The 71,397-nt window shown below is 51.8% G+C and overlaps 1 protein-coding gene across 2 annotated transcripts; it reads right to left on the bottom strand.

The window, feature by feature from the left end:
• Nucleotides 1–42,431: 42,431 nt before the first annotated feature.
• Nucleotides 42,432–67,766, bottom strand: TTC31 (tetratricopeptide repeat domain 31). Of its 2 annotated transcripts, none has more exons than XM_077280472.1 (15): nucleotides 67,639–67,766; nucleotides 57,835–58,010; nucleotides 55,934–56,017; nucleotides 54,383–54,451; nucleotides 54,056–54,130; nucleotides 53,783–53,980; nucleotides 50,335–50,383; nucleotides 50,162–50,252; nucleotides 47,582–47,723; nucleotides 47,401–47,502; nucleotides 47,256–47,325; nucleotides 47,038–47,173; nucleotides 46,888–46,962; nucleotides 46,717–46,819; nucleotides 42,432–42,589 (listed from the first exon to the last, which is right to left on the bottom strand). In XM_077280472.1, the coding sequence occupies exons 1-15, from the start codon at nucleotides 67,646–67,648 to the stop codon at nucleotides 42,500–42,502; spliced, it is 1,470 nt and encodes a 489-aa protein (XP_077136587.1). In that variant the 5' UTR covers nucleotides 67,649–67,766; the 3' UTR covers nucleotides 42,432–42,499. The 2 variants fall into 2 exon arrangements, with proteins under 2 accessions (XP_077136587.1, XP_077136588.1); XM_077280473.1 differs by having other exon boundaries at nucleotides 67,536–67,643.
• Nucleotides 67,767–71,397: the final 3,631 nt, after the last annotated feature.

The raw sequence follows: 71,397 nt of genomic DNA, 5'->3' as shown, positions 1-71,397 counted from the left end.
TGATATTCTGATTTTTTCGGATGACTGGGACTCTCATGTCCAGCAGGTCAGGAGGGTTTTTCAGGTTTTGCGGTCTAATTCCTTGTGTGTGAAGGGTTCTAAGTGTGTTTTTGGGGTTCAAAAGATTTCCTTCTTGGGATACATTTTTTCCCCCTCTTCCATCGAGATGGATCCTGTCAAGGTTCAGGCTATTGGTGATTGGACGCAACCCTCTTCTCTTAAGAGTCTTCAGAAATTTTTGGGCTTTGCTAACTTTTATCGTCGATTTATTGCTGGTTTTTCTGATGTTGTAAAACCATTGACTGATTTGACTAAGAAGGGTGCTGATGTTGCTGATTGGTCCCCTGATGCTGTGGAGGCCTTTCGGGAGCTCAAGCGCCGCTTTTCTTCCGCCCCAGTGTTGCGTCAGCCTGATGTTGCTCTTCCTTTTCAGGTTGAGGTCGACGCTTCTGAAATCGGAGCTGGGGCGGTGTTGTCGCAGAGAAGTTCCGACTGCTCCGTGATGAGACCTTGTGCCTTTTTTTCCCGTAAATTTTCGCCCGCCGAGCGGAATTATGATATTGGGAATCGGGAGCTTTTGGCCATGAAGTGGGCTTTTGAGGAGTGGCGTCACTGGCTTGAGGGGGCCAGACATCAGGTGGTGGTATTGACTGACCACAAAAATTTAATTTACCTTGAGTCTGCCAGGCGCCTGAATCCTAGACAGGCGCGCTGGTCGTTGTTTTTCTCTCGGTTTAATTTTGTGGTGTCTTACCTACCGGGTTCTAAGAATGTTAAGGCGGATGCCCTTTCTAGGAGTTTTGAGCCTGACTCCCCTGGTAATTCTGAGCCCACAGGTATCCTTAAAGATGGAGTGATATTGTCTGCCGTTTCTCCAGACCTGCGGCGGGCCTTGCAGGAGTTTCAGGCGGATAGACCTGATCGTTGCCCACCTGGTAGACTGTTTGTTTCTGATGATTGGACCAGTAGAGTCATCTCTGAGGTTCATTCTTCTGCGTTGGCAGGTCATCCTGGAATCTTTGGTACCAGGGATTTGGTGGCAAGGTCCTTCTGGTGGCCTTCCCTGTCACGAGATGTGCGAGGCTTTGTGCAGTCTTGTGACGTTTGTGCTCGGGCCAAGCCTTGTTGTTCTCGGGCTAGTGGATTGTTGTTACCCTTGCCTATCCCGAAGAGGCCTTGGACGCACATCTCGATGGATTTTATTTCGGATCTGCCTGTTTCTCAGAAGATGTCTGTCATCTGGGTGGTGTGTGACCGTTTCTCTAAGATGGTCCATCTGGTTCCCTTGCCTAAGTTGCCTTCTTCTTCCGAGTTGGTTCCTCTGTTTTTTCAAAATGTTGTTCGTTTGCATGGTATTCCGGAGAATATCGTTTCTGACAGAGGGACCCAATTCGTGTCTAGATTTTGGCGGGCATTCTGTGCTAGGATGGGCATAGATTTGTCTTTTTCGTCTGCTTTCCATCCTCAGACTAATGGCCAGACCGAGCGGACTAATCAGACCTTGGAGACATATTTGAGGTGTTTTGTGTCTGCGGATCAGGATGATTGGGTTGCTTTTTTGCCTTTGGCGGAGTTCGCCCTCAATAATCGGGCCAGCTCTGCCACCTTGGTGTCCCCGTTTTTCTGTAATTCGGGGTTTCATCCTCGATTTTCCTCCGGTCAAGTGGAATCTTCGGATTGTCCTGGAGTGGATGCTGTGGTGGAGAGGTTGCATCAGATTTGGGGGCAGGTGGTGGACAATTTGAAGTTGTCCCAGGAGAAGACTCAGCTTTTTGCCAACCGCCGTCGTCGTGTTGGTCCTCGGCTTTGTGTTGGGGACTTGGTGTGGTTGTCTTCTCGTTTTGTCCCTATGAGGGTTTCTTCTCCTAAGTTTAAGCCTCGGTTCATCGGCCCGTACAAGATATTGGAGATTCTTAACCCTGTGTCCTTCCGTTTGGACCTCCCTGCATCCTTTTCGATTCATAATGTTTTTCATCGGTCATTGTTGCGCAGGTATGAGGTACCGGCTGTGCCTTCCGTTGAGCCTCCTGCTCCGGTGTTGGTTGAGGGTGAGTTGGAGTACGTTGTGGAAAAGATCTTAGACTCTCGTGTTTCCAGACGGAAACTCCAGTATCTGGTCAAATGGAAGGGATACGGTCAGGAGGATAATTCTTGGGTCACTGCCTCTGATGTTCATGCCTCCGATCTTGTCCGTGCCTTTCATAGGGCTCATCCTGATCGCCCTGGTGGTTCTGGTGAGGGTTCGGTGCCCCCTCCTTGAGGGGGGGGTACTGTTGTGAAATTGGATTCTGGGCTCCCCCGGTGGCCACTTGTGGAATTGTACTTGTGTGCATCATCCCCTCTGTTCACCTGCTCCTATCAGGATGTGGGAGTCGCTATATAACCTTGCTCCTCTGTCAGTTTCATGCCGGTCAACAATGTAATCAGAAGCCTTCTGTGCATGTTCCTGCTACTAGACAACTCCTAGCTAAGTTGGACTTTTGTCCTTGTGTGTTTTTGCATTTTGTTCCTGTTCACAGCTGCTGTTTCGTTACTGTGTCTGGAAAGCTCTTGTGAGCGGAAATTGCCACTCTGGTGTTATGAGTTAATGCTAGAGTCTTAAAGTAATTTCTGGATGGTGTTTTGATAGGGTTTTCTGCTGACCATGAAAGTGCCCTTTCTGTCTTCATGCTATCTAGTAAGCGGACCTCGATTTTGCTAAACCTATTTTCATACTACGTTTGTCATTTCATCTAAAATCACCGCCAATATATGTGGGGGCCTCTGTCTGCCTTTTGGGAAAATTTCTCTAGAGGTGAGCCAGGACTGTCTTTTCCTCTGCTAGGATTAGGTAGTTCTCCGGCTGGCGCTGGGCATCTAGGGATAAAAAACGTAGGCATGCTACCCGGCCACTTCTAGTTGTGCGGCAGGTTTAGTTCATGGTCAGTATAGTTTCCATCTTCCAAGAGCTAGTTCTCATATATGCTGGGCTATGTTCTCTCGCCATTGAGAATCATGACACTTCCCCCACTATCCCATAGAATGTAAGTCCGCAAGGACAGGGTCCTCTACCCTCTGTACCAGTCTGTCACTGTAAACGTGTTCACTGTAAACGATATTTATAACCCTATATGTAACCCCTTTCTCATGTACAGCACCATGGGATTAATGGTGCTATATAAATAATAATAATAATAATAATAATAATAATAATAAATAATTCATCCTTTTGCTGCTATAGTTCATTGAAGCCGACCAGGGTTATTTCTAAAAGGGGTCCTCAGTTCCAGGAGGATCCTATGTTTTTGCACATGTTTGCACAAGTTGCTTTAAAGAACATTGGAATCATGGACGGTGAATGATTCACAAACTGTCTTGTATATAGTTTGCACCTTCATAAAGATGCTTCCTACTGGTTTTTACAAAGGAAGCTTTTACAGAGACTGCTTCTAAAAGAAACTGTTTCTAATCTTGTTGTGAGAACTGCTTTGGTTTACAGAGACCTGAAGAAAAACCTGTTTGGCGCGGCAGGATTCCGGGTCTGGATACACACCTTGTAGCCCGCCCAAGCCCAACGTTGGGGGTTAATGAAGGGTCCCTCGCATCGTTCCTGCTGTTACAACATTATTAATTGACTTGAGTATTAAATTGCACTACCTCAAAAGAAAAAGGACTTGAATATAGCTTGTGCCCTTAAAGGGGAAGTCTATTAGTTGCACTTTCTTAAAGTGATAATGTTTAAAAGTTAGATAGCGCTGCATTTTATATGGCAGTTTGTGCATATACTAGTGAGCTGGAATAGTGAATCAGAGTAAAATGAACCTTTGAATGTAGAAATGCACTTTTGAATAAAATAAAGATTCTACAGTGAGATCGTGGGGGTTGATAGACAGTTCTGCACTTGAATGAGGAAAATGCTTGTTTAAATAGTGTTGTGTGCAGATAGCGAGTATAATGATTGTTTGCACTCTAAAGTTCGAAGATAGTATTTCATAGTTAGTAACTGTTTTCTACTCTTATTAAAAAGTGGATCCACAATGTAAATAAGTTTTTGTTATGTAACGTTCAAGTGTTCTCACCTCCCATAAAGGGAAGCATCAGTTTATATTAATTTGTTTTATAGCATTCCAAAAATTTGTATGTCTTTTGCTAACCTGTAACTGTTGTTTTCTTCTCCCAGTCCGGGAGTACTGAATTTAACGGGGGGGGGGGGGGGAGTGTGGCGCCCCAGGGTCCTGGTCATCGCAGTGGTATTGCTTTCCTCTTGGGGAGAGTGATGCTACATTTGGAGCCAAAGAAGGATAACTGCATCCAGGTATCACAAACATGCAACACATTTCACTCTCCAGGCCACCAGGGGGAGCTCCTGACCCTATTTATTAGGTCACTCGCCACATATATATATAACTGGTAGTCTGTAGGGAAAGTTAGTTAGTTCCAGATTAGAGTCTGAGGAGGATGGAGGGTTAAAGGAGCTGTGCATGCCCTCAGAGCTGCAGCTCCCAGAAAGAGACATTCAGAAGGCAGAATTGTATTGCAGCAAGCATGAAGGAAGTCATAGCAAAGGAAAGGACACCAGAAGGGGACCAGCCCTACACAGGCTGCCTCCTTCTGAGGTGCAGAAGCCCGGTAGCCGGAACACCGAGGGAGTAAGGACGTTTATGCTTTGCTCCAGAGACCGGCAGGACAGCTAATCGCAAGTTACCTGTCCGCCCTACACCCAGGAGGCACGGTGGCAACCTTTGGAGGCCGGGGCGTGCTAGAGTCCCTATAAACAGCCTCAAGCCACCAGTCATATGGGTTTGTCCTATCCCATATGGGGACAGAGAGAAAGACATTACATCTGTGAGGACCTTATGTGAAGCCTTAGGCAGTAAGGAATTACAACACTGCAGCGCAAGGGAAAGCTACTGATTTCCACCTGGACTAGGGGACTCTGGACTTGCCTCCAAACTGGTCGGACTCTGCCTGCCCTGTGATCTAGTGTCCTGGACTGTGGATGCTGAAGTCTACAGTAAAGGTAAAGAGACTGCAACCTTGTGTCTTCGTTCTTCTCTGCGCCTCTCAGCAGCCACCATCTACACACCGGGAAGCTCTGGGGACATACTTCACCTGTGGGAAGGTATACCATCTAGCTGCCATAACATCACCCAGTGGACCCCTTAAAGCAGCGTCAGTCTCCCTGACCGAATACCACAGGTGGCGTCACAAACATTCCCCTTAAAGACCTTTCCCTTTTACATGGACGTCCCAGGGCCATGGACCGGGTCAGCCACCATGACATCCCCCTGTGAACCGCATGACCCGGTACCGAGTACCCCATGGCCCCATGGGGGCGCTCCAAAATTATATAATGTTAAAAATAAAAAAAATAAATCATGCTATTCTCACCTTCAGTCACCTCCGCAGCTTTCCCGCTCCTCGCGATGCTCTCGGCAGCTTCCGTTCCTAGAGATGCATTGCGAAATTACCCAGATGACCCGCTACATCATCACGGGTTATGGCACGGGATTTAAACACCACTTCACTGATTGGACGCGCCCGGCCGGCCGCGACAATCAGCGACCATCCCGGACCAACTTTTTACTATTGATGCTGCCTATGTAGCATCAATAGTAAAAAGATATAATGTTAAAAATAATTTAAAAAATAAAAAATTGTGCTATTCTCACATTCCGCCGTCCACCGATGCGCGCGATGCTGCCGCCAGCTTCTCTTCCCAGTGATGCATTGCGAAATTACCCAGATGACTTAGCGGTTGACCGTTAAGTCATCTTGGTAATTTCGCAATGCATCACTGGGAACGGAAGCTGGTGGCAGCATCGCACGCATCGGGACAGCTTCGGTGGACGCCAAAGGGTGAGTATATAACTATTTTTTATTTTAATTTTTTTAAAAGGCATATGGTGCCCACACTGCTGTATACTACGTGGGCTGTGTTATATACTGTGTGGGCTGTGTTATATACTGCGTGGGCAGTGCTATATACTGCATGGGCTGTGTTATATACTACGTGGGCTGTTCTATATATTATGTGAGCTGTGTTATATACTGCCTGGCTGCTATATACTATGTGGGAAGTGTTATATACTGCGTGGGCAGTGTTATATACTATGTGGGCTGTGCTATATATTACATGGGCTGTGCTATATACTGCCTGGCTGATATATACTGCGCGGCCTGTGTTATATACTACGTGGGCTGTGTTATATACTACGTGGGCTGTGTTATATACTACATGGGCTGTGCTATATATTACGTGGGCTGTGTTATATACTGCCTGGCTGCTATATTGTCATGGTTCTCAATGGCAAGAGACCGTAGTAAAGCATACAAAAGGACTAGCTCTTGGAAGATGGGAACTCGAGCTGACTGTGAGCTAAACCTACCGCACAACTAACAGTGGCCGGGTAGCGTGCCTACGTTTTATCCCTAGACGCCCAGCGCCAGCCGGAGAACTGACTGACCCTAGCAGAGGAAAATACAGACCTGGCTTACCTCTAGAGAAATTTTCCCCAAAAGGCAGACAGTAGCCCCCACATATAATGTCGGTGATTTTAGAGGAAATTGACATACGAAGTATGAAGATAGGTTTAGCAAATTGAGGTCCGCTTACTAGATAGTAGGAAGACAGAAAAGGGAACTACACAGTCAGCTGAAAACCCTTACAAAACACCATCCTGAAATTACTTTAAGACTCTAATATCAACTCATGACACCAGAGTGGCAATTTCAGCTCACAAGAGCTTCCAGCCTCAGAAATATTCAAACACAGAGAACTGGAACAAAAATGCAAAACAAACTTAGGACTACAAGTCCAACTTAGCTGATAGTAGTCTAGGAGCAGGAACATGCAACAGAAAGGCTTCTGGTAACATTGTTGGCCGGCATAGAAATGACTGAGGAGCAAGGCTAAATAGACAACTCCCACATCCTGATGGAAACAGGTGAACAGAGGCGATGAAGCACACAAGTTCAGTACCACAAGTGACCACCGGGGGAGCCCAGAAACCCAATTCACAAAAGTACCCCCCCCTCAAGGAGGGGGCACCGAACCCTCACCAGAACCACCAGGGCGATCAGGATGAGCCCTATGAAAGGCACGGACCAAATCGGAGGCATGAACATCAGAGGCTGTCACCCAAGAATTATCCTCCTGACCGTAGCCCTTCCACTTGACCAGATACTGAAGTCTCCGTCTGGAAACACGGGAGTCCAAGATCTTCTCGACAACGTACTCCAACTCACCCTCAACCAACACCGGAGCAGGAGGCTCAACGGAAGGCACAACCGGTACCTCATACCTGCGCAACAATGACCGATGGAAGACATTATGAATAGAAAAAGATGCAGGGAGGTCCAAACGAAAGGACACAGGGTTAAGAATCTCCAATATCTTGTATGGGCCGATGAACCGAGGCTTAAACTTAGGAGAAGAAACCTTCATAGGGACAAAACGAGAAGACAACCACATCAAGTCCCCAACACAAAGACGAGGACCAACACGACGACGGCGGTTGGCAAAATGCTGAGTCTTCTCCTGGGACAACTTCAAATTGTCCACCACATGCCCCCAAATCTGATGCAACCTCTCCACCACAGCATCCACTCCAGGACAATCCGAAGACTCCACCTGACCGGAAGAGAAACGAGGATGAAACCCCGAATTACAGAAGAAAGAAGAAACCAAGGTGGCAGAACTAGCCCGATTATTGAGGGCAAACTCCGCCAAGGGCAAAAAGGCAACCCAATCATCCTGATCCGCAGACACAAAACACTTCAAATAAGTCTCCAAGGTCTGATTAGTTCGCTCGGTCTGGCCATTAGTCTGAGGATGGAAAGCAGACGAAAAAGACAAATCAATGCCCATCCTAGCACAGAACGCTCGCCAAAATCTAGACACGAATTGGGTTCCCCTGTCAGACACGATATTCTCCGGAATACCATGCAAGCGAACCACATTTTGAAAAAACAGAGGAACCAGCTCGGATGAGGAAGGCAATTTAGGCAAGGGGACCAAATGGACCATCTTAGAGAAACGGTCACACACCACCCAGATGACAGACATCTTCTGAGAAACAGGGAGATCAGAAATAAAATCCATGGAGATGTGAGTCCAAGGCCTCTTCGGGATAGGCAAGGGTAACAACAATCCACTAGCCCGAGAACAACAAGGCTTGGCCCGAGCACAAACATCACAAGACTGCACAAAACCTCGCACATCTCGCGACAGGGAAGGCCACCAGAAGGACCTAGCCACCAAATCCCTGGTACCAAAGATTCCAGGATGACCAGCTAACGCAGAAGAATGGACCTCCGAGATGACTCTACTGGTCCAATCATCAGGAACAAACATTCTACCAGGCGGGCAACGATCAGGTCTATCCGCCTGAAACTCCTGCAAGACCCGTCGCAAGTCTGGGGAAACAGCAGATAATATCACTCCATCCTTAAGGATACCTGTAGGTTCAGAATTACCAGGGGAATCAGGCTCAAAACTCCTAGAAAGGGCATCCGCCTTCACATTTTTAGAACCCGGTAGGTAAGAAACCACAAAATTAAACCGAGAGAAAAATAACGACCAGCGCGCCTGTCTAGGATTCAGGCGCCTGGCAGACTCAAGATAAATCAAATTCTTGTGGTCGGTCAATACCACCACCTGATGTCTAGCCCCCTCAAGCCAATGACGCCACTCCTCAAAAGCCCACTTCATAGCCAAGAGCTCCCGATTACCAATATCATAATTTCGCTCAGCGGGCGAAAATTTACGAGAAAAGAACGCGCAAGGTCTCATCACGGAGCAGTCGGAACTTTTCTGCGACAAAACCGCCCCAGCTCCGATTTCTGAAGCGTCGACCTCAACCTGAAAAGGAAGAGTAACATCAGGCTGACACAATACAGGGGCGGAAGAAAAGCGGCGCTTAAGCTCCCGAAAGGCCTCCACAGCAGCAGGGGACCAATCAGCAACATCAGCACCCTTCTTAGTCAAATCAGTCAACGGTTTAGCAACATCAGAAAAACCAGTTATAAATCGACGATAAAAATTAGCAAAGCCCAAAAACTTCTGAAGGCTCTTAAGAGAAGAGGGTTGCGTCCAATCACAAATAGCCTGAACCTTGACAGGGTCCATCTCAATGGAAGAGGGGGAAAAAATGTACCCCAAAAACGAAATCTTTTGAACCCCAAAAACGCACTTAGAACCCTTTACACACAAGGAATTAGAGCGCAAAACCTGAAAAACCCTCCTGACCTGTTGGACATGAGAGTCCCAGTCGTCCGAAAAAATCAAAATATCATCCAGATACACAATCATAAATTTATCCAAATATTCACGGAAAATGTCATGCATAAAAGACTGAAAGACTGAAGGGGCATTTGAAAGACCAAAAGGCATTACTAAATACTCAAAATGGCCCTCAGGCGTATTAAATGCGGTTTTCCACCCATCCCCCTGCTTAATTCGCACTAAATTATACGCCCCACGAAGATCAATCTTAGAGAACCACTTGGCCCCCTTTATTCGAGCAAACAAATCAGTAAGCAGTGGCAAAGGATACTGATATTTAACCGTGATTTTATTCAAAAGCCGATAATCAATACACGGCCTCAAAGAGCCATCTTTTTTAGATACAAAGAAAAAACCGGCTCCTAAGGGAGATGACGAAGGACGAATATGTCCCTTTTCCAAGGACTCCTTAATATATTCCCGCATAGCAGCATGTTCAGGCACAGATAGATTAAATAAACGACCCTTTGGAAACTTACTGCCCGGAATCAGATCTATAGTACAATCGCATTCTCTGTGAGGAGGGAGTGAACCAAGTTTAGGCTCCTCAAAAACGTCACGATAATCAGATAAAAATTCCGGAATCTCAGAGGGAATAGATGACGAAATGGAAACCAAAGGTACGTCCCCATGAGTCCCCTGACATCCCCAGCTTAACACAGACATTGCTTTCCAGTCGAGGACTGGGTTATGAGATTGCAGCCATGGCAATCCAAGCACCAACACATCATGTAGATTATACAACACAAGGAAGCGAATAATCTCCTGGTGATCCGGATTAATACGCATAGTTACTTGTGTCCAGTATTGTGGTTTATTACTAGCCAATGGCGTGGAGTCAATACCCTTCAGAGGTATAGGAACTTCCAGAGGCTCTAAATTAAACCCACAGCGTTTGGCAAAGGACCAATCCATAAGACTCAAAGCGGCGCCAGAGTCGACATAGGCGTCCGCGGTAATAGACGATAAAGAGCAAATCAGGGTCACAGATAGAATAAACTTGGACTGTAAAGTACCAATTGAAACAGACTTATCAACCTTCTTAGTACGTTTAGAGCATGCTGATATAACATGAGTTGAATCGCCACAATAGAAGCATAACCCATTTTTTCGCCTAAAATTCTGTCGTTCGCTTCTGGACAGAATTCTATCACATTGCATAATCTCTGGCGCCTTCTCAGTAGACACCGCCAAATGGTGCACAGGTTTGCGCTCCCGCAAACGCCGATCAATCTGAATAGCCATTGTCATGGACTCATTCAGACCTGCAGGCACAGGGAACCCCACCATAACATCTTTAATGGCATCAGAGAGACCCTCTCTGAAATTCGCCGCCAGGGCGCACTCATTCCACTGAGTAAGCACAGACCACTTACGAAATTTTTGGCAGTATATTTCAGCCTCATCTTGCCCTTGAGACAGGGCCATCAAGGTTTTTTCAGCCTGAATCTCTAAATGAGGTTCCTCATAAAGCAACCCCAAAGCCAGGAAAAACGCATCCACATTGAGCAACGCAGGATCCCCTGGTGCCAAAGCAAATGCCCAATCCTGAGGGTCGCCCCGGAGCAAGGAAATTACAATCCTGACCTGCTGTGCAGGATCTCCAGCGGAGCGAGATCTCAGAGACAAAAATAATTTACAATTATGTTTGAAATTCTGGAAGCGAGATCTATCCCCGGAGAAAAATTCAGGCAAAGGTACTCTAGGTTCAGATATAGGAGCATGAATTACAAAATCCTGTAAACTTTGAACCTTCATAGCGAGATTATTCAAACCTGTAGCTAAACTCTGAGGATCCATTTTCATCAGGTGAAATCAGAACCATTCAAGGATTAGAAGGAGAGAGAGACGAAGGCTGCAGTAAGCAGAGATGCTAGTGAATCAACTAATGAGCAAACTCAGGGAAAAAAAAAAAATAAAAAATTCTCTGCAGACTTCTTTTCTCTCCTTTCTTCTGCCAATTATTTTAACCCTTGGCCGGCCAAACTGTCATGGTTCTCAATGGCAAGAGACCGTAGTAAAGCATACAAAAAGACTAGCTCTTGGAAGATGGGAACTCGAGCTGACTGTGAGCTAAACCTACCGCACAACTAACAGTGGCCGGGTAGCGTGCCTACGTTTTATCCCTAGACGCTCAGCGCCAGCCGGAGAACTGACTGACCCTAGCAGAGGAAAATACAGACCTGGCTTACCTCTAGAGAAATTTTCCCCAAAAGGCAGACAGTAGCCCCCACATATAATGTCGGTGATTTTAGAGGAAATTGACATACGAAGTATGAAGATAGGTTTAGCAAATTGAGGTCCGCTTACTAGATAGTAGGAAGACAGAAAAGGGAACTACACAGTCAGCTGAAAACCCTTACAAAACACCATCCTGAAATTACTTTAAGACTCTAATATCAACTCATGACACCAGAGTGGCAATTTCAGCTCACAAGAGCTTCCAGCCTCAGAAATATTCAAACACAGAGAACTGGAACAAAAATGCAAAACAAACTTAGGACTACAAGTCCAACTTAGCTGATAGTAGTCTAGGAGCAGGAACATGCAACAGAAAGGCTTCTGGTAACATTGTTGGCCGGCATAGAAATGACTGAGGAGCAAGGCTAAATAGACAACTCCCACATCCTGATGGAAACAGGTGAACAGAGGCGATGAAGCACACAAGTTCAGTACCACAAGTGACCACCGGGGGAGCCCAGAAACCCAATTCACAACACTATATACTACGTGGGCAGTGTTATACACTGCATTTGAGAAAGCCTGCAGACAGTATCGGCTGACTGGGAAACAATGGGCCCAATACCTGACCCCAGGGCTAAAAGGCAAAGCTCTGGAGGCATTTGCTTCTCTCCCGCCAGACCAAGATGACTATGAGGCCATCAAGCAGGCCCTGATAACCAAGTACCAGCTTACACCTGATGTTTACCATAGAAAGTTCTGGAACCTCCAACGTGGTCCACACGACAGCTACGGCGATGTGGCGCATGGACCCAGGACCCACTTTAACCAATGGATCCAAGGACTGTCAGTGACCACCTTTGAGCAGCTGGGAGAATTGATGTTCAAAGACGAGTTCTTACATCTTTGCTCAGCTGATGTGAGACTGTTCATGATGGACAGAGAGGCCAAAGACGTGACTAAAGCAGCTCAGATTGCCGATGCCTATGAGACCAACCGAAAGTCGGAAGTGTGGAGGCCAGTCGCTGCCAGCTGGAGAGGGGGTAAGCCTGCAACCAACACCAGTACCCCTGCCAGTTAACTCACCAGAGGCCCTGTCCATGTTGCCAACAGAACCAGACCTACCACCGACCTTTGCCAGTGTTTTTCCTGCAAATGGACTGGTCATATTAGCGCCAACTGTCCGGAGAAGCAGAGGAACCTCCTAGCCAAGGCCCCAGGGCCTAATGCAGCAGTATTTTGGTGGGTGGGGCGGTTGGGAGGGTGTATGACAACGTGCAGCACGTCACAGTGGGGGGACATGTTACTCAAGGCCTCAAGGACACCGGGGCTGAACAAACCCTCATCCGACCCAAACTGGTGGCCCCTGAAGAGATTATTCCGGGGAAAACTCCAACTGTCACTGGGATTGGGGGCATCCGCTGTACCCTGCCAAAGGCCCGGGTGTATAGAGATTGGGGAGCCGGGAGCAGGGTGAAGGAAGTGGGGCTGTCTGATAACTTGCCCATTGATCTTTTATTGGGGACAGATTTGGGGCGGATGGTTGCATATTATGTCCCTGACTCCCCTCCCCAACTGAATGCTGCTGCTGCTGCTGCTGCTGCTGCTGATGATGATGATGATGGGAAATTGCATGTGTTACCTGACAATGCTTTACCGTTTAATGATTTACCTGATAACCAATTTTCTGAAAATTCCGAGGGTAATACTGATTATGAAAATATGCATGCGTTACCTGCTAACCATTTATATCCTGAGAATGATGTGTTCACAGGTGCAGGAGTGCTCAGCCACGTCACTCTGCGGGGTGGGAAGGCTGGGGAACCCCTAACAGGAGCAAGCGATGGTGCTATGGGAAACAGGGAGATGCATGGGAACCATGAGGAAGGTGATGCCGTGCAACTGATCAGTGTCACAGAGGAAGGTAACTGCCCCATAAGTAGCACTGCTCCGGAAATGTTGGGGGTGGATGGGGAGGTAATTGTTGTGAATTCCGTTCTTGGGCTCCCTCCGGTGGTTATAAGTGGTAATGTTGTGAGTTCTGATCTTGGGCTCCCTCCGGTGGTTATAAGTGGTACTGCTGCTCCTTTGGATTTCAGCAATTATCAGGTGCGTCCACTTATTACCAGTTCTGATTGGGCTATTTAATCTGGCTAGACCCTTTCCTTAGTGCCAGTTGTCAATTGTTCTTTGGTGGATTCACATCACTGCTTGGATTCTCCTGCTATTTTGACCAAATCATCAAAGATAAGTCCTGGCTTGGTTTTTTGCAGTCCACATGCTGTGGACTTAATAGTTCAGTGCATTTTATGTTTTCTCCTGTCCAGCTTTGTCAGTATGGATTTATTCAGTTAAGCTGGAAGCTCTGGAGAAGCAGATTTACCCTCCACACCTTTAGTCAGGTGTGGAGATTTTTGTAATCTCTGTGGTGGATTTTTCTAGTATTTTAATACTGACCGCACAGTATTCTGTCCTGTACTTTCTATCTAGCTAGAGTGGCCTCCTTTGCTAAATCCTGGTTTCATTCTGCATTTGTTATTTTCCTCTCCTCTCACAGTCAATATTTGTGGAGGGCTGTCTATCCTTTGGGGATTTTCTCTGAGGCAAGATAGCTTTCCTGTTTCTATCTTTAGGGGTATTTAGTCCTCAGGCTGTGACGAGGTGTCTAGGCAGTGTTAGGAACATCCCACGGCTACTTCTAGTTGTTGTGTTAAGTTCAGGGTCTGCGGTCAGTACAGGTGCCACCTCCTCCAGAGCACGTCCCATGTTGCTCCTAAACCACCAGATCATAACAGTATAACTGGCCACAATGAGTTAAATGCATCTCAAAAGAAGGAAAGAAAAGTTCTGAGCCATTTTTTTTTCTGCAGTCTGTTATGTCTTTCCTTTCCTCTTAATCTCTGGGTGGTTCAGGACTTTGGCGCTGGCATGGATGTTCAGGGTTTGTCTTCTCGTGTGGATCAACTTGCTGCAAGAGTACAGGGTATTCTAGATTATGTTGTTCAGACTCCGGCTTTAGAGCCTAGAATTCCTACTCCTGATTTGTTTTTTGGGGGCAGGTCCAAGTTTTTGAACTTTAAAAATAACTGCAAACTGTTTTTTGCTCTGAAACCCCGTTCCTCTGGTGATCCCATTCAGCAAGTTAAAATTGTCATCTCTCTGCTGCGTGGTGATCCTCAGGACTGGGCATTCTCCCTTAAATCAGGGAATCCGGCATTGCTTAATGTAGATGCATTTTTTCAAGCGCTAGGATTATTGTATGACGAACCTAATTCAGTGGATCATGCAGAAAAGACCTTGTTAACCCTGTGTCAGGGTCAGGAAGCGGCAGAATTATACTGCCAGAAATTTAGAAAATGGTCTGTGCTCACTAAATGGAATGAGAATGCTTTGGCAGCAATTTTCAGAAAGGGTCTTTCTGAAGCCGTTAAAGATGTTATGGTGGGGTTCCCCACGCCTGCTGGTCTGAGTGATTTTATGTCTCTGGCCATTCAGATTGATCGGCGCTTGCGCGAGCGCAGAGTTGTGCACACTATGGCGTTGTCCTCTGAGCAGAGTCCAGAGCCTATGCAGTGTGATAGGATTTTGACTAGAGCTGAGCTGTTGTGAATTCCGCTCTTGGGCTCCCTCCGGTGGTTGTAAGTGGCACTTTTGTGAGTTCTGCTCTTGGGCTCCCTCCGGTGGTTTTAAGTGGTACTGCTGCTCCTTGGAATTAGCAGTCAGCAGCTGCTTCCACTGATTGTCTTTCTGGCTCGGCTATTTAACCTGGTTCTATCTTTCAGCCTGTGCCAGTTGTCAATGGTTCCTGGTTGGATTCACATCTCTGCTTGGATTTCCCTGATATTCTGACCAGTTCAGCAAAGATAAGTCCTAGCCTTGTTCTTTTGCAGTCCACTTTTTGTGGACTTAATCGTTCTGCACTTTCTATGTTTTTTCTAGTCCAGCTTGTCAGTATGGATTATTTCAGTTAAGCTGGAAGCTCTGGGAAGCAGATTTACCCTCCACACCTTTAGTCAGGTGTGGAGATTTTTGTAAACTCTGTGGTGGATTTTTCTAGTTTTTAATACTGACCGCACAGTATTCTGTCCTGTTCTATCTATCTATCGAGAGTGGCCTCCTTTGCTACATCCTGGTTTCATTCTGTGTATGTCAATTCCCTCTCCGCTCACAGTCAATATTTGTGGGGGGCTGTCTAACCTTTGGGGATTTTCTCTGAGGTAAGATAGCTTTCCTGTTTCTATCTTTAGGGGTAGTTAGTCCTCCAGCTGTGATGAGGTGTCTAGGGAGTGACAGGAACATCCCACGGCTACTTCTAGTGTGTGTTAAGCTCAGGAATTGCGGTCAGTACAGATACCACCTCCTCCAGAGCACGTCCCATGTTGCTCCTAAACCACCAGGTCATAACAGTACAACTGGCCAAAAATGAATTAAATGCATCTCAAAAGAAGGAAAAAAAAATTCTGAGCTATTTTTTTTTCTGCAGTCTGTTTGGTCTTTTTTTTCCTCTTAATCTCTGGGTGGTTCAGGATTTTGGCGCTGGCATGGATGTTCAGGGTTTGTTTTCTCGTGTGGATCAACTTGCTGCAAGAGTACAGAGTATCCTAGATTATGTTGTCCAGACTTCGGCTTTAGAGCCTAAAATTCCCACTCCTGATGTGTTTTTTGGGGATAGATCCAAGTTTTTGAACTTTAAAAATAATTGCAAATTGTTTTTTGCTTTGAAACCCCGTTCCTCTGGTGATCCCATTCAGCAGGTTAAAATTGTCATCTCTCTGCTGCGTGTTGACCCTCAGGACTGGGCATTCTCCCTTGAATCAGGGGATCCGGCATTGCTTAATGTAGACGCATTTTTTCTAGCGCTCGGATTATTGTATGACGAACCTAATTCTGTGGATCATCCAGAAGATATCTTGTTGGCCCTATGTCAGGGTCAGGAAGCGGCAGAATTATACTGCCAGAAATTTAGAAAATGGTCTGTGCTCACTAAATGGAATGAGGATGCTCTGGCAACAATTTTCAGAAAGGGTCTTTCTGAAGCCCTTAAAGATGTTATGGTGGGGTTCCCCACGCCTGCTGTTTTGAGCGAATCTATGTCTCTAGCCATTCAGATTGATCGGCGCCTGCGCGAGCGCAAAGTTGTGCACCATATGGCAGTGTCCTCTGAGTGGAGTCCTGCTGAGCCTATGCAATGTGATAGGATTTTGACTAGAGCAGAACGGCAGGAATTCAGACGTCAGAATAGGCTGTGTTTTTACTGTGGTGATTCTGCTCATGTTATTTCTGATTGCCCTAAGCGTACTAAGAGGGTCGCTAGGTCTGTTACCATCAGTACTGTACAGCCTAAATTTCTCTTATCTGTGACCCTGATTTGCTCATTATTGTCCTTTTCTGTCATGGCATTTGTGGATTCAGGCGCTGCCCTGAACTTGATGGACTTGGAATTCGCCAGGCACTGTGGTTTTTCCTTGCAGCCTTTGCAGAGTCCTATTCCTTTGAGGGACATTGATGCTACACCGTTGGCCAAGAATAAACCTCAGTATTGGACTCAGCTGACCATGTGCATGGCTCCAGCACATCAGGAAGATTGCCGTTTTCTGGTGTTGCATAATTTGCATGATGTTGTTGTACTGGGTTTTCCATGGTTACAGGAACATAATCCGGTGCTGGATTGGAAATCTATGTCTGTGACTAGTTGGGGTTGTCAAGGGGTACATAGTGAAGTTCCTTTGTTGTCAATTTCCTCTTCCCCCTCTTCTGAAGTCCCTGAGTTTTTGTCGGATTTCCAGGATGTATTTGATGAGCCCAAGTCCAGTTCCCTTCCTCCACATAGGGACTGTGATTGTGCTATTAACTTGATTCCTGGCTGTAAGTTCCCTAAGGGCCGACTTTTCAATCTGTCTGTGCCAGAGCATGCCGCCATGCGGAGTTATGTCAAGGAGTCTTTGGAGAAGGGGCATATTCGGCTGTCTTCGTCACCATTGGGAGCGGGATTCTTTTTTGTTGCCAAGAAGGATGGCTCCTTGAGACCCTGTATTGATTATTGCCTCTTGAATAAGATCACGGTCAAATTCCAATACCCTTTACCTTTGCTTTCTGATTTGTTTGCTCGGATTAAGGGGGCTAGTTGGTTTACTAAGATTGACCTTCGAGGGGCATATAATCTTGTTCGTATTAAACAGGGTGACGAATGGAAAACTGCATTTAATACGCCCGAAGGCCATTTTGAATACCTTGTGATGCCTTTCGGGCTTTCTAATGCTCCTTCTGTATTTCAGTCCTTCATGTATGATATTTTCCGCAATTATCTTGATAAATTCATGATTGTGTATTTGGATGATATTTTGATTTTTTCCGATGATTGGGAGTCTCATGTGAAGCAGGTCAGGATGGTATTCCAGATCCTTCGTGATAATGCTTTATTTGTGAAGGGGTCTAAGTGCCTATTTGGAGTTCAGAAGGTCTCTTTTTTGGGTTTTTATTTTTTCTCCCTCGTCTATAGAAATGGATCCTGTTAAGGTCCAAGCCATTCATGACTGGATGCAACCCACATCGGTGAAGAGCCTTCAGAAATTTTTGGGCTTTGCTAATTTCTATCGCCGTTTCATTGCCAACATTTCCAGTGTGGTTAAACCCCTGACCGATTTGACGAAGAAAGGCGCTGATGTGACGAATTGGTCCTCTGCGGCTGTAGAGGCCTTTCAGGAGCTTAAACGCCGATTTACTTCTGCCCCTGTGTTGCATCAGCCGGATGTTTCTCTTCCTTTTCAGGTTGAGGTTGACGCTTCTGAGATTGGGGCAGGAGCCGTTTTGTCTCAGAGGAATTCTGATGGTTCTTTGATGAAACCGTGTGCTTTTTTTTCCAGAAAGTTTTCGCCTGCGGAGCGCAATTATGACGTTGGCAATCGGGAGTTGTTGGCTATGAAGTGGGCATTTGAGGAGTGGCTACATTGGCTTGAGGGATCCAAGCACCACGTTGTGGTCTTGACCGATCATAAGAATCTGATTTACCTCGAGTCTGCCAAGCGGCTGAATCCTAGACAGGCTCGATGGTCCCTGTTTTTCTCCCGTTTTGATTTTGTGGTCTCGTATCTTCCGGGATCTAAGAATGTTAAGGCTGATGCCCTCTCTAGGAGTGTTTTGCCTGATTCTCCTGGAGTTCTTGAGCCGGTTGGCATTCTTAAAGAACGGGTGATTCTTTCTGCCATCTCCCCTGATTTACGGCGGGTACTTCAGGAATTTCAGGCTGATAAACGTGACCGCTGTCCAGTGGGGAAGCTGTTTGTTCCTGATAGATGGACTAGTAAGGTAATTTCTGAGGTTCATTATTCAGTGTTGGCTGGTCATCCTGGGATTTTTGGTACCAGAGATTTGGTTGCTAGGTCCTTTTGGTGGCCTTCCTTGTCGCGGGATATGCGTTCTTTTGTGCAGTCCTGTGGGACTTGTGCCCGGGCCAAACCTTGCTGTTCCCGCGCTAGTGGGTTGCTTTTGCCTTTGCCGGTCCCTGAGAGGCCCTGGACGCACATTTCCATGGATTTTATTTCGGATCTTCCTGTTTCCCAGAAGATGTCTGTTATCTGGGTGGTTTGTGACCGGTTCTCTAAAATGGTCCATTTGGTACCTTTGCCTAAATTGCCTTCCTCCTCTGATTTGGTTCCATTGTTTTTTCAGCATGTGGTTCGTTTGCATGGCATTCCGGAGAATATTGTGTCTGACAGAGGTTCCCAGTTTGTTTCTAGGTTTTGGCGGGCCTTTTGTGCTAGGTGGGCATTGATTTGTCTTTTTCTTCAGCATTTCATCCTCAGACAAATGGCCAAACTGAACGAACTAATCAGACCTTGGAAACCTATTTGAGATGCTTTGTGTCTGCTGATCAGGATGATTGGGTGGCTTTCTTGCCGTTGGACGAGTTTGCCCTTAATAATCGGGCTAGTTCGGCTACTTTGGTTTCGCCCTTCTTTTGTAATTTTGGTTTTCATCCTCGTTTTTCTTCAGGGCAGGTTGAGCCTTCTGATTGTCCTGGTGTGGATTCTGTGGTGGACAGCTTACAGCAGATTTGGACTCATGTGGTAGACAATTTGACGTTGTCTCAGGAAAAGGCTCAACGTTTTTCTAACCGCCGTCGGTGTGTTGGTCCACGGTTTCGGGTGGGGGATTTAGTCTGGTTGTCTTCTCGTCATGTTCCTATGAAGGTTTCTTCCCCTAAGTTCAAGCCTCGGTTTATTGGTCCTTATAAGATTTCTGAGATTATCAATCCGGTGTCTTTTTGTTTGGCCCTTCCAGCCTCTTTTGCCATCCATAATGTTTTCCATAGATCTTTGTTGCGGAGATATGTGATGCCTGTTGTTCCCTCTGCTGATCCTCCTGCCCCGGTGTTGGTTGAGGGGAAGTTGGAATATGTGGTTGAGAAAATTTTGGATTCTCGTTTTTCGAGGCGGAGGCTTCAGTATCTTGTCAAATGGAAGGGTTACGGCTAGGAGGATAATTCTTGGGTTGTTGCCTCCGATGTTCATGCTGCCGATTTGGTTCGTGCTTTTCACTTGGCTCGTCCTGATCGGCCTGGGGGCTCTGGTGAGGGTTCGGTGACCCCTCCTCAAGGGGGGGTACTGTGTTGAATTCCGCTCTTGGGCTCCCTCGGGTGGTTATAAGTGGTAATGTCGTGAGTTCTGATCTTGGGCTCCCTCCGGTGGTTATAAGTGGTACTGCTGCTCCTTTGGATTTCAGCAATTATCAGGTGCGTCCACTTATTACCAGTTCTGATTGGGCTATTTAATCTGGCTAGACCCTTTCCTTAGTGCCAGTTGTCAATTGTTCTTTGGTGGATTCACATCTCTGCTTGGATTCTCCTGCTATTCTGACCAAATCATCAAAGATAAGTCCTGGCTTGGTTTTTTGCAGTCCACATGCTGTGGACTTAATAGTTCAGTGCATTTTATGTTTTCTCTTGTCCAGCTTTGTCAGTATGGATTTATTCAGTTAAGCTGGAAGCTCTGGAGAAGCAGATTTACCCTCCACACCTTTAGTCAGGTGTGGAGATTTTTGTAATCTCTGTGGTGGATTTTTCTAGTATTTTAATACTGACCGCACAGTATTCTGTCCTGTACTTTCTATCTAGCTAGTGGCCTCCTTTGCTAAATCCTGGTTTCATTCTGCGTTTGTTATTTTCCTCTCCTCTCACAGTCAATATTTGTGGGGGTCTGTCTATCCTTTGGGGATTTTCTCTGAGGCAAGATAGCTTTCCTGTTTCTATCTTTAGGGGTATTTAGTCCTCAGGCTGTGATGAGGTGTCTAGGCAGTGTTAGGAACATAACATCCCACGGCTACTTCTAGTTGTTGTGTTAAGTTCAGGGTCTGCGGTCAGTACAGGTACCACCTCCTCCAGAGCACGTCCCATGTTGCTCCTAAACCACCAGATCATAACAGGTAATACCTATAGCAGTGCCGGCTGATGGGTCTGTGGAAATCCCCAGGGAGACAGCCTACGCAGATGCTGTCACCCGCAGTCAGAGTGCCCAGAACGCAGATAACGTTCTGCCTTCTGGACCCTTCTCAGTCACAGGCGTGACTGAACCAGAGATGGACCCAGAGCAGGTCAAAAAGGGTTCCCTTGGGAAAGGGACCCCGACGTCGCTTCTGTCTGACCCTAGACAGGAGTTCCGGGCCGCTCTGCACTCAGATGCGAGCTTGGAGAATTTGAGACACCTCACCGAGACACCCACATCCGTGACGAATAAGGAGAGGGTGTTCTGGGAACAAGGGAGGTTGTACCAGGAGACAGTACCCAGAAAATTCCAAAAGCAGTGGTTGAAGGAGAGACAGCTGGTCGTCCCGCACCAATTCAGGGGTGAGTTGTTGCGAATTACCCATGAGATCCCACTCGCTGGACACTTGGGGATCAGCACAACTAAGGCCCGGCTGTCTCAACACTTCTATTGGCCCAAGATGGGGACAGATGTGTCAAACTACTGCCGCACCTGTATCACCTGTCAGAATGGGGAAGGCCAGTGAAAGAGAAGCCTTTCCAGAGGATCACGGTGGACATTGTGGGCCCACTGGCCATCCTCAGCAGCTCTGAAAATAAATACTTATTCACTGTGGTAGACTACGCTACCCGGTACCCAGAGGCAGTGACTCTGTCCTCAACTAGGGCAGATAAGGTGGCGGATGCACTGTTGGCCATCTTTTCATGGGTAAGATTTCCCAGTGAGATGCTTACCGATCAAGGGACCCAATTCATGTCTCGCCTAATGGAGGCTCTCTGTAAGAGAATGCAGGTGAAGAGTCTGGTATCGACTGCATATCACCCACAGACCAATGGCTTGTGTGAGCGCTTAAACTGTATCCTCAAACAGATGCTACGCATGCTGGTTGAGACCCAAGGATGTGACTGGGAGTGGTACCTCCCACATCTGCTATTCACTTACCGAGAGGTACCGCAGGCCTCCACGGGGTTCTCCCCCTTAGAGCTCCTGTACGGCAGGCGAGTCCGGGGACCCCTTGGGTTGGTAAGGGAATCCTGGGAAGAGGAGCTGAACCATTCTGAAGTGTCCATAGTGGAGTATGTCATGCGCTTCCTTGGCAAAATGCAGACCTTGACGCAGTTGGTGGAAGACAACATGACGCAGGCTCAGGCTGATCAGAAGCACTGGTACGAACAGAATGCCCGGGAGAAGACCTACCAGGTGGGTCAAAAGGTGTGGGTGCTGGTCCCCATACCAAAGCATAAGCTTCAGGCAGCCTGGGAAGGCACGTACATCATTCACCAACAGCTCAACCCAGTCACCTACGTGGTCACGCTTGATCACACTCAGGGTATGCGAAAAGCCTTTCACGTCAATATGATGAAGGCTCATCACGAACGTGAAGCCTACATCCTACCGGCCTGCAGCCTGCCCGAAGATGGGGAGGAAGACCCCCTCCTGGACATGCTGGCCCAAGCCAAGGCCAGTGGGTCCATCGTTGATGTGGAGGTAAGCGCCTTGTTAACCGAACCCCAGTGGTCGCAATTGCGGACCATGCTGGAACTCTTCCAGTCAGTGTTCTCCAACCGACCCGGAAGGACTGAGTTAGCGGTCCATGAGGTGGACACTGGGAATCATGCCCCACTATGGCAAACACCCTATCGGATCTCCGACGAGGTGCAGCAGGTTATGCACCAGGAGATCGATGAGATGTTACAGCTGGGGGTGATTCAATGGTCAAAGAGTGCGTGGGCCTCACCTGTAGTCCTCGTGCCAAAGAAGGATTGGAGCACCCAGTTCTGCATGGACTACAGGGGGCTCAATGCCATCAAAGCCTCTGTGGCGCACCCAATGCCACGCATCGAGGAGCTGCTTGAGCGGTTAGCTGGTGCAAAATATCTGACCATAATGGAACTGAGTCGGGGATACTGGCAGATTCCCCTGAGCTCCGAGGCACTGGAGAAGTCCGCCTTTATTACACCCTTCAGACTGTATGAGTCCACGGTCATGCCTTCGGCATGAAGAATGCCCCTGCCACTTTCCAGTAGATGGTCAACCACCTGCTTCAGGGACTGGAGAAGTACGCGGTGGCATACCAGGATGACATTGCCATCTTCAGATCTTCCTGGGATGAACATCTGCAACATCTATAGGAGGTGCTCAGGCAAATTCACCAAGCCGGTCTGACCATCAAGCTGGGAAAGTGCCACATGGGCATGAGAGAGGTCCACTATCTGGGGCACTGGGTAGGCTGGAACTCCATGAGGCCAGAGCCTGGGAAAGTGGACGCGATCACGTCCTGGCCCACCCCCAGGACAAAGAAGCAGGTGATGTCCTTCCTGGGCACTGTAGGGTACTATAGGCGCTTTGTACAAAACTATAGCAGCCTGGCAAAACCCTTGACAGTTCTCACCAGGAAGAAGCTACCCCAAATAGTCGACTGGACCGACGGCTGTGAGGGGGCCTTCCAGGCTTTGACAACAGCCCTGTGCTACTCTCCTGTGTTAAAAGCAGTCGACAGCAGTCTACCATTCCTAGTGCAGACCGATGCCAGTGAGTTTGGCCTTGGTGCTGTGCTCTGCCAGGTCAACTCTGGGAACCAAGAGCACCCCGTGTTGTACCTGAGCCAGAAGCTTCTGCCTAGGGAAGTGGCCTATTCCACCATAGAGAAGGAGTGCCAATCCATGGTCTGGGCCCTGTGACGTTTGCAGCCCTACCTGTATGGTCGCACCTTCACTGTGGTGACTGTTATGATCCTAGTGGCAAGGATCGCAAGTAGGACTAGCTAAGTAACTAAACCGACTACAAACTCTGGGGAAGTGGTAACTGAATTGACCGCAACCTGATCCTATTCGCAAACAACTATAGGCAGCCGTGGAACGTGCCTGAAAATCCTAGACGTCTCTTCACGGCCTGAGAAACTGACTATTCCTAGAGGGAACGAAAGTCCTCACTTGCCTCAGTGAAATGACCCCAAAGATATAGAATAGCCCCCCACAAATATTAACGGTGAGTCAAGGGGAAAGCACAAACGCAGAGATGAAATTAGATTTAGCAAATGAGGCCCGCTAACACTAGATAGCAGAAAATAGGAAGGGAACTGTGCGGTCAATTAAAAACCCTATTCAAAAATATCCACGCAGAGATCGCTCGAGCCCCCGCACCAACTAACGGTGCGGGGAAAGCAACTCTGTACCCCAGAGCAAACCAGCAGAAGAAATCACATATTAGCAAGCTGGACTAAACTCATCATACACAGAAATCATATTGCAGACTGATGAGCAAAAAATAATTAAACAGAACTTAGCTTCTCCTGAAGAGACTGAAACCGAAGATAATCAGGAGTAATCAGAATAGCACTGAGTACATTGACAGCCGGCAACAAGTGGAAGTGGAAAAGAGCTAAATAGGAAACTCCCAAGTGAATAACGAGGCAGCTGATCAGCCACAGACCCGCAGGATAACAAACAAAGCCACCAGGGGGAGCCCAAAACAAAAGTCACACAATACCATCTGTGACCACAAGAGGGAGCCTGAAAACAGAGTTCACAACAGTACCCCCCCTTGAGGAGGGGTCACCGAACCCTCATCAAAACCCCCCAGGGCGATCAGGGTGAGCCACATGGAAGGCACGAACCAAATCGGCCGCATGAACATCAGAGGCGACAACCCAGGAATTATCCTCCTGACCATAGCCCTTCCATTTAACCAAATACTGAAGCCTCCGTCTAGAAATACGAGAATCCAAGATCTTCTCCACCACGTATTCCAATTCTCCCTCAACCAGCACAGGGGCAGGAGGCTCAACCGGAGGACCCACAGGCACCACATACCACCGCAACAACGACCGATGAAACACATTATGAATAGCAAACGATGCTGGGAGGTCCAAACGAAATGACACAGGGTTAAGGACTTCCAAAATCTTATAAGGACCGATAAACCGAGGCTTGAACTTAGGAGAGGAGACCTTCATAGGAACAAAGCGAGAAAACAACCACACCAAGTCCCCAACGCGAAGTCGGGGACCCACACAGCGACGGCGGTTGGCAAAGCGCTGAGCCTTCTCTTGTGACAGCTTCAAATTGTCCACAATATGATTCCAAATCTGATGCAACCTATCCACCACAACATCCACTCCAGAACAGTCAGAAGGCTCCACCTGACCCGAGGAAAAATGAGGATGAACCCCCGAATTACAAAAAAAAGGAGAAACCAAAGTAGCAGAACTAGCCCGATTATTAAGGGCAAACTCGGCCAATGGCAAAAAAGTCACCCAGTCGTCCTGATCAGCAGAAACAAAACATCTCAAATAGGTTTCCAAGGTCTGATTAGTTCGTTCTGTTTGGCCATTCGTCTGAGGATGGAAGGCCGACGAAAAAGACAAATCAATGCCCATCTTAGCGCAAAAGATCCGCCAAAATCTAGACACAAACTGGGATCCTCTGTCGGAAACAATATTTTCAGGGATCCCATGCAAACGAACCACATTTTGAAAAAACAGCGGAACCAACTCGGAGGAGGATGCAACTTAGGCAAGGGCACCAAATGGACCATCTTAGAAAAACGATCACACACCACCCAGATGACAGACATTCTCTGAGAGACAGGGAGATCCGAAATAAAATCCATGGAAATGTGTGTCCAAGGCCTCTTCAAGACAGGCAAAGGTAACAGCAGACCACTGGCACGAGAACAGTAAGGCTTAGCCCGAGCACAAATTCCACAAGACTGCACAAAGGAACGCACATCCCGCGACAAGGAAGGCCACCAAAAGGACCTGGCCACCAAATCTCTGGTACCAAATATTCCAGGATGGCCCGCCAACACCGAAGAATGAACCTCGGAAATAACTCTGCTGGTCCATCTATCCGGGACAAACAGTCTCTCCGGTGGACAACGGTCAGGTCTATCCGCCTGAAACTCCTGCAGCACTCGTCGCAAATCTGGGGAGATGGCAGACAAAATCACCCCTTCTCTGAGAATACCAGCCGGCTCTGAATCTCCAGGAAAGTCAGGCACAAAACTCCTAGAAAGAGCATCAGCCTTTACATTCTTCGAACCAGGCAGGTACGAGACCACGAAATCAAAACGAGAGAAAAACAACGACCAACGAGCCTGTCTAGGATTCAGCCGCTTGGCCGACTTGAGATAAATCAGATTCTTGTGATCAGTCAAGACCACCACACGATGCTTAGCTCCCTCGAGCCAATGTCGCCACTCCTCAAATGCCCACTTCATAGCCAACAACTCCCGATTACCGACATCATAATTCCGCTCGGCAGGCGAAAACTTTCTTGAAAAGAAGGCACATGGCTTCATCACAGAGCCATCGGCGCTTCTCTGCGACAAAACAGCCCCCGCTCCAATCTCGGAAGCATCAACCTCGACCTGGAAAGGAAGAGAGACATCTGGCTGACATAAGATCGGAGCCGAAGAAAACCGGCGCTTCAGCTCCCGAAAGGCCTCCACAGCCGCAGGAGACCAGTTAGTAACATCAGAACCTTTCTTGGTCAAATCCATCAAAGGCTTAACAACACCAGAAAAATTAGCGATGAAGCGACGGTAAAAATTAGCAAAACCCAAGAACTTCTGAAGACTCTTAACAGATGTAGGCTGCGTCCAGTCATGAATAGCCTGAACCTTGACTGGGTCCATCTCAATAGTAGAAGGAGAAAAAATGAAACCCAAAAAAGAAACCTTCTGGACTCCAAAAATACATTTTGAGCCCTTCACAAATAAAGCATTGGCACGCAGGACCTGAAACACCATCCTGACCTGCTTAACATGGGACTCCCAATCATCAGAAAAAAACAGAATATCATCCAGATACACAATCATAAATTTATCCAGATATTCGCGGAAGATGTCGTGCATAAAAGACTGAAAGACAGAAGGAGCGTTAGAAAGTCCAAAAGGCATCACCAAGTACTCAAAATGGCCTTCGGGCGTATTAAATGCAGTTTTCCATTCATCACCCTGCTTAATACGCACAAGGTTATACGCACCACGAAGATCTATCTTGGTGAACCAACTAGACCCCTTAATGCGAGCAAACAGATCAGATAACAATGGCAAAGGATACTGAAATTTGACTGTGATTTTATTCAAAAGGCGATAATCAATACAAGGTCTCAGAGAACCATCCTTCTTAGCCACAAAAAAGAACCTCGCACCAAGAGGGGAGGAGGAGGGGCGAATAAGTCCTTTCTCCAAAGACTCCTTTATATAACTCCGCATGGCAGCATGCTCCGGCACTGACAAATTGAAAAGTCGTCCCTTAGGAAACTTACTACCAGGAATCAAATTTATAGCACAATCACAGTCCCTATGAGGAGGTAGAGAATTGAGTTTGGGCTCCTCAAATACATCCTGGTAGTCTGACAAAAACGTAGGGACTTCAGAAGGAGTGGATGAAGCAATTGACACCACAGGAGCGTCGCCATGAATTCCCTGACAACCCCAACTTGACACAGACATTGCTTTCCAATCCAGGACTGGATTATGAGTCTGCAACCATGGCAGGCCCAACACGACAACATCATGCAAATTATGCAATACAAGAAAGCGAATCACCTCCTGATGAACAGGAGTCATGCACATGGTCACTTGTGTCCAGTACTGAGGTCTATTCGTAGCCAATGGTGTAGCACCAATTCCCCTTAGTGGAATAGGGAATTTTAAAGGCTCCAAATCAAAACCACAGCGCCTGGCAAATGACCAATCCATCAGACTCAGGGCAGCACCTGAATCTACAAAGGCCATAACCGGGTAAGATGACAGGGAACAAATCAGGGTAACAGACAAAATAAACTTAGGCTGTAAAGTACCAATGGTGACAGATTTATCAACCTTTTTTTTTCGCTTAGAGCATGCTGAGATAACATGAGCTGAGTCACCACAGTAAAAGCACAACCCATTTTGCCGTCTATAATTTTGCCGTTCACTTCTGGTCAGAATTCTATCACATTCTGCGCTCCCCGTACCGCTGCTTGTGGTTTCCTGCGCTCCCCGTACCGCTGCTTGTGGTTTCCTGCGCTCCCCACACTGCTGCTTGTGGTTTCCTGCAGTCTCCGTACCTCTGCCTGTGGTTTTCTGCGCTCGCCGTACCGCTGCTTGTGGTTTCCTGCGCTCCCCGTACCGCTGCTTGTGGTTTCCTGCGCTCCCCGTACCGCTGCTTGTGGTTTCCTGCGCTCCCCGTACTGCTGCTTGTGGTTTCCTGCACTCCCCGTACTGCTGCTTGTGGTTTCCTGCGCTCTCCATTCCGCTGCTTGTGGTTTCCTGCGCTCCCCGTACCGCTGCTTGTGGTTTCCTGCGCTCCCCGTACCGCTGCTTGTGGTTTCCTGCGCTCCCCGTACTGCTGCTTGTGGTTTCCTGCACTCCCCGTACTGCTGCTTGTGGTTTCCTGCGCTCTCCATTCCGCTGCTTGTGGTTTCCTGCGCTCCCCGTACCGCTGCTTGTGGTTTCCTGCGCTCCCCGTACCGCTGCTTGTGGTTTCCTGCGCTCCCCGTACTGCTGCTTGTGGTTTCCTGCACTCCCCGTACCGCTGCTTGTGGTTTCCTGCGCTCCCCATACCTCTGCCTGTGGTTTCCTGCGCTCCCCGTAATGCTGCTTGTGGTTTCCTGCGCTCCCCATACCGCTGCTTGTGGTTTCCTGCGCTCCCCGTACTGCTGCTTGTGGTTTCCTGCGCTCCCCGTACTGCTGCTTGTGGTTTCCTGCGCTCCCCGTACCGCTGCTTGTGGTTTCCTGCGCTCCCCGTACTGCTGCTTGTGGTTTCCTGCACTCCCCGTACCGCTGCTTGTGGTTTCCTGCGCTCCCCATACCTCTGCCTGTGGTTTCCTGCGCTCCCCGTAATGCTGCTTGTGGTTTCCTGCGCTCCCCGTACTGCTGCTTGTGGTTTCCTGCGCTCCCCGTACTGCTGCTTGTGGTTTCCTGCGCTCCCCGTACTGCTGCTTGTGGTTTCCTGCGCTCCCCGTACCGCTGCTTGTGGTTTCCTGCGCTCCCCGTACTGCTGCTTGTGGTTTCCTGCACTCCCCGTACCGCTGCTTGTGGTTTCCTGCGCTCCCCATACCTCTGCCTGTGGTTTCCTGCGCTCCCCGTAATGCTGCTTGTGGTTTCCTGCGCTCCCCGTACCGCTGCTTGTGGTTTCCTGCGCTCCCCGTACTGCTGCTTGTGGTTTCCTGCGCTCCCCGTACTGCTGCTTGTGGTTTCCTGCGCTCCCCGTACTGCTGCTTGTGGTTTCCTGCGCTCCCCGTACCGCTGCTTGTGGTTTCCTGCGCTCCCCGTACTGCTGCTTGTGGTTTCCTGCGCTCCCCGTACTGCTGCTTGTGGTTTCCTGCGCTCCCCATACCGCTGCTTGTGGTTTCCTGCGCTCCCCGTACTGCTGCTTGTGGTTTCCTGCGCTCCCCGCACTGCTGCTTGTGGTTTCCTGCGCTCCCCGTACCGCTGCTTGTGGTTTCCTGCGCTCCCCGTACCGCTGCTTGTGGTTTCCTGCAGTCTCCGTACCTCTGCCTGTGGTTTTCTGCGCTCCCCGTACCGCTGCTTGTGGTTTCCTGCGCTCCCCGTACCGCTGCTTGTGGTTTCCTGCGCTCCCCGCACTGCTGCTTGTGGTTTCCTGCGCTCCCCGTACCGCTGCTTGTGGTTTCCTGCGCCCCCATACCGCTGCTTGTGGTTTCCTGCGCCCCCATATGCTGCTTGTTGTTTTCTGCACTCCCCATACCTCTGCCTGTGGTTTCCTGCGCTCCCCGTACCGCTGCTTGTGGTTTCCTGCCCTCCCCGTACCGCTGCTTGTGGTTTCCTGCACTCCCTGTACCGCTGCTTGTGGTTTCCTGCACTCCCCGTACCGCTGCTTGTGGTTTCCTGCCCTCCCCGTACCGCTGCTTGTGGTTTCCTGCGCTCCCCGTACCGCTGCTTGTGGTTTCCTGCCCTCCCCGTACCGCTGCTTGTGGTTTTCTGCGCTCCCCGTACCGCTGCTTGTGGTTTTCTGCGCTCCCCGTACCGCTGCTTGTGGTTTTCTGCACTCCGTGTACCGCTGCCTGTGGTTTCCTGCGCTCCCCGTACCGCTGCTTGTGGTTTCCTGCGCTCCCCATACCGCTGCTTGTGGTTTCCTGCGCTCCCCGTACCGCTGCTTGTGGTTTCCTGCGCTCCCCGTACCGCTGCTTGTGGTTTCCTGCGCTCCCCATACCGCTGCTTGTGGTTTCCTGCGCTCCCCGTACCGCTGCTTGTGGTTTTCTGCACTCCCCGTACCGCTGCTTGTGGTTTTCTGCACTCCGTGTACCGCTGCTTGTGGATCCTGCGCTCCCCGTACCGCTGCTTGTGGTTTCCTGCGCTCCCCGCACCGCTGCTTGTGGATCCTGCGCTCCCCGTACCGCTGCTTGTGGTTTCCTGCGCCCCCATACAGCTGCTTGTGGTTTTCTGCACTCCCCGTACCGCTGCTTGTGGTTTTCTGCACTCCGTGTACCGCTGCCTGCGGTTTCCTGCCCTCCCCGTACCGCTGCTTGTGGTTTCCTGCGCTCCCCGTACCGCTGCTTGTGGTTTCCTGCGCTCCCCGTACCGCTGCTCGTGGTTTTCTGCACTCCCCGTACCGCTGCTTGTGGTTTCCTGCCCTCCCCGTACCGCTGCTTGTGGTTTTCTGCACTCCGTGTACCGCTGCCTGCGGTTTCCTGCCCTCCCCGTACCGCTGCTTGTGGTTTCCTGCGCTCCCCGTACCGCTGCTTGTGGTTTCCTGCGCTCCCCGTACCGCTGCTTGTGGTTTTCTGCACTCCCCGTACCGCTGCTTGTGGTTTTCTGCGCTCCCCGTACCGCTGCTTGTGGTTTTCTGCATTCCGTGTACCGCTGCCTGCGGTTTCCTGACATCCTCCCTCCGCCCGCCTGCGGTGCCCCGCATCCACCTACCTGGCTGTGCCTCTCCTATCTGCTGCACTGGCGCCCGTGGTCCATGTGCCCACCCAGACCTTGCAGCGTCCCCCTCACCGGTGAGTGTACAGTGCTCCGCCAGCCACACACCTCCGGTGCTTCATAGTGTCTGGCTGCACTGCCGCTATGGGGAAACCTGGGGATTTGTACCCTGAAAAAAATAGCTGTGAAAAGGAATTTTTTTCACTTGCAATAATTCTTCACATTTACAACAGCGCAGTAAAGGGATTATTTTTGGATGGCTTATAGAAAAAGCTTTCTTCTTCTTTATTTCGCAAAGTGCAAAGCTCTTTATAAAGGCCCCTTTCACACATCAGGTTTTTACCGTCAGGCACAATCCGCCAAACTTTTTAAAAAACGGATCCAGCAAAATTCTGCGCCTGATCCATTTTTTTCTCAACGACTTGTATTGGCGCCAGATGGCCTCACGTTTCATCCGTTTTTCGCCGGATCCGTCAAAAATTGTCAGTCCGGCGGCCGGACAAACGCACAGAGGAATGTTATTTGTGTCAGTCTAAAAAACGGCCAGCGATGGATCCGGAGCTATGTGGCTTTTGCTATAATGGAAGCCTATGGCACCGCATTCGTTAAATGAGTGAATCCGGGGACTGATTCCGGTTTTTCACATTGAGCATGCCCCATAGCTGCATTTTCCATTCTGGGGTCCTCTCTCTCTCTGGATTCTTTACTGTAAGAGCAGTGATACTATAGATTATTTACTGTAAGAGCAGTGATACTATGGATTCTTTACTGTACGAGCAGTGATACTATGGATTCTTTACTGTAAGAGCAGTGAGACTATGGATTCTTTACTGTACGAGCAGTGATACTATGGATTCTTTACTGTAAGAGCAGTGAGACTATGGATTCTTTACTGTAAGAGCAGTGATACTATGGATTCTTTACTGTAAGAGCAGTGATACTATGGATTCTTTACTGTAAGAGCAGTGAGACTATGGATTCTTTACTGTAAGAGCAGTGAGACTATGGATTCTTTACTGTACGAGCAGTGAGACTATGGATTCTCTACTATAAGAGCAGTGATACTATGGATTCTTTACTGTAAGAGCAGTGAGACTATGGATTCTCTACTATAAGAGCAGTGAGACTATGGATTCTTTACTGTAAGAGCAGTGAGACTATGGATTCTCTACTGTAAGAGCAGTGAGACTATGGATTCTCTACTGTAAGAGCAGTGAGACTATGGATTCTTTACTGTAAGAGCAGTGAGACTATGGATTTGTAGCGCCCCCACTGCCGCAGGGCCGAGGGGTACCCGGTACCGGGCCTCTGGGTCTCTGCTCTGGGGTTGTCACGGTGGCTAGACCCAGTCCGTGACCCTGCTGAGGGGCGCCCAATGAAAGGTGTGGATGGTGGTGGTAGTGCGGTGCGGTGCTGGTCACAGTAAATAACGAGGACACCAGGTTGCAGTCTCTTTACCTCTTTACTGAAGGCTTCTGGGTCCTCAGTCCGGAATACGGTTAACCAGGCTGCGCGAGTCCGGCCGGTCCGATGGCACCTCCAGAGTTCCCTTTGCAGGTGGAAATCTGTGCCTACCTTCTAGCGCTTGTGTGTTGTAGTCCTTCCCTGCTGTGCTTACAGGATAGTCCCCACAACTGTTGTGTCTGTTTCTCGTGTTCCCTCACAACTCGATTCTGATGTTCTTCTTCGTCCCCCAGATGATATGGCTAGGACGCACCCGTATGACGGGTAGGCTCGGAGCTCTTCCGGGACCCTAGTGTCGCCCTTCTCCTGTTGTTGCCCCCTATGTCTGCTTAGGTGATTTAGGTGAGACAGCCCGCCTATAACTGACTGTCCTGCCGTAGGTTTGAAGTATTGCTTGGAGCCTAGTACTTCCTCGGCGTTCCGGCCACCGGCTACGCGCCTCAGTAGGATGTTGCCTCGTCTTACAGCACGACTCCTACTGGTATTTCCCCTTGTTGCATTGATCTCGTTTCTCACTCAGCACAATAGACCTCGCTTCTTGTCCTTTCTTAGGGCACCGCCGCTATCTCGTGCAAGCGCGGTCCCGTAACGTTCTCGCTGTTCGCTAGGCCTCTGTCAGGATCCCACCCCTGACAGGGACCCCCCTGAGTCTCTCCCCGCAACACCCTCTGCCACAGGGTGTTGCCTGTTCGATTCCCAGTCAGCTTCTCACTAACTTCCTATCTAACCCCCAGTTTTACCAGATTGTGAGGAGTGGCCTAATACATAGTACCCTTAGCTCCCCCTGAAGGCCAGACTGTGAAGTATATTGGTGTCTGTGATACCTGGTCAGGTGAACTCCTTCAGTGCCATCAGACGTACCATAGCCCCCCTTAGCGGCGGAGCATCAGTACTGCAACGGCCAGGACTCTGGGGCGCTGCACTCCCCCCCGGTTAAATCCAGTACTCCTGGACTGGGAAGAAAACAACAATACATGCCAGCAAAAAGACATACAATTTTGGAAATGCAATAACAATAAGTAAATTTGAACAAAGCTTCCCTTTATGGGAGGTGAGGACACTTGAACGTTACAAACATGGTTAGATACTTTAAATAACATACTATAAATAACTTTTCTTACCCAACCGGGTATTCTACTAAGTGCAAATTTTTGAACAATAATTTAACATTGCCTTTAAGGATGTACACGCTAAATCCACTAAAGACCTTCTTATAAAACACTATAAGGCTAATCAACTTTTCCTTCATTTTCCATCCTTACATCTGCAGGACCGCCTGTCTATCTGCCCCAGGCCTACTGCCTCTCGTTCTGTTGCAGGACCGCCCCTTTCCGCCCGGGCCTACTGCCTTTCTGCTACTATACACAGTATAGAACTTATCTTCCACCTCTCAGTTCAAGATCATCGAGCCATCTCTGTATGGCTTCTAGGAGGACTCACCGACTAACCCCGTACGGGTTCACTTCCTGTCCTCATTCTTCTAGCAACATCATTAAACATTTCTTACTATCAACTGTCTGACTACATATAACTTTACATGTAAGCATTATCACTATTTCTCTTAAGGCATCATTATACTTTAAGTGCTATGGGTGAACGTTCCCTTTAAGAGGGGACCAAGTCTCTATGAGGTAGTGCAACTTCTCAAGCTGCAAGTCCGTGTGCAGCAAGGACTCCAGTACTGCTTCCGGGAACAGTTTCTTCGCAAAGAGTCCTTTCTTTTATAAAACCAGTAGAGGGCACCTTTAAGAAGGTGCAAACTATTTACAAGGAGTTTGTAATCATGCAGTGTTCATGATCCAGCAGTTCTTTCAACAATGATAAAACAGGAAACAAAAACAAAAAGCAGAAGAAGGGATCCCGGGTAAACAAAGGGATCCCTTTAAGAGTTAACCTGATCGGGTCATAGCAGCAAGAAGACAAACAGTTAACTATTTACATGTTCGGAAGATTAGAACATTTACTTGAACCACTCAGGAGGCAGCACCGGCGGAGGCAACCCCTTTGGGTATTGCCCGCCGCCTGGTACTGCGTAAGGGGGAGTGCTGTCCCATCTGGGGGTCTGCATACCCACCGTCTTCCGTTCTGGGGCAGCTGGTGCACTGACCACCTGAGAAGACGCCCCCTTGGCCACGACAGTGGTTGAGGTGACAATGTTGCAGGTCGTGGTTTTGATGATGGTGTACGTCGGATTGACCTCGGTGGTCTTGGTGATGATCATGGGCTGACCACAAGGGGGCACCTTTGCTACGGGGGTCAGCTTCACTGGCACCTTGATCGGGGGTGTCACGAGGTTTTGCTTCTTATGGACATTCAGGGCAAACCACCCCTTTTCCCCAAAGTGCCTGGTGTAAGTAACTTCATCCCCCGGGTAGAGATACCGGTCTGGGTGGCCCTCTCTGAGATGAGACTCCACATCCCGCCAGTTGACAAAGACTTCGGCGTACAGGCCCGGCTCTTTTATAAAGCCCCAGCCTCTGCGGAGCTTGAAGGCGACAACGGTGCCCTGCCTGCGCGGGGCCTGGTGAGCGATGGGGTCCTTGCGGGCCCGGTACTTGACCGCCAAGTCCTTTTGGTGGTAGGCCTCTAGCCCGGCCTGGTACGCCCTTTCCTTCTCCTCCCACTGCTGTTCCAGCTGGACCTGGTATTCCTCCCAGCTCAGGGCCTGCACCATCTCCCCTTCCCGTGTCTTCACCCCGGGGAACCCCATGAGGTTGGGTCCTGAGTTCACCAAGCGGCACACTGTACGCTCCGCATGGACCTCACTCAGCGGGGTAATTGGTGGAATCGGGGCTTTCAAGAAGTGTTCCATACCCGTTGTCTCCTCCCACGGTAACAAGCGCTGGAGTCTATGGGTCCCAGGGAGAGGGGGTGCCGCAACGGGGCCTATCAACAGGCTGTGAAGGAACAGATGATTGGCCTCGGGGAGACCAAAACATCCAACACCGCGGAGACACCATCACGTGTTTCTCAACGCAGTGATCCAGAACACTGCCCCCACCCTTATGGGAAATATGCAAATGCATGCAGGATAGCTGCGGAGACACCATCACGTGTTTCTCAACGCAAGCAGTGAATAGCCAGACCTTTCCCCGGGAAGGAACAACCACGGGAAGGGCAGCATCCCACTGATGAGGGGCAAACACCCCGAAACAGCTGTCTGTGGATGGATACCATGCTTGGCATAGGTGGTTTTCCTGTATTGGATGTTTTCCTTTATGGGATGCTGCCCTTCCCGTGGTTGTTCCTTCCCGGGGAAAGGTCTGGCTATTCACTGCTTGCGTTGAGAAACACGTGATGGTGTCTCCGCAGCTATCCTGCATGGGGCCTATCAACAGACCCTCAGCCAGCGGGACAGGGTCGGCGGACTCACCAGTCGGTGCGTGCCCCTCCTCCTCGGTCGGCTCCGCTGGCGGTATGGTTAATGGGAGCGTCGGCTGGGGTTCCGGCAGCAACGCAGGGTCCGACGTTAGAAGGTCCTCCGCTGGCGCCTCCGTCCGCAGCTGGAGGAGTTGTTCGATCAGGCCCTCCTTCTCCATTTGCAGGAGGCCGCCCCCAATCGCGGAGAGCTGGCCGCTGGGCTCATCCGGGTGGCTGGGGGAGTCTTCGGCTTCAACCCCGCATTCCTGGTCTGAGCGACTCGTCATGGCGTCCTCCGCATGGGTCGCTTCCTGGTCTTTTTCCCGCTCTCTCCTTCGTGGGCGGTTTCGTTTTCTCTGTCTCCGTCCACCATTGAGAATCAGGAGGCGGATCTCGGCTGCTGACGGACACGTCCTCACGGTGCAGAAATATTTAGACTGGGCGGCCATTGTCTTTCGCGCTCTTCAGCTTGTCTACGCCTACTCCACGCCCCTCTTCTTCTCCTGCACTCTCCTCAGTGCTGTAATGGCGGCGGTTTTTGGCGGCAAGTGGCACTGCACAGTCTTTGCAATAAGTCACAGTCCAAGCACAATAAATCACAGTTCCAAGGCACACATGACCTGATTCTTCAGGCTTAAGTAGATCCTGTTCGTGACGCCAAGTTGTAGCGCCCCCACTGCCGCAGGGCCGAGGGGTACCCGGTACCGGGACTCTGGGTCTCTGCTCTGGGGTTGTCACGGTGGCTAGACCCGGTCCGTGACCCTGCTGAGGGGCGCCCAATGAAAGGTGTGGATGGTGGTGGTAGTGCGGTGCAGTGCTGGTCACAGTAAATAACGAGGACACCAGGTTGCAGTCTCTTTACCTCTTTACTGAAGGCTTCAGGGTCCTCAGTCCGGAATACGGTTAACCAGGCTGCGCAAGTCCGGCCGGTCCGATGGCACCTCCAGAGTTCCCTTTGCAGGTGGAAATCTGTGCCTACCTTCTAGCGCTTGTGTGTTGTGGTCCTCCCCTGCTGTGCTTACGGGATAGTCCCCACAACTGTTGTGTCTGTTTCTCGTGTTCCCTCACAACTCGATTCTGATGTTCTTCTTCGTCCCCCAGATGATATGGCTAGGACACACCCGTATGACGGGTAGGCTCGGAGCTCTTCCTGGACCCTAGTGTCGCCCTTCTCCTGTTGTTGCCCCCTGTGTCTTCGTAGGTGATTTGTGTGAGACAGCCCGCCTATAGCTGACTGTCCTGCCGTAGGTTTGAAGTATTGCTTGGAGCCTAGTACTTCCTCGGCGTTCCGGCCACCAGCTACGCGCCTCAGTAGGATGTTGCCTCGTCTTACAGCACGACTCCTACTGGTATTTCCCCTTGTTGCGTTGATCTCGTTTCTCACTCAGCACAATAGACCTCGCTTCTTGTCCTTTCTTAGGGCACCGCCGCTATCTAGTGCAGGCGCGGTCCCGTAACGTTCTCTCTGTTCGCTAGGCCTCTGTCAGGATCCCACCCCTGACAGGGACCCCCCTGAGTCTCTCCCCGCAACACCCTCTGCCACAGGATGTTGCCTCTTCGATTCCCAGTCAGCTTCTCTCTAACTTCCTATCTAACCCCCAGTTTTACCAGACTGTGAGGAGTGGCCTAATACATAGTACCCTTAGCTCCCCCTGGAGGCCAGACTGTGAAGTGTATTGATGTCTGTGATACCTGGTCAGGTGAACTCCTTCAGTGCCATCAGACGTACCATAGCCCCCCTTAGCGGCGGAGCATCAGTACTGCAACGACCAGGAATCTGGGGCGCTGCAGATTCTCTACTGTAAGAGCAGTGAGACTATGGATTATTTACTGTAAGAGCAGTGATACTATGGATTCTCTACTGTAAGAGCAGTGAGACTATGGATTATTTACTGTAAGAGCAGTGAGACTATGGATTCTCTACTGTAAGAGCAGTGAGACTATGGATTCTCTACTATAAGAGCAGTGAGACTATGGATTCTCTACTATAAGAGCAGTGAGACTATGGATTCTTTACTGTAAGAGCAGTGATACTATGGATTCTTTACTGTAAGAGCAGTGAGACTATGGATTCTTTACTGTAAGAGCAGTGAGACTATGGATTCTCTACTGTAAGAGCAGTGAGGCTATGGGTTCTTTACTGTAAGAGCAGTGAGACTATGGATTCTCTACTGTAAGAGCAGTGAGACTATGGATTATTTACTGTAAGAGCAATGATACTATGGATTCTTTACTGTAAGAGCAGTGAGACTATGGATTCTTTACTGTAAGAGCAAGATTATGGATTCTTTACTGTAAGTGCAGTGAGACTATGGATTATTTACTGTAAGAGCAGTGAGACTATGGATTCTCTACTATAAGAGCAGTGATACTATGGATTCTTTACTGTAAGAGCAGTGAGACTATGGATTCTCTACTATAAGAGCAGTGATACTATGGATTCTTTACTGTAAGAGCAGTGAGACTATGGATTCTTTACTGTAAGAGCAGTGAGACTATGGATTCTCTACTGTAAGAGCAGTGAGACTATGGATTCTTTACTGTAAGAGCAGTGAGACTATGGATTCTTTACTGTAAGAGCAGCGAGATTATGGATTCTTTACTGTAAGTGCAGTGAGACTATGGATTATTTACTGTAAGAGCAGTGAGACTATGGATTCTCTACTATAAGAGCAGTGATACTATGGATTCTTTACTGTAAGAGCAGTGAGACTATGGATTCTCTACTATAAGAGCAGTGAGACTATGGATTCTCTACTATAAGAGCAGTGATACTATGGATTCTTTACTGTAAGAGCAGTGAGACTATGGATTCTTTACTGTAAGAGCAGTGAGACTATGGATTCTCTACTGTGAGAGCAGTGAGGCTATGGATTCTTTACTGTAAGAGCAGTGAGACTATGGATTCTCTACTGTAAGAGCAGTGATACTATAGATTCTCTAATAATAATAATCTTTATTTATATAGCGCCAACATATTCTGCAGCGCTTTACAGTTTAACAGTTTCAAACAACAATGATAGGTAACAATGTTATCAATACAATAATAAAGCACAATAAGCCGCCCCTGCTCGTGAGAGCTTACAATCTACAATGAGGTGGGGGAGATACAAAGTACAGGTGCGTATTTACAATGAGGGTCCAGCCATCGTCAGGGGGTGGGGGGTAGATGGAGATAGTGAATGGGCTACACACACACAAACATAAAATGACTTTGGTTAGGGAACGTGGTAAGCCGCCCTGAACAAATGTGTTTTGAGGGAGCGCCTAAAATATGCAAGTTGTGGATGGTCCTAATATCTTGTGGTAGAGCATTCTCTACTATAAGAGCAGTGATACTATAGATTCTCTACTATAAGTGCAGTGAGACTATGGATTCTTTACTGTAAGAGCAGTGAGACTATGGATTCTTTACTGTAAGAGCAGTGAGACTATGGATTCTTTACTGTAAGAGCGGTGATACTGTCACGATAATGTATAAAATGGAGGATTTTTCATTTTCCCTGTTATCACGCACACTGTGGGCACTGACCCCCCTTCTCTCTTTGCTTCTGCCTGCTGATATGTGTGTGTGAATCCCAAACCTCTCATTCCCTCCCACCTCAGGAATGTTTATGGCTTCTAGCTGCAAGCCGATCTCCGTACATTGCTCATTTCTCCCTCCTCCCATCTCGTACCAGCTAAAACCGGTATAGTCTCTCTCAAAAGACATGAGGTTCTTTGTTCTATTATAGTGATATTGGGTCACCGATTTGGGCTAGGAAAATAAGGAGTGCATATTGCGAATTCCCATCGGTAGATCTGTCAATCACTGTAAGCGCTAGCAGCTAAACTCAATGAGTACAAAGTGCGGATTTCTCCTGAACCATGTGGAACAACTAGTCCGAGTGCAGTATCATTAGAAAGCAAATTTTTATATAAGATGAATGATGGGGATGCTGTGACTCTGCCATGTTCTGAAGCCAAGATATTAGAATTATAAGTATTGCTGGTAAAATCTGTAACTTTGAGGAGAGGGGATGGTGCAGGTAAACGAGCCCCTTTAGTGATGTCACAGCCGACCAGTATAAGTTACTGCCAGTGAGTCCAGCATTCATTCTTGCCTGGGATTTCACACTATCCAGACTCCCTGATGAACTGGGCTATTTGGCTATGCCCACCAGCATGGTTAGCTAGGATGATCTGAGCACATGTGCTAATTTCTGTTTTAATCCGTTTATGTTGTGATTGCCTTGTATATGCTGTCTCATATTGTAAACTCTTTATATACCCTTTATAAACACTGCCAAATTTTCGGGGGGTAAACTATAAAACTACTAGTTCGTCTTCCTCATGTTCTATGCAAATTTTTCACATGCCTGAAGTAATTATGCTACTAATTTGGGTTGGCTCGAACCCCTCTGAGAAATCTGAGCTGTGGCAGCGAAGTGTGTTCTGGGCTAGATGGGTACCGCTGGCAGCGACGGAGCGGGGTTTTATAAGCTATTGTCTGGCTGCGGCCTGAGCATTTATAATTCCCTCGCTGCAGCGTGCCTGCTAGCCAGTCCACAGTGAAGCGGCCCGCCCGGCGACTAATTATCCAGATGTAGTTCCCTGACTGACCTGAGGGTAAGGGGGGGCCAGAGAGCTGCAAGTTCCAAAGCGGAACTGAAAAGCGGGATATACATAAATGACTACAGTTCGTGGTATATTGAAGAGCAGTGGGATAACTAAAATAAGCCCCTGCTGTAAACTAAGAGGTCATTAGCCTTGTGTGTGTTCTTTTCATCACATTGTAGCAGTGGAGAGATAACTAAGATAAGCCCCCTGCACATGTGATAGCCGTCTGTTGGTCTAAAGTCAACCCAATCCGTGACATATTGGTAGCAGCACGGTGGGAATCGTGACATACTATGGATTCTTTGCTGTAAGAGCAGTGATTCTATAGATTCTTTACTGTAAGAGCAGTGAGACTATAGATTCTTTACTGTACGAGCAGTGATACTATAGATTTACTGTAAGAGCAGTGAGACGATGGATTCTTTACTGTAAGAGCAGTGAGACGATGGATTCTCTACTATAAGAGCAGTGAGACTATGGATTCTCTACTGTAAGAGCAGTGATACTATAGATTCTTTACTGTAAGAGCAGTGAGACTATAGATTCTTTACTGTACGAGCAGTGATACTATAGATTTACTGTAAGAGCAGTGAGACGATGGATTCTTTACTGTAAGAGCAGTGAGACGATGGATTCTCTACTATAAGAGCAGTGAGACTATGGATTCTCTACTGTAAGAGCAGTGATACTATAGATTCTTTACTGCAAGAGCAGTGAAACTATGGATGCTTTACTGTAAGAGCAGTGAGGCGATGGATTCTTTACTGTAAGAGCAGTGAGACAATGGATTCTTTACTGTAAGAGCAGTGACGATGGATTCTTTACTGTAAGAGCAGTGAGACGATGGATTCTTTACTGTAAGAGCAGTGAGACGATGGATTCTTTACTGTAAGAGCAGTGATACTATAGATTCTTTACTGTAAGAGCAGTGAGACGATGGATTCTTTGCTGTAAGAGCAGTGAGACTATGGATTCTTTACTGTAAGAGAAGTGAGACAATGGATTTTTTGCTGTAAGACCAGTGAGACGATGGATTCTTTACTGTAAGAGCAGTGAGACGATGGATTCTCTACTGTAAGAGCAGTGATACTATAGATTCTTTACTGCAAGAGCAGTGAAACTATGGATTCTTTACTGTAAGAGCAGTGAGGCGATGGATTCTTTACTGTAAGAGCAGTGAGACAATGGATTCTTTACTGTAAGAGCAGTGAGACGATGGATTTCTCTGCCACATGATATTGGAATGGACGATTCACTACAAGTGTAACGAGGCCTGGATGCCTTTCTTGATAAATATACAGTAAAAGAAGTCTCGCACTCAACTTAAATATAGGTATTTTTGCAGATTTATTAGCACTGGAGAAACGTTTCAGCCTTAACTAGGCTTTCATCAGTCACTACAACATCCAAAATGAAAACAAAATATAATACAGTGTATAGATAGCAACCAAGTCTATGAAACAAAATAAAGTATATACAATTTACAACAAGAGCCATATTTGTAAAATAATACAGAAATTCATGACAGAGTGTAACCATGTACAATATTTTCGCTTAGTATGGCGATCAAATAATTATCAATCAGGAGAAACACATCTTAGGAGAAACACGTACCGTGCTGTGTCTTTCTCGTTTCTCCAGTGCTACTTCAGTACCAATTAATCTGCAAAAATACCTATATTTAAGTTGAGTGCGAGACTTCTTTTACTGTCTACTGAAGGATTTGGGTACCTAGTCTCTGCACCAGATAATAGCAGTGCACACGGTGTTTTCCTATATATTTCTTGATAAATATAACTTTACGCTATGGGCCCTGGATTCTGTGATGGACATCTATCCAGGGAACTTGTCTGATCGCCGTATGTGGAGTTGGGATGGATTTTTTCCCCTAATTTGGGGCAAATAGCATCTACGTCATGGTTTTTTTTTCTTCCTCTGTATCAACATGTTAGAATACAGGATTAACGCAACAGACTTGGCTACCTTTGACCTGAACTATGAAGCTGCTGGAGACTAGATAGGCAGGATAACATTGGGAACTTCGGACTGTAGGGTCTGTACAGGGGATGTAGGAGTATTATCTCCAGAGCACAATATCTAATCCCCAATGGTAGCAGAGTATTAACCCTTCACTCCTCCATCCTGCCAGGGCTTAGAGGTCCACAAATTATCAGTCACTCAATATAAAGCCAATAAAACTCCACACATTAGTATCAAAAACTGCTTTTATTATAAAGTGACCGGTCATCCATACTGCCAGAGCCATGCTTCCTCCTCACTTGGCTGCGGACCCTTCAAGATTCAGGTTTGTGTGTTCTGGGTTTCGCAGCTGGAGAACAAACGTGGTCCCCTCAATGTTCAGTCCCTAAGACAGAGATTAGATTAGTGAAGACTATAAGGAGTGCAGGGGCACCGAGGAGGCAGTGCTGCGGGTACCCAGGGGGCAATGAAGGAGCAGTTCCGCAGGCACCGAGGGAGCAGGACAGAGGGCAATGAGAAGGCAGTGTCGGGGACACCCAGCGGGCAGTGCAGAGGGCACCGAGGAGGCAGTGCCACGGGCAATGAGGGGGCAGTGCAGAGGGCACCGAGGAGGCAGTGCTACGGGCAATGAGGGGGCAGTGCAGAGGGCACCGAGGAGGCAGTGCAGAGGGCACCGAGGAGGCAGTGCCACGGGCAATGAGGGGGCAGTGCAGAGGGCACCGAGGAGGCAGTGCAGAGGGCACCGAGGAGGCAGTGCAGAGGGCACCAAGGAGGCAGTGCAGAGGGCACCAAGGAGGCAGTGCAGAGGGCACCGAGGAGGCAGTGCAGAGGGCACTGAGGAGGCAGTGCCACGGGCAATGAGGGGGCAGTGCAGAGGGCACCGAGGAGGCAGTGCAGAGGGCAATGAGGGGGCAGTGCAGAGGGCACCGAGGAGGCAGTGCAGAGGGCACCGAGGAGGCAGTGCAGAGGGCACCGAGGAGGCAGTGCAGAGGGCACCAAGGAGGCAGTGCAGAGGGCACCGAGGAGGCAGTGCCACGGGCAATGAGGGGGCAGTGCAGAGGGCACCGAGGAGGCAGTGCAGAGGGCACCGAGGAGGCAGTGCAGAGGGCACCGAGGAGGCAGTGCAGAGGGCACCGAGGAGGCAATGCAGAGGGCACCGAGGAGGCAGTGCTACGAGCAATGAGGGGGCAGTGCAGAGGGCACCGAGGAGGCAGTGCAGAGGGCACCGAGGAGGCAGTGCCACGGGCAATGAGGGGGCAGTGCAGAGGGCACCGAGGAGGCAGTGCCACGGGCAATGAGGGGGCAGTGCAGAGGGCACCGAGGAGGCAGTGCCACGGGCAATGAGGGGGCAGTGCAGAGGGCACCGAGGAGGCAGTGCAGAGGGCACCGAAGAGGCAGTGCCACGGGCAATGAGGGGGCAGTGCAGAGGGCACCGAGGAGGCAGTGCAGAGGGCACTGAGGAGGCAGTGCCACGGGCAATGAGGGGGCAGTGCAGAGGGCACCGAGGAGGCAGTGCAGAGGGCAATGAGGGGGCAGTGCAGAGGGCACCGAGGAGGCAGTGCAGAGGGCACCGAGGAGGCAGTGCAGAGGGCACCGAGGAGGCAGTGCAGAGGGCACCGAGGAGGCAGTGCAGAGGGCACCGAGGAGGCAGTGCAGAGGGCACCAAGGAGGCAGTGCAGAGGGCACCGAGGAGGCAGTGCAGAGGGCACCGAGGAGGCAGTGCAGAGGGCACCGAGGAGGCAGTGCAGAGGGCACCGAGGAGGCAGTGCAGAGGGCACCGAGGAGGCAATGCAGAGGGCACCGAGGAGGCAGTGCTACGAGCAATGAGGGGGCAGTGCAGAGGGCACCGAGGAGGCAGTGCAGAGGGCACCGAGGAGGCAGTGCCACGGGCAATGAGGGGGCAGTGCAGAGGGCACCGAGGAGGCAGTGCAGAGGGCACCGAGGAGGCAGTGCAGAGGGCACCGAGGAGGCAGTGCCACGGGCAATGAGGGGGCAGTGCAGAGGGCACCGAGGAGGCAGTGCCACGGGCAATGAGGGGGCAGTGCAGAGGGCACCGAGGAGGCAGTGCAGAGGGCACCGAGGAGGCAGTGCCACGGGCAATGAGGGGGCAGTGCAGAGGGCACCGAGGAGGCAGTGCAGAGGGCAATGAGGGGGCAGTGCAGAGGGCACCGAGGAGGCAGTGCCACGGGCAATGAGGGGGCAGTGCAGAGGGCACCAAGGAGGCAGTGCAGAGGGCACCAAGGAGGCAGTGCAGAGGGCACCAAGGAGGCAGTGCAGAGGGCACCAAGGAGGCAGTGCCACGGGCAATGAGGGGGCAGTGCAGAGGGCACCGAGGAGGCAGTGCAGAGGGCACCGAGGAGGTAGTGCAGAGGGCACCGAGGAGGCAGTGCAGAGGGCACCGAGGAGGCAGTGCAGAGGGCACCGAGGAGGCAGTGCAGAGGGCACCGAGGAGGCAGTGCAGAGGGCACCGAGGGGGCAATGCAGAGGGCACCGAGGAGGCAGTGCAGAGGGCACCAAGGAGGCAGTGCAGAGGGCACCAAGGAGGCAGTGCAGAGGGCACCGAGGAGGCAGTGCCACGGGCAATGAGGGGGCAGTGCAGAGGGCACCGAGGAGGCAGTGCAGAGGGCACCGAGGAGGCAGTGCCACGGGCAATGAGGGGGCAGTGCAGAGGGCACCGAGGAGGCAGTGCAGAGGGCACCGAGGAGGCAGTGCAGAGGGCACCGAGGAGGCAGTGCTACGAGCAATGAGGGGGCAGTGCAGAGGGCACCGAGGAGGCAGTGCAGAGGGCACCGAGGAGGCAGTGCCACGGGCAATGAGGGGGCAGTGCAGAGGGCACCGAGGAGGCAGTGCAGAGGGCACCGAGGAGGCAGTGCAGAGGGCACCGAGGAGGCAGTGCAGAGGGCACCGAGGAGGCAGTGCCATGGGCAATGAGGGGACAGTGCAGAGGGCACCGAGGAGGCAGTGCAGAGGGCACCGAGGAGGCAGTGCAGAGGGCACCGAGGAGGCAGTGCAGAGGGCACCGAGGGGGCAATGCAGAGGGCACCGAGGAGGCAGTGCTACGAGCAATGAGGGGGCAGTGCAGAGGGCACCGAGGAGGCAGTGCAGAGGGCACCGAGGAGGCAGTGCCACGGGCAATGAGGGGGCAGTGCAGAGGGCACCGAGGAGGCAGTGCAGAGGGCACCGAGGAGGCAGTGCAGAGGGCACCGAGGAGGCAGTGCCACGGGCAATGAGGGGGCAGTGCAGAGGGCACTGAGGAGGCAGTGCCACGGGCAATGAGGGGGCAGTGCAGAGGGCACCGAGGAGGCAGTGCAGAGGGCACCGAGGAGGCAGTGCCACGGGCAATGAGGGGGCAGTGCAGAGGGCACCGAGGAGGCAGTGCAGAGGGCACCGAGGAGGCAGTGCTACGAGCAATGAGGGGGGCAGTGCCACTGGCAATGAGGGGGGCAGTGCTACAGGCAATGAGGGCAGTGCCGCGGGCACCGAGGGGGCAATGCAGAGGGCACCGAGGGGGCAATGCAGAGGGCACCGAGGGGGCAATGCAGAGGGCACCGAGGAGGCAGTGCCACGGGCAATGAGGGGGGCAGTGCCACGGGCAAGGAGGGGGCAGTGCAGAGGGCACCGAGGAGGCAGTGCTACGAGCAATGAGGGGGGCAGTGCTACAGGCAATGAGGGGGCAGTGCTACAGGCAATGAGGGGGCAGTGCTACAGGCAATGAGGAGGCAGTGCAGAGGGCACCGAGGAGGCAGTGCAGAGGGCACCGAGGAGGCAGTGCTACGAGCAATGAGGGGGGGCAGTGCTACAGGCAATGAGGGCGCAGTGCCGCGGGCACCGAGGGGGCAATGCAGACGGCACCGAGGGGGCAATGCAGACGGCACCGAGGGGGCAATGCAGACGGCACCGAGGGGGCAATGCAGACGGCACCGAGGGGGCAATGCAGACGGCACCGAGGGGGCAATGCAGACGGCACCGAGGGGGCAATGCAGACGGCACCGAGGGGGCAATGCAGACGGCACCGAGGGGGCAGTGCTATGGGCACTGTGGGGGCAGTGTTACGGGCAATGAGGGGGCAGTGCTACGGGCAATGAGGGCAGAGCTACGGGCAATGAGGGGGCAGTGCTACGGGCAATGAGGGCAGTGCTACGGGCTATGAGGGCAGTGCTACGGGCTATGAGGGCAGTGCTACGGGCTATGAGGGCAGTGCTACGGGCAATGAGGGGGGCAGCTCAGAGGGCACCGAGGAGGCAGTGCCACAGGCAATGAGGGGGCAGTGCAGAGGGCACCGAGGCAGTGCTACAGGCAATGAGGGCAGTGCCGCGGGCACCCAGGGGGCAATGAGAAGGCAGTGCCACAGGCACCCAGGGGGCAGTGCAGAGGGCACCCAGAGGGCAATAAGAAGGTAGTGCCACAGGCACCCAGGGGGCAATGCCATGGGCACCGAGGTAGCAGTGCAGAGGGCAATGAGAAGGCAGTGCCGTGGACACCCAGCGGGCAGAGACCGGTCAGCTACATTACCTGCAGGGCTCGGAAGGCTGCCTCTGCCGCATGTTTACTGGAGAAGTTTATAAAGGCGCAGGTCCTGCTGTACAGAATACGGAGGGAATGAATGGCACCAAACCTGCAAGGAGAGAAGAGTCAGCAGCTGCAGCGCGGACGTCAGCACTGCGGAGACCACTCGTCACTCACACGGCAAACTGTGACCTCAACACGTCCTCTGTGATCTTGCCGGTAATATTCCCGACCCAGACGGGGTACAACGTGCTGCAGAGAAGGGAGACGGTTACCCAGCGTCACCACAGAAGGCCCCTCAGGCGCCCCCAGGATTAGGGCCCCTACCTGCTGGCCGGCACCGGTTTGGCTGCAGGCAGGTTTTGGGCTGCAGTCTTGGGGGCAGATTGTCCTTTATTGGATCTTGTATACACCAGATTTCGGGGGATAAACACTTTATCACTATTATTTTCTCCTGCAGAGCCTGCAAGACAGCGTTGCATTAAGCACTGCCCGTCCCCCACATTTCGCACCCTGCGCCCTCTGGCGCCCCTCTCGTCACTTACTCAGCGGAGTTGGCATTAGGCACAGTGGGGTATTACTCAATGTTATTTTCCTCGCTGCCATAGCCAGCTCCTAGACGAGGAGAAGATATGGGGTGAATATAAGAATAGGGCTGAGGGAGCTGGGCTGTAATGGGGGAGGGGGCACCTGCAGCTTCTGCTGACACTCCGCAACCTCCTGGGCCGCCTCCGCACGACTTAGGTCACATGATAAGACTTGCTGGAATGCGGTAATGGCCTCAGCATATCTCTGTGGATAAAGATGGACACCAATGTCACACAGGTCTTGTGGTCGCCCCCCTACAGGTGACGGTGCACGCTCTATTTACCTTCAGTCCCTTCAGGGCTTTGCCTTTTCGGAAATATCCCTTTATAAAATGTGGATGTAACTCCAGTGACCTCTCGGCATCCTGCAGAGCTTCCCGACAGCGACCAACGCGCTCATAACTGTACGAGCGATTCCCCAGGAACCTGCGAGGCGAAGAGCAAGCGGCACCTAAGCAAATGGAAAGTAGGCACGGGCCGAGGGGAGGGCCAGGCTAGGGGCGTGGGTCATAGGGCAGGACAAGACAAGATGGGGCAGGAAAGGATTAGGGGCAGGGCAAGCCAAGATGGGAGCAGGCAAGGGCTAGGTGTGTGGGTCATGCGGCAGGGCAAACCCAGTGGAATGGTGGAGTGGCGCAGGCCAATGGACGGAGCACGCATGGGGCAAGCATAAGGACGTAGCTGGTGCGGGTTATGGGTGTGTCAGGCGTGGGTCAAGGGGCGGAACAGGTGCATGCCCAGTGGAAAGGGTGGAGCAGGCACGGGCCAAGCATAAGCTGGTGCGGCTTAGGGGTGTGGCAGGCGTGGGTCAAGGGGCGGAACAGGCACAAGCCCAGTGGAAAGGGTGGAGCAGGCGCAGGCTAAGCATAAGCTGGTGCGGGTTAGGGATGTGTCAGGCGTAGGTCAAGGGGCGGAACAGGCACAAGCCCAGTGGAAAGGGTGGAGCAGGCGCAGGCTAAGCATAAGCTGGTGCGGGTTAGGGATGTGTCAGGCGTAGGTCAAGGGGCGGAACAGGCACAAGCCCAGTGGAAAGGGTGGAGCAGGCGCAGGCTAAGCATAAGCTGGTGCGGGTTAGGGATGTGTCAGGCGTAGGTCAAGGGGCGGAACAGGCACAAGCCCAGTGGAAAGGGTGGAGCAGGCGCAGGCCAAGCATAAGCTGGTGCGGGTTAGGGGTGTGGCAGGCGTGGGTCAAGGGGCAGAACAGGCGCATGCCCAGTGGAAAGGGTGGAGCAGGCGCAGGCTAAGCATAAGCTGGTGCGGGTTAGGGATGTGTCAGGCGTAGGTCAAGGGGCGGAACAGGCACAAGCCCAGTGGAAAGGGTGGAGCAGGCGCAGGCTAAGCATAAGCTGGTGCGGGTTAGGGGTGTGTCAGGCGTGGGTCAAGGGGCGGAACAGGCACAAGCCCAGTGGAAAGGGTGGAGCAGGCGCAGGCCAAGCATAAGCTGGTGCGGGTTAGGGGTGTGGCAGGCGTGGGTCAAGGGGCAGAACAGGCGCATGCCCAGTGGAAAGGGTGGAGCAGGCACGGGCCAAGCATAAGCTGGTGCGGGTTAGGGGTGTGTCAGGCGTGGGTCAAGGGGCAGAACAGGCGCATGCCCAGTGGAAAGGGTGGAGCATAAGCTGGTGTGGGTTAGGGGTGTGGCAGGCGTGGGTCAAGGGGCGGAACAGGCACAAGCCCATTGGAAGGGTGGAGCAGGCGCGGGCCAAGCATAAGCTGGTGCGGGTTAGGGATGTGTCAGGTGTGGGTCAAGGGGCGGAACAGGCACAAGCCCATTGGAAGGGTGGAGCAGGCGCGGGCCAAGCATAAGCTGGTGCGGGTTAGGGATGTGTCAGGTGTGGGTCAAGGGGCGGAACAGGCACAAGCCCATTGGAAGGGTGGAGCAGGCGCAGGCCAAGCATAAGCTGGTGCGGGTTAGGGATGTGTCAGGCGTGGGTCAAGGGGCGGAACAGGTGCATGCCCAGTGGAAAGGGTGGAGCAGGCACGGGCCAAGCATAAGCTGGTGCGGGTTAGGGGTGTGGCAGGCGTGGGTCAAGGGGTGGAACAGGCGAAAGCCCAGTGGAAAGGGTGGAGCAGGCGCGGGCCAAGCATAAGCTGGTGCGGGTTAGGGGTGAGGCAGGCGTGGGTCAAGGGGCGGAACAGGCACAAGCCCAGTGGAAAGGGTGGAGCAGGCGCAGGCTAAGCATATGCTGGTGCGGGTTGGGGGTGTGGCAGACGTGGGTCAAGGGGCGGAACAGGCACAACCCCATTGGAAGGGTGGAGCAGGCGCAGGCTAAGCATAAGCTGGTGCGGGTTAGGGGTGTGGCAGGCGTGGGTCAAGGGGCGGAACAGGCACAAACCCATTGGAAGGGTGGAGCAAGCGCAGGCTAAGCATAAGCTGGTGCGGGTTAGGGATGTGTCAGGCGTGGGTCAAGGGGCGGAACAGGCACAAGCCCAGTGGAAGGGTGGAGCAGGCGGGAGGGGCAGTGGATGGGAGTCACATGGCAGGTGGAGGGCGGCACACATCGGGCATGATCAGGATAAATAAAGAAATGCAGACAGCATATTAGTATGACTGCTGGCACCCTGCAAGCTGTGAATAATGGCAAATGTCTTTTCCAGCCACCACAGACTGCCCCCCCACAACTGTCCATCCATAAGGAAAACAGGAGGGTGGGGGAATATCTTAAAACCAAACTACTATGGACAGTCGGCATGGAGATTGTCAGCAGGGTGGGAGACCTATCCTTAGTCACACCCAGTGCATGCAGGGAATATGACAGCAATGTACAGCACACTGACCGCACGTAGATAATGGGGTGATGCCCGCCGTGCTCACACGGTGAATGCCCACACAGAAGAGCGCCTCCCGCAGGAGCCCCTGTACTCACCTGTAATCACCGGGGTTTAATCTAATAGCTTCAGTATAATAATGTAACGCCTCCATGTAGCGCCCCATGCTGGCCAAATTATTACCAATACCTATTGGGGACAACCAACATTAGGAGGCAGCAGACTGGGGTTATACATGGCTGCAACAGATGGGGGAAGGCAGTCGACTTACTCGCTAAATCCACACTCTGCTGTACGCTATAGAGATCCACAGCACGCCCCTACAAGAAAGAAAAATCAGAGCGTGAGGCGAGAGTGGGGGATGGGAGAGGAGGCTATGGGGGAGGGGCAGGGAGAAGAGGCTAGGGAGAGGCTGTGGAGAGCAGGAGGGAGAAGAGGCTATGGGGAGGGTCAGGGAGAGGAGGCAATGGAGGACAGGCAGAGAGAAGAGGCTGTGGGGAGGGGCAGGGAGAGGAGGCAATGGAGGACAGGCAGAGAGAAGAGGCTGTGGGGAGGGGCAGGGAGAAGAGGCAATGGAGGACAGGCAGAGAGAAGAGGCTGTGGGGAGAGGCAGGGAGAGGAGGACAGGCAGAGAGAAGAGGCTGTGGGGAGGGGCAGGGAGAGGAGGCAAAGGAGGACAGGCAGAGAGAAGAGGCTGTGGGGAGGGGCAGGGAGAGGAGGCAATGGAGGACAGGCAGAGAGAAGAGGCTGTGGGGAGGGGCAGGGAGAGGAGGCAATGGAGGAAATGGTTGAGGAAGTAGAGGTGACTGGGAATTTAGGAGGCAGCGATCATGCTATGCTTGAATTTTGGATTGTAAGAGGATGAAGACCAGCAAGGACTCAGACTTTAAAATCTGCCGTTCTGAAGTCCAACCTTATTGGACTCAGAAAGAGGGTATGAAAGGTCCAGGCTGGATGTTCTAAAGGACAGAAATGTCCAAGGAGGATGGGAGATTTTGCTAAATGAAATTCTCACTGCACAGTCAGTAATAGTACCAAAAAGATGAAAAAAATTGGAAGCATTTAAAAAGATCAGGGTGGATGAACACAGAAGTTAATCACTTGTTGAAAAGGAAAAAAGAAATGTATATTAAATGGAAAGAGGGGGCATATCTAAAGAAGAATATAATGCTGTCTGCAGGGAATGCAGGGCAAGAGTTAGAGCTAAAGTCAGTAATGAAGTAAGGCTTGCAAGGGAGACCAAAAGCAATAAAAAAGGATTTGGGGATATGTCAAAAGCAAAAGAAAAGTCAAAGCTGCTATAGGATTTTTACAGGATGAAAAGGGTGAAGTGGTCAAAAATAATGTTGAGAAGCCGAACTTTTTTATTCCTATTTTGCATTTGTGTTCTCTAAGAAAACAATAGCAAGGTCAACTGATCTTCATGGCGCCATTGAAGGAATTAAAGAATCCACGCTATCCACAAACAGAGAGATGGTGAGGGAACACTTAGCTAATTTACATGAATTTACATTTTCTGGTCCAGATGATTTAAATTCTAAGGTACAGAAAGAGTTAGCAGAGGAAATTGCAGAACCACTAGCCAGAATCTTTGAAAAATCCTGGAGAACAAGAGAAGTCCCAGAAGATTGGAAAAGAGCAAATGTTGTCTATCTTTAAAAAAGGAAAGAAGATGGAGCAAGGAAAATACAGGCCAATGAGCCTCACTTCTATACCAGGAAAGATCTTTGAATAATTTATTAAACACAATATGTATGTAAGTACTTGGATAAGAATACAATAATTAACCAGAGTCAGCATGGGTTTGTACCAAACAAGTCATGCTAGACTAATCTAATTTACTTCTATGATGGAATTACTGACTGGGTGGATCAGGGAAATGCGGTAGATATAGTATATCTCGACTTCAGCAAAGCATTTGATAAAATATTTCATACTATCCTTATTGAAATAATGACCAAGTAAGGGATTGACAAGGCTACGGTTAGGTGGATTCATAACTGGCTCAGTGATCGTACTCAAAGAGTGGTGATAAATGGTTGCACATCCAATTGGAAAAGTGTTAAATGTGGGGTACCACAAGGCTGCCCTGGTCCAATGGTGTTCAACATTTTTATAAATGATCTAGATAAGGGAACTGAAGTTAAAGTAACCAAATTTGCAGAAGATTCAAAGCTAGGAGGGATAGATAACACTAGAGAAGATAGAGAAAGGATTCAGAGGGATCTAGATAAGCTTGAACAATAGGCAGGGCCTTATTTAGGGTTTCTGCTGCCCTAGGCACTTTTAGTGCTGCCTCCCCCTTTGGTGAGTATGACACTATCGGCAGTGACTTTAGCAAGAATCGCTGATGTGAAAGTCGCCTTTTGCAGCAGATCCGTCAGTTTTTCTGCATGTGCCGCGTAACGGATCACTTCGGTCGCGTTTGTGACCCGGGACTAAAAAAAAAAAAAAAAACCTTGCTCAGGTGCCGCCCCCTGCAATGTGGCCGCCCTAGGCACGTGCCCTCGAGTGCCTAGTGGCAAATAGGGCCCTGACAATAGGCAGCGACTAAAAGAACGATATTTAACAGGGAGAAATGCAAGATTCTACATCTGGGCAAGAAAAGCGAAAATTACACCTACAGAACGGGAGCAATAGAACTAAGCAAGAGCACATGTGAAAAACACTTGGGTATACTAATAGATCACTGACTACACATGAGTCAATAGTGTGATGCAGCAGCAAAAAAAGGCAAACGATTCTAGGATGTATTAAGAGAAGCATAGAATCTACATCACGTGACGTAATTATCCCCCTCTACTCCTCCTTGGTCAGGCCTCATCTGGAATACAGTGTCCAGTTATGGGCACCACATTTTAAAAAAGACATTGAAAAACTGGTGCAAGTTCAGTAAAGAGCTACCAGGATAGTGAGCAGATTGTAAACTATGTTCTACGAGGAACAGATATAGTATCTGGGAATGACTGGCTTGCAAAAATGAAGGAGACTTAATAGCTGTCTACAAATACCTGAAGAGCAGCCACAATGTAGAGGGATCATCCTTATTAGAATTTGCACATGTAAACACAAGAAGCAATGGAAAGAAACAAAGGGAGAAGATACAGATTACATATTAGAAAAAAACTTTTTGACAGTTTGACAGTGTGGGTGATCAATGAGCTGCCTTGAGAGGTGGCGAGTTCTCCTTCAATGGAAGTCTTCGAGGCTGGACAGACATCTGTCTGAGATGGTTTAGTGAATCCTGCATTGAGCAGGGGGTTGGACACAAGGACCCCTGAGTTCCCTTCCAACTCTAATATTCGATGATTCTGGAAGAGCATGGAGGGACTGGAGGGAGCAGACACTATGGAGAGGCCAGAGGGAGAAGAAAAGACCATGGGGGCAATGAAGGGACTGGAGGGAGAAGACCCTATGGGAGCAATGGAGGGACCGGAGGGAGAAGGCGCTATGGGGGCAACGGAGGGACCGGAGGGAGAAGGCCCTATGAGGGCAATGGAGGGACTGGAGCAAGAAGGCCCTATGGGGGTAATGGAGAGAGAAGAGACTATGAGGGAACAGAGCAAGAAGATAGTATGGGGGAGAGGGAAAGATCAAAGGGAGCAGAGAGTATGTGGCGGAGGGGAGGGGGGGGAAACACTGAAGATACAAGTTAGCAGAGGGACAGAGTAGAGGTGTGACTGAGAAGGATGGAGGGAAATCATGTCAGGGCTCCTTACATTTCCCTGTGCTGCTGGTGGAGACGTCTTTGACTTTTCAACCCGCAGGTCCATGTTCTCCTGCATGCTGTCCTGGGATTTGTCTCGCCCTCTTTCACGTAAAACTTCCTTATTTCGCTCTTTCCTCTCCGGCTTTGGTTTATTCTCCATCTTTTTTTGTGCCTGACGTACAAATGAGCTTCCAAGATCGAGACTGTCCTGAATCATAGAGCGTGAGTCAGACATGACAGCGGCGGTGGAGTCACAGATTGCACAAAGCTCGTCATTGCTCACCTCATTTCCTAATTCTCCAATATCATCCTGTGCACCGTCCGTAGCGAGCGCAGCTCTGGTACCATCTACTGGAGCCTAGTACAAGCGAGAGAGGTCAAACCCTGCCAGAAATGGCAGCTGTCGCCCCCCCTTCCACCACCAACATCAGACATTCAGCTGACCACCCCCTCCTCACTTAACGGTAACCAGTCACCTGAATCACCCATGTTTTGAGAAGGATGACCATTATTAACACCAGTTCTAACCTCCCACTCATACTGGTCCCAACAGTAATTCTCCCAGTGTCTACCAGACCACAGTCTGCCACCACCTGGCAGCGCCACTCACTAGGTTCTCCCCCGCCGGCTGCTCCTCCTCCTCCTTTAGCTTCTGCTGACGTTTACGATCCTTCTGTCTCTGGATAAATGAAAAATTGATTCAAATCACACAGAAAGACAGGAGGGGCCCCAACGCCAGAGGAGAAAGACGGGAGGGGGACCCCCAGACGCCAGAGGAGAGGAAGACAGGAGGACCACTGACATGAGGAAAGGGAGACAGGAGGGGGCCTCAGATGCCAGTGGAGTGTGGTCCAGATGCCAGAGGAGAGGAAGACGGGAGGAGGCTTCCCAGACGCAAGAGGGGAAAGACAGGAGGGGGACCCACAGATGCCAGTGGAGGGCCCAGATGTCAGAGGAGAGAAGACAGGAGAGGGCCCCCCCAGATGCCACAGAAGATGGGTGGGGACCCCCTAGACGCCAGAGGAGAAAGACGGAGGGCCTCTGACATGAGGAAAGGGAGACAAGAGGGGGGCCCCAAATGCCAGTGGAGGGGGGCCCAGACGCCAGAGGAGAGAAGACAGGAGGGGACACCCCAGACACCAGAGAAGAAAGACGGAAGGGGACCCCCCAGTCGCCAGAGAGGAAGACAGGAGGGGACTCCCCCAGACGCCAGAAGAGAATGTGGGAGGGGCCCCCCCCAGAGCCAGAGAAGAGGAAGACAGGAGGGGCCCCCCAGACGCCACAGGAGAAAGACGGGTGGAGACCCCCCCAGACGCTACAGGAGAAAGATGCCCACACGCCACAGGAGAAAGACGGGTGGAGACCCCCCCAGACGCCAGAAGAGAACGCGGGAGGGGACTCCCCCAGACGCCAGAAGAGAACGCGGGAAGGGACTCCCCCAGAATCCAGAAGAGAACGCGGGAGGGGACTCTCCCAGAATCCAGAAGAGAACGCGGGAGGGGACTCCCCCAGACGCCAGAAGAGAATGCGGGAGGGGACCCCCCAGACGCCAGAAGAGAATGTGGGAGGGGGCCCCCCCAGAGCCAGAGAAGAGGAAGACAGGAGGGGCCCCCCAGATGCCACAGGAGAAAGACGGGTGGAGACACCAACAGATGCCACAGGAGAAAGACGGGTGGAGACCCCCCCAGACGCCAGAAGAGAATGCGGGAGGGGACCCCCCAGACACCAGAAGAGAATGCGGGAGGGGACTCCCCCAGACGCCAGAAGAGAATGCGGGCGGGGACTCCCCCAGACGCCAGAAGAGAATGCGGGAGGGGACTCCCCCAGACGCCAGAAGAGAATGCGGGAGGGGACCCCCCCAGACGCCAGAAGAGAATGCGGGAGGGGACCCCCCAGACACCAGAAGAGAATGTGGGAGGGGACTCCCCCAGATGCCAGAAGAGAATGCGGGAGGGGACTCCCCCAGATGCCAGAAGAGAATGCGGGAGGGGACCCCCCAGACACCAGAAGATATAAAGAGGGGAGGTGGAGCAATGCGAGGGAACATGGAAAGTACACAGAAAAGATACATCAAAGAAAGAAATTACAGAAAGGTAATAACAGAGGCCAGAGAGATAAAAGAAGGAGGGGAGAAAATAATGGCATCAAGGTTTATAATCACCTTCTTCTTCAGTCTCTTTTTATCCGCTTTCTCCTTTTCCTTTTTCTCCTCCTCTAGGAGTTCTTCAGCATTTTTATCTGCCTGCTGCAACAAGACGCAAGCCACACTAATAACTCAGGCAAGTACCTGATCCCCGACATCATCTCAGCTGAGCCGTCCACCCTCCAATATCATCCGAACTGAGCCGTCCACCCTCTGATCTCCAATATCATTCCAATCTGGTCATCCACCCTCCAATCTCCAATATCACCTTAGGCTACGTTCACATTTGCGGTCAGCGCCGCAGCGTCGGGCGCCGCAGCGGCGCCGCATGCGTCATGCGCCCCTATATTTAACATGGGGGCGCATGGACATGCGTTGTGCTGCGTTTTGCGCCGCATGGCCGCAAGCGTTGGACGCAAGAAACGCTTCAAGTTGCATTTTTTTTGCGTCCAACTTTCGGCCAAAAAGGACGCATGCGGCGCAAAACGCAGCGTTTTAGCGTGCGTTTTGCCGCGTTTTTGTTTGCGTTGTGCGCTGCGGCGCCGACGCTGCGGCGCACAACGCAAATGTGAACGTAGCCTTAGCTGAGCTGTCCACCCTCCGATCTCCAATATTATCCCAGCTGAGCTGTCCACCCTCCGATCTCCAATATTATCCCAGCTGAGCTGTCCACCCTCCGATCTCCAATATTATCCCAGCTGAGCTGTCCACCCTCCGATCCCTAATATCATCCCAGCTGAGCTGTCCACCCTCCGATCTCCAATATCATCCCAGTTGAGCTGTCCACCCTCCGATCTCCAATATCATCCCAGTTGAGTTTTCCACCCTCTGATCCCCAATATCATCCCAGCTGAGCTGTCCACCCTCCAATCCCTAATATCATCCCAGCTGAGCTGTCCAACCTCCGATCTCCAATATCACCTCAGCTGAGCTGTCCAACCTCCGATCTCCAATACCACCTGAGCTGAGCTGTCCAGCCTCCGATCTCCAATATCATTCCAACTAAGCTGTCCACCCTCCTATCTCCAATATCACCTTAGCTGAGCCATACACCATCTGATCTACATTATCATCCCAACTGAGCATTCCATCCTCCGATCTCCAATATCATCCCAGCTGAGCTGTCCAACCTCCGATCTCCAATATCACCTCAGCTGAGCTGTCCAACCTCCGATCTCCAATACCACCTGAGCTGAGCTGTCCAGCCTCCGATCTCCAATATCATTCCAACTAAGCTGTCCACCCTCCTATCTCCAATATCACCTTAGCTGAGCCATACACCATCTGATCTACATTATCATCCCAACTGAGCATTCCATCCTCCGATCTCCAATATCATCCCAGCTGAGCTGTCCACCCTCCGATCTCCAATATCATCCCAGTTGAGTTTTCCACCCTCTGATCCCCAATATCATCCCAGCTGAGCTGTCCACCCTCCGATCCCTAATATCATCCCAGCTGAGCTGTCCAACCTCCGATCTCCAATACCACCTGAGCTGAGCTGTCCAGCCTCCGATCTCCAATATCATTCCAACTAAGCTGTCCACCCTCCTATCTCCAATATCACCTTAGCTGAGCCATACACCATCTGATCTACATTATCATCCCAACTCAGCATTCCATCCTCCGATCTCCAATATCATCCTAGCTGAGTTGCCAAGCCTCCGATCTCCAATATCATCTCAATTGCGCCGTTCACCCTCCAGTATCCCAGCTGAACCATCCACCCTAATGTCTCCAATATCACCCCAGCATAGCCGTTCACCCTCCGATCTCAAATATCATCCCAGTTGAGCCATCCATCCTCCGACATTATCACAAATGAAACTCATCAACCAATTCCTCATCATATCTCTCTTTACCGCCCATCACACTTCCACAACAGCCTCCAGCAGCCTGGCCTCGGCCTCTCCTCTTACCTCTCTAGTTATATAATTACTGGTATGCAAATTATAATCTTGGGAATAAAGGAAAGACGGGCGGAAGCCACAATATGTCCCTGGAGTAGATGTTCCATCCCAGAAGCCACAGTCCTCATCATCCTCATCGTCGTCATTATAATAATAATATTCATCAGGATAACTGTCATCCGAATCTAGAGCAAAAAGAAAGACATCAGGTAGGTTCTACCCAACCGGGGGTGATTGAATAACTACAGCAAGGAATATTAACCCCTTTCAAACCAAATGTCCCCCTCCTCCAGGATCCTCCATACCAACCCCCTCCTAATCCTGTGATTCTCCTCCTCAGTCTTGTAGCCTCACTTTACACAAGACGAGCCCAGCCACCTACCTAATTATTTTTCCCTTTTGTAAAAAAGGGAAAATTTCCCCTTTTAGTCCATTAAGAATAAATGTAAAAAAGAAAATATTTTGTATTGACGGGTTCGTTAAGGTCCAATCTACCAAAACCTGAAACAAAAGAAACCGATCGTGCCGCATTATATTGTGGAGCCACATTGCACCGCGGAGCTACATTTTTGTCACAATTTCACACACTTGGAATTTTTCTCCGTTCTCCTGAACATCGTATGGTAAATTACTGCAAAAAAACAAACAAAAAAACAACCTGTTTGACTCCTCCCTCCTATTACTAGTATGATCGCTATTTATGACACCCTGTCAGGGGATTCATACCATCGGGACATCGTAACACCATCTATTCCTCAATCCCCTGGCCAAATTAGTATCAGCAGGTAGGTATCTCACTGCTCCGACTTATCACTTCTCATGGGTATTAAACATGGTGTAGCACCCGCATCTCTGCCTGCAGAGACATCAGCATATTCACCGCCGAGGCTCCTGTCCTGCTGCTGCCCGGGGGGGCGTGCACCCCTAGCGAGTCTCCAGGCACTGTGCTTAGAGCTCGCATGCGAACAAACACTTCCTCTTTCTTAAAGGGGTCATGTGCATTCCTCTAGAGTGTCCCCAGCCAATAGCTGGAGGTCTCTATTTAAAGCGCCTCCTCCAACATGGAGGCGCCTGTGCAATGTTGTGAATTTGTTCCTAACACACTTGCAAGTACTGGGACCTGAGAACTGACATCTCAGTCTGCTGCACGCGCCAGTGCTTCCTTCAACAGTAGCAGAGTCCGCAGTACCCACCAGTGCTTTCCCATTTTGATACGCTGGCAGTACCGGAAGCTTCCACATCCTCTCGAGCGGCAGTTACCACCACAGTGACCCACCAGGCAGCCAATTCTGCACCAGGTTCAGGACCATGTTTGTCGGCTCCTCCACGCTTTGGCGGAGATCCTACCCTGGGACCGAGCCAAAGTGGCCTTCATCATGTCACATCTATCTGGTGAGGCCCTAACATGGGCATGTGGGAAAGAGGGGATCCGTTAATATCAAACCTACAGTCCTTCTTGGAAGCCTTTCGTAAGATCTTAGACGAGCCTGGTCGTGTTTCTTCTGCAGCCTCTTCTCTGCTCCGGTTACGCCAAGGTAACCTCTCCGTGGGCCAGTATGCGGTCCATTTCCAGACCTTGTCTTCAGAACTCGCTTGGTGGCTCTGGTGTCAACCTTTTGGGAAAGTCTCTCCGGGCGAATCAAGGATGATCTGGCAGGCCGGGAGATACCCACCTCTAAGGATGACCTGTTGTCTCTCGCAAACCGAATTGACATTAGGTTCCAGGAACAGACCAAAGAGGTGTATCGAGAGAGAAGATCGGTACGCCTGGCTCCCACCTTTCAACCACCGATCATTAAGCAAGTTCTTGCTGCGACTTCTTCGCTTAAACCTATGCAGATTGACCACGTGAAGCTATCTAAGCGCCGCCAAGATGTTCGTCGGGCTGAAAAACATGCTTGTACTGCAGCAGCTCTGAACACCTCATTCGTTCCTGCCCCGAGAAACCGGGAAACGCAAGCGCCCAGGGTCGGTAGGAGAGGCTGCCCTGGGCAAGACTTCTACCTCTCCATCGTTGACCCTGACTGTATCGGTCTCCTGCGGCAAGACTTGTTGACTTGGCCCACCTGGAATCCGGCTCTGCGGGTAACTTTGTTCAAGAGACTGTGGTTGAGCGGTATAAGATTCCGGTCCTACGTCTTCCGGATCAGTTGGGTGATGTCTTCAGTGGATGGAAAGCCTTTTCCCGAGACCATCCATTTCATCACGGAGCCCATGGAGCTTCAGGTGGGGATGCTGCATTCAGAGATTTCTCTTCATGTGCTGACCGGTCTCTCTTAGCCTCTACTACTAGGTCTCCTGTGGCTGCAAAAACATGAACTTGTTCTGCCAGGTACCTCACCTCCAGGAGGACAAATCTACCGAGACTCACACTATGTTGGAATATACAGAAGAGAACCTCGCTAAGAGATTTATCTGAAAATCCTCATCTTCTGCCAGGGCTGAGCTTTTCTTTGTGAAGAAAAAGGATGGCTCTCTGCGACCCTGCATTGACTACAGGAGGGCCACCTGTAAGCTACTGGATGTTACTTTGGATTTCTCATCTTCTTACTATCCTCCGTCCAATGGCCAAGCGGAACGAGTCAATCAGATCCTGCCTAATTTTCTCTGGCACTTTTTCAATGCTCATCACAGTGACTGGGTTGAGCTCCTGCCTTGGGCCGAATTCTCTTACAATAACCAAGTCTTCGTCCAAATCTCAGTTTTTGTGGTCTACGGTCAACACCTCAAAGTGTCGATCCCTATGGCTGTCACCTCCAATATTCCTGCTGCCCATTCTCTAGTCAGGAACTTTTTAGAGATTTGGGAGGGCACCAAAGAGTCTTTGGTAAAATCCCCCGAACGGATGAAAAGACTCGCGGATAAGAGATGTTTGGATTCACCTCTGTTTCATCCTGAAGATAAGGTCTGGCTATCATCTAAATATATCCGTCTCAAAATACCATCCTATTAGTTGGGTCCTCGCTTCATTGGTCCCTTCGAGGTGTTAAAAAGATTAATCCAGTAGCCTGCAAACTCGAACTCCAGGCCTCCTTGCGAATCCGCAATTCCTTCCATGTGTCTCTTTCTCAAACCTGTTGTCCTCAGTTTTCTTCAAGGTTCCTGGTGCCATTCCGACTCCTGTCAGCGCTGAGGACTTTTTCGAAGTAGAGAACAATTTGGCCACCAAGAAAGGTAAGAGGAAAGACCTACTTTCTTGTGGATTGGAAGGGGTCTGGGCCTGAGGAGAGGTCCTGGGAGCCCAGGGAGAATATCCATGCCCCTCTCCTCCTGGAGAAATTTCTGACATGCTTGAAAAAGAGGGGGCGTAAGAGGGGGGTACTGTAGCACGCACATCTCTGCCTGCAGTCCCTCTCTCCCTGCAGAGACATCAGTGTACTCACCGCCGAGGCTTCCATCCTGCTGCTGCCCGGGGTGCGTGCACTCCTAGTAGGACTCCAGGCACTGTGCTTAGAGCGCACATGCACACACTTCCCCTTTCATAAAGGGGCCGTGCGTGACGTAACAAACAAGAGGTATTAAAAAAAGGTCTGGCCACGTTTGTCCAGCTCATTGTAGCCTCACTCCCCTGATGACGCCGCAAGGCGAAACATGTTGGGAAGGATAAAGGCTGCTAAATGTCACAGGCATAGAGCACAGAACATGGTGTACCTATAAAGAATAGTTGCAGTAATTTATGCTACAAGTAGGTTACATAGATAAGGCCATGTGTACCCTCAATACCCCATGAGAAATGATAAGTCGGAGCTGTGAGATACCCACCTGCTGATTCTAATTTGGCCAGGATTGAGGGATAGATGGTGTGTTACGATGTCCCTATGAATCCCCTGACCGGGTGTCATAAATAGGGATACCAGTAAGAGGAGGGACGAGTCAAACAAGCTAATACACATATAGTATAAACAGCGCGCTAAATTGCCCCTGGTAATCAGCACCAGCACTTTATATGAGCAACTGGAAGTCAATCCTCTTCCTCACCAGATTATGGTGTTTTAAATGTGTGTCTTCATAAATTTAAATTAAAAGTTACGTTTTACTTTAGGGTCCTTAATAAGGATCTTTATTTGCCTCTGGCAATTTGTGTGTTTTTGTACAATAACACCATGCTGATCTATCGGGACAGCTTGGATTTCTTTGGAGCTTGATCGAGGCTTATGCACCATCCGGTCTATCCTGCGTTGCAACCTTTCATCAAATTTTCTCTGCCGTCCACAGAGATTAGCTACAGTGCCAGGGGTTGTAGACTTCTTGACTATGATCCGCACCGTCTCCCCTTCACACGTCATAGTATCGCACCGTCCGCGTCTCCCCCTCATACGTCGCAGTATCGCACCGTCCGCGTCTCCCCCTCATACGTCGCAGTATCGCACCGTCCGCATCTCCCCCTCATACGTCGCAGTATCGCAGTCCGCGTCTCCCCCTCATACGTCGCAGTATCGCACAGTCCGAGTCTCCCCCTCATACGTCGCAGTATCGCAGTCCGCGTCTCCCCCTCACACGTCGCAGTATCGCACCGTCCGCGTCTCCCCCTCACACGTCGCAGTATCGCAGTCCGCGTCTCTCCCTCACACGTCGCAGTATCGCACAGTCCGCGTCTCTCCCTCACACGTCGCAGTATCGTACCGTCCGTGTCTCCCCCTCACATGTCACAGTATCGCACCGTCCGCGTCGCAGTATCGCACCGCCCGCGTCTCCCCCTCACACGTCGTAGTATCGCACCGTCCACGTCTTCCCCTCACACGTCGTAGTATCGCACAGTCCGCGTCTCCCCCTCACACGCCGGTACCGCACCGTCCGCGTCTCTCCCTCACACGCCGGTACCGCACAGTCCGCGTCTCTCCCTCACACGTCGCAGTACCGCACCGTCCGTGTCTCCCCCTCACACCTTGCAGTATCGCACCGTCCGCGTCTCCCCCTCACACCTCGCAGTATCGCACAGTCCGCGTCTCCCCCTCACATGTCGCAGTAGCGCACCGTCCGCGTCTCCCGCTCACGTCGCAGTATCACACCGCCCGCGTCTCCCCCTCACAGCTCGCAGTACCGCACCGTCCGCGTCTCCCCCTCACACCTCGCAGTATCGCACCGTCCGCGTCTCCCCCTCACATGTCGCAGTATCGCACCGCCCGCGTCTCCCCCTCACATGTCGCAGTATCGCACCGCCCGCGTCTCCCCCTCACATGTCGCAGTATCACACCGCCCGCGTCTCCCCCTCACAGCTCGCAGTATCGCACCGTCCGCGTCTCCCCCTCACATGTCGCACAGTCCGCGTCTCCCCCTCACATGTCGCAGTACCGCACAGTCCGCGTCTCCCCCTCACATGTCGCAGTATAACACCGCCCGCGTCTCCCCCTCACAGCTCGCAGTATCGCACCGCCCGCGTCTCCCGCTCACATGTCGCAGTATCGCACCGCCCGCGTCTCCCCCTCACATGTCGCAGTATCGCACCGCCCGCGTCTCCCCCTCACATGTCGCAGTATCGCACCGCCCGCGTCTCCCCCTCACATGTCGCAGTATCATACAGTCCGCGTCTCCCCCTCACATGTCGCAGTGTCGCACCGTCCGCGTCTCCCCCTCACATGTCGCAGTATCGCACCGTCCGCGTCTCCCCCTCACATGTCGCAGTATCGCACCGTCCGCGTCTCCCCCTCACACGTCGCAGTATCGCACCGTCCGCGTCTCCCCCTCACATGTCGCAGTATCGCACCGTCCGCGTCTACCCCTCACACGCCGGTACCGCACCGTCCGCGTCTCCCCTCACACGTCGCAGTATCGCACCGTCCGCGTCTCCCCCTCACACGTCGCAGTATCGCACCGTCCGCGTCTCCCCCTCACACGTCGCAGTATCGCACCGCCCGCGTCTCCCCTCACACGTCGCAGTATCGCACCGTCCGCGTCTCCCCCTCACACGTCGCAGTGTCACACCGCCCGCGTCTCCCCCTCAGACGTCGCAGTATCGCAGTCCGCGTCTCCCCCTCACACGTCGCAGTATCGCACAGTCCGCGTCTCCCCCTCACACGTCGCAGTATCGCACCGTCCGTGTCTCCCCCTCACACGTCGCAGTATCGCACCGTCCGCGTCTCTCCCTCACATGTTGTAGTATCGCACCGCCCGCGTCTCCCCCTCACATGTCGTAGTATCGCACCGTCCGCGTCTCCCCCTCACACGTCGCAGTATCGCACAGTCCGCGTCTCTCCCTCACACGTCGTAGTATCGCACCGCCCGCGTCTCCCCCTCACACGTCGCAGTATCGCACCGTCCGCGTCTCCCCCTCACAGCTCGCAGTATCGCACCGTCCGCGTCTCCCCCTCACATGTCGCAGTATCGCACCGCCCGCGTCTCCCCCTCACATGTCGCAGTATCGCACCGCCCGCGTCTCCCCCTCACATGTCGCAGTATCATACAGTCCGCGTCTCCCCCTCACATGTCGCAGTGTCGCACCGTCCGCGTCTCCCCCTCACATGTCGCAGTATCGCACCGTCCGCGTCTCCCCCTCACATGTCACAGTATCGCACCGTCCGCGTCTCCCCCTCACACGTCGCAGTATCGCACCGTCCGCGTCTCCCCCTCACATGTCGCAGTATCGCACCGTCCGCGTCTACCCCTCACACGCCGGTACCGCACCGTCCGCGTCTCCCCTCACACGTCGCAGTATCGCACCGTCCGCGTCTCCCCCTCACACGTCGCAGTATCGCACCGTCCGCGTCTCCCCCTCACACGTCGCAGTATCGCACCGCCCGCGTCTCCCCTCACACGTCGCAGTATCGCACCGTCCGCGTCTCCCCCTCACACGTCGCAGTGTCACACCGCCCGCGTCTCCCCCTCAGATGTCGCAGTATCGCACAGTCCGCGTCTCCCCCTCACACGTCGCAGTATCGCACCGCCCGCGTCTCCCCTCACACGTCGCAGTATCGCACCGTCCGCGTCTCCCCCTCACACGTCGCAGTGTCACACCGCCCGCGTCTCCCCCTCAGACGTCGCAGTATCGCACCGTCCGCGTCTCCCCCTCACACGTCGCAGTATCGCACCGCCCGCGTCTCCCCTCACACGTCGCAGTATCGCACCGTCCGCGTCTCCCCCTCACACGTCGCAGTGTCACACCGCCCGCGTCTCCCCCTCAGACGTCGCAGTATCGCACAGTCCGCGTCTCCCCCTCACACGTCGCAGTATCGCACCGTCCGCGTCTCCCCCTCACACGTCGCAGTATCGCACCGTCCGCGTCTCCCCCTCACACGTCGCAGTGTCACACCGCCCGCGTCTCCCCCTCACACGTCGCAGTATCGCACAGTCCGCGTCTCCCCCTCACACGTCGCAGTATCGCACAGTCCGCGTCTCCCCCTCACACGTCGCAGTATCGCACCGTCCGCGTCTCCCCCTCACACGTCGCAGTGTCACACCGCCCGCGTCTCCCCCTCAGACGTCGCAGTATCGCACAGTCCGCGTCTCCCCCTCACACGTCGCAGTATCGCACCGTCCGCGTCTCCCCCTCACACGTCGCAGTATCGCACCGTCCGCGTCTACCCCTCACACGCCGGTACCGCACCGTCCGCGTCTCCGCTCACACGTCGCAGTATCGCACCGTCCGCGTCTCCCCCTCACACGTCGCAGTATCGCACCGTCCGCGTCTCCCCCTCACACGTCGCAGTGTCACACCGCCCGCGTCTCCCCCTCAGACGTCGCAGTATCGCACAGTCCGCGTCTCCCCCTCACACGTCGCAGTATCGCACCGTCCGCGTCTCCCCCTCACACGTCGCAGTATCGCACCGTCCGCGTCTACCCCTCACACGCCGGTACCGCACCGTCCGCGTCTCCCCTCACACGTCGCAGTATCGCACCGTCCGCGTCTCCCCCTCACACGTCGCAGTATCGCACCGTCCGCGTCTCCCCCTCACACGTCGCAGTGTCACACCGCCCGCGTCTCCCCCTCAGACGTCGCAGTATCGCACAGTCCGCGTCTCCCCCTCACACGTCGCAGTATCGCACCGTCCGCGTCTCCCCCTCACACGTCGCAGTATCGCACCGTCCGCGTCTACCCCTCACACGCCGGTACCGCACCGTCCGCGTCTCCCCTCACACGTCGCAGTATCGCACCGTCCGCGTCTCCCCCTCAGACGTCGCAGTATCGCACCGTCCGCGTCTCCCCCTCACACGTCGCAGTATCGCACCGCCCGCGTCTCCCCTCACACGTCGCAGTATCGCACCGTCCGCGTCTCCCCCTCACACGTCGCAGTGTCACACTGCCCGCGTCTCCCCCTCAGACGTCGCAGTATCGCACAGTCCGCGTCTCCCCCTCACACGTCGCAGTATCGCACCGTCCGCGTCTCCCCCTCACACGTCGCAGTATCGCACCGTCCGCGTCTCCCCCTCACACGTCGCAGTGTCACACCGCCCGCGTCTCCCCCTCAGACGTCGCAGTATCGCACAGTCCGCGTCTCCCCCTCACACGTCACAGTATCGCACAGTCCGCGTCTCCCCCTCACACGTCGCAGTGTCACACCGCCCGCGTCTCCCCCTCAGACGTCGCAGTATCGCACAGTCCGCGTCTCCCCCTCACACGTCGCAGTATCGCACAGTCCGCGTATCCCCCTCACACGTCGCAGTATCGCAGCGCCCGCGTCTCCCCTCACACGTCGCAGTATCGCACCGTCCGCGTCTCCCCCTCACACGTCGCAGTGTCACACCGCCCGCGTCTCCCCCTCACACGTCGCAGTATCGCAGCGCCCGCGTCTCCCCTCACACGTCGCAGTATCGCACCGTCCGCGTCTCCCCCTCACACGTCGCAGTGTCACACCGCCCGCGTCTCCCCCTCAGACGTCGCAGTATCGCACAGTCCGCGTCTCCCCCTCACACGTCGCAGTATCGCACCGTCCGCGTCTCCCCCTCACACGTCGCAGTATCGCACCGTCCGCGTCTCCCCCTCACACGTCGCAGTGTCACACCGCCCGCGTCTCCCCCTCAGACGTCGCAGTATCGCACAGTCCGCGTCTCCCCCTCAGACGTCGCAGTATCGCACAGTCCGCGTCTCCCCCTCACACGTCGCAGTATCGCACCGTCCGCGTCTCCCCCTCACACGTCGCAGTGTCACACCGCCCGCGTCTCCCCCTCACACGTCGCAGTATCGCACAGTCCGCGTCTCCCCCTCACACGTCGCAGTATCGCACAGTCCGCGTATCCCCCTCACACGTCGCAGTATCGCACCGTCCGCGTCTCCCCCTCACACGTCGCAGTGTCACACCGCCCGCGTCTCCCCCTCACACGTCGCAGTATCGCACAGTCCGCGTCTCCCCCTCACACGTCGCAGTGTCACACCGCCCGCGTCTCCCCCTCAGACGTCGCAGTATCGCACAGTCCGCGTCTCCCCCTCACACGCCGGTACCACACCGTCCGCGTCTCCCCCTCACACGTCGCAGTATCGCACAGTCCGGGTCTCCCCCTCACACGTCGCAGTATCGCACAGTCCGCGTCTCCCCCTCACACGTCGCAGTATCGCACCGTCCGCGTCTCCCCCTCACACGTCGCAGTATCGCACCGTCCGCGTCTCCCCCTCACACGCCGGTACCGCACCACCTCCCACTCACGAGCCCTGACGTGCGGAGCGCACACTTCCCACCACTCTCACAACTATATATAGAAGGGGAGAAGTGGGCGGAGACAACTATATGGTCCCGTGATCAGCAGCCTCCAATAAAAACTACTTGTAGTAAGAGACAGGCCTGGCATTGAGCGTCCGTTCCTCCCCAGGTGCGGCGCGTGTCACCGTCTCCTCCGCCGCCCGCCGTCACCTCTCCGGGGTTATACCGGACACGCGGCACTCACCCTCCTCCATGTCGCCGGCTCACGCCGCGCTCCCCATACTTTACTAGGCCCGCCCCTTCCGGTTATCCCGCTCCTTGCTACATGATTGGTTGTCGTCATCGTCTATGATTTATGGGACATACGCCGCCATATACGTTAAAGCCCGCTGGGCCCCGCCCAGCTCAGGACGGCGGTCATGTGATATGTGGGCGTGGCGGACTCACAGGGAAATGGTTTCACAGAGTGGAAAGGCGGAAAGTGAGCAGAAGGGGCGTGGCAGCTGTGCTGAAAAGGGGCGGGGCTCAGTAAGGAGGAGGGGCGTATCAGAATATATATGGCGGGTCCAAACTCCACGTCTGTCAGATTATTAGCGGCGGGGGCATCTCCTGTGTACAGCGTCCTCCTCAGGTCACCACAGATTGCGGGGACATCTCCTGTGTACAGCGTCCTCTTCAGGTCACCACAGATTGCGGGGACATCTCCTGTGTACAGCCCCCTCTTCAGGTCACCACAGATTGCGGGGACATCTCCTGTGTACAGCGCCCTCTTCAGGTCACCACAGATTGCGGGGACATCTCCTGTGTACAGCGCCCTCTTCAGGTCACCACAGATTGCGGGGACATCTCCTGTGTACAGCGTCCTCTTCAGGTCACCACAGATTGCGGGGACATCTCCTGTGTACAGCGCCCTCTTCAGGTCACCACAGATTGCGGGGACATCTCCTGTGTACAGCGTCCTCTTCAGGTCACCACAGATTGCGGGGACATCTCCTGTGTACAGCGTCCTCCTCAGGTCACCACAGATTGCGGGGACATCTCCTGTGTACAGCGCCCTCTTCAGGTCACCACAGATTGCGGGGGCATCTCCTGTGTACAGCGTCCTCCTCAGGTCACCACAGATTGCGGGGACATCTCCTGTGTACAGCGTCCTCTTCAGGTCACCACAGATTGCGGGGACATCTCCTGTGTACAGCGCCCTCTTCAGGTCACCACAGATTGCGGGGCATCTCCTGTGTACAGCGTCCTCTTCAGGTCACCACAGATTACAGGGACATCTCCTGTGTACAGCGTCCTCTTCAGGTCACCACAGATTGCGGGGGCATCTCCTGTGTACAGCGTCCTCTTCAGGTCACCACAGATTGCGGGGACATCTCCTGTGTACAGCGCCCTCTTCAGGTCACCACAGATTGCGGGGACATCTCCTGTGTACAGCGTCCTCTTCAGGTCACCACAGATTGCGGGGACATCTCCTGTGTACAGCGTCCTCTTCAGGTCACCAGAGATTGTGGGGACATCTCCTGTGTACAGCGCCCTCTTCAGGTCACCACAGATTGCGGGGACATCTCCTGTGTACAGCGTCCTCTTCAGGTCACCACAGATTGCGGGGACATCTCCTGTGTACAGCGTCCTCTTCAGGTCACCACAGATTGCGGGGACATCTCCTGTGTACAGCGCCCTCTTCAGGTCACCACAGATTGCGGGGGCATCTCCTGTGTACAGCGCCCTCTTCAGGTCACCACAGATTGCGGGGACATCTCCTGTGTACAGCGCCCTCTTCAGGTCACCACAGATTGCGGGGGCATCTCCTGTGTACAGCGCCCTCTTCAGGTCACCACAGATTGCGGGGGCATCTCCTGTATACAGCGCCCTCTTCAGGTCACCACAGATTGCGGGGACATCTCCTGTGTACAGCGTCCTCTTCAGGTCACCACAGATTGCGGGGACATCTCCTGTGTACAGCGTCCTCTTCAGGTCACCACAGATTACAGGGACATCTCCTGTGTACAGCGCCCTCCTCAGGTCACCACAGATTGCGGGGACATCTCCTGTGTACAGCGCCCTCTTCAGGTCACCACAGATTGCGGGGGCATCTCCTGTGTACAGCGTCCTCTTCAGGTCACCACAGATTGCGGGGGCATCTCTTCTGTACAGCGTCCTCTTCAGGTCACCACGGATTGCGGGGACATCTCCTGTGTACAGCGTCCTCTTCAGGTCACCACGGATTGCGGGGACATCTCCTGTGTACAGCGTCCTCTTCAGGTCACCACGGATTGCGGGGACATCTCCTGTGTACAGCGCCCTCTTCAGGTCACCACGGATTGCGGGGACATCTCCTGTGTACAGCGTCCTCTTCAGGTCACCACAGATTGCGGGGACATCTCCTCTGTACAGCGTCCTCTTCAGGACACCACAGATTGCGGGGACATCTCCTGTGTACAGCGTCCTCTTCAGGTCACCACAGATTGCGGGGACATCTCCTGTGTACAGCGCCCTCTTCAGGTCACCACAGATTGCGGGGACATCTCCTGTGTACACCGCCCTCGTCAGGTCACCACAGATTGCGGGGACATCTCCTGTGTACAGCGTCCTCTTCAGGTCACCACAGATTGCGGGGACATCTCCTGTGTACAGCGTCCTCTTCAGGTCACCACAGATTGCGGGGACATCTCCTGTGTACAGCGTCCTCTTCAGGTCACCACAGATTGCGGGGACATCTCCTGTGTACAGCGTCCTCTTCAGGTCACCACAGATTGCGGGGACATCTCCTGTGTACAGCGTCCTCTTCAGGTCACCACAGATTGCGGGGACATCTGTGTACAGCACCCTCTTCAGGTCACCACAGATTGTGGGACATCTCCTGTGTACAGCGCCCTCTTCAGGTCACCACATTGCGGGGGCATATCCTGTGTACAGCGCTATCTTCTGGTCACCATAGACATTTTCCCACGGTCCAGAGTTCACCGCAGTTCAGGCAGTGTGGGAGCACCGCCTCAGTGACGTCACCGCTAGTCACTGAAGCTACGCTCGCAGCAGCTCATTTACCGGTGGTTTTCAGCCAGGACAGTCGCATCTCGGCACCATCCAGGTTGAAAACTGTATATCCCCCAGTATGGATTACTCCGTTGGACACAACGACGTACAGGTATGGTATATTGTAGGTTTGTTATTTTACTTTTATTACAGGAGATCGAGGGCTTTGCAGGAATTAGGTAAGTCGTAAGTATGGTTTAATTAAGAATAATAAAGAAGTCTGTGTGTTTCTTTCAAATAAAGGAATTTATTCTGGGTGTCTGTTTTCTTACAATGAGACTATGGGGTTAGTAATGGGGGCATTGCTAACCTCTGGGCTTGATGTCATCTAACAGTTACATCAAACCCCCCCCCCCACTATTACCCAACTTGCCACTGCTACAGGGCAAGTGGGAAGAGCGAGGTTAAGTTCCGGAATTGGCACATCTTAGAGATGCGCCTTTTCTCTGGGGTGTCTGTGAGCTGATGTTTTTAGCTGGGGGGGGTCAATATCCATGGCCCCTTCCTAGGATATTTATCTCAGCCCGCAGCTGTCTGCATAGTCTTTGTTGGTTAATAATTATAGGGTGACCATACATTTTTTTGGGGGGGCTCCCCTATTTTAATAGCAAGTAAAGGCTAAGTAAACAGCTGTGAGCTGATATTTAACAGCCTGGGAAGCTCCATGGGTATTACCCCCTTCCCAGGCTATAAACATCTGCCCTCAGTCGTTGGTTTTCCCTCTGCTGGTGATAAGAATTGCACGGGACCCCACACCTTTTTTTCCCCAAAACAATCTTTTATTAAATACATATCCAGCGATTTGCACACTCTACTAATTGTATTTGGCACTGAGATCTACCTGTTTTATTAGTATTTACTGTATGTAATCCATCTCTTCTATCCTGTCTGCTCCTGCAGTGATTTTACCGAAGCTGGCTGGTGAATTACCATTTTTTTTTATTTATCTATCTAGGGCCACCATCAGGGC

This window comes from Ranitomeya variabilis, chromosome 1, assembly GCF_051348905.1.
Source record: "Ranitomeya variabilis isolate aRanVar5 chromosome 1, aRanVar5.hap1, whole genome shotgun sequence".
In the NCBI taxonomy this organism is placed as follows: domain Eukaryota; kingdom Metazoa; phylum Chordata; class Amphibia; order Anura; family Dendrobatidae; genus Ranitomeya; species Ranitomeya variabilis.
Note: the sequence above shows the minus strand (reverse complement) of the source record. Positions and strands in the feature narration are given on the sequence as shown.

What these genes read in the sequence shown, in the direction of transcription:
- TTC31 (XM_077280472.1), bottom strand. An exon ending in AGCCGGCGGGGGAGAACCTA is followed by an intron (nt 54,131 to 54,382) that starts GTGAGTGGCGCT and finishes CGCTTGTACTAG; the next exon opens with GCTCCAGTAGATGGTACCAG. An exon ending in CCTAATGCCAACTCCGCTGA is followed by an intron (nt 47,174 to 47,255) that starts GTAAGTGACGAG and finishes GCTGTCTTGCAG; the next exon opens with GCTCTGCAGGAGAAAATAAT.